Source organism: Lithobates pipiens, unplaced genomic scaffold (genome assembly GCF_037356315.1).
Source record: "Lithobates pipiens isolate NorthernLeopardFrog02 unplaced genomic scaffold, aLitPip1_a1.2 Scaffold_25, whole genome shotgun sequence".
NCBI lineage: Eukaryota > Metazoa > Chordata > Amphibia > Anura > Ranidae > Lithobates > Lithobates pipiens.
In genome coordinates, this window is record NW_027507787.1 from 93,477,318 (window position 1) to 93,549,406 (window position 72,089).

General features: G+C 43.1%; 1 protein-coding gene across 2 annotated transcripts; it reads right to left on the reverse strand.

Moving 5' to 3' along the window:
* Positions 1 to 12,610: 12,610 nt before the first annotated feature.
* Positions 12,611 to 48,128, reverse strand: LOC143930406 (membrane-spanning 4-domains subfamily A member 4A-like). 2 transcript variants are annotated; one of them, XM_077454706.1, is made up of 7 exons: positions 48,016 to 48,128; positions 38,735 to 38,895; positions 32,031 to 32,150; positions 21,680 to 21,736; positions 18,389 to 18,535; positions 17,932 to 18,051; positions 12,611 to 12,952 (listed from the first exon to the last, which is right to left on the reverse strand). In XM_077454706.1, the coding sequence occupies exons 2-7, from the start codon at positions 38,885 to 38,887 to the stop codon at positions 12,746 to 12,748; spliced, it is 804 nt and encodes a 267-aa protein (XP_077310832.1). In that variant the 5' UTR covers positions 38,888 to 38,895; positions 48,016 to 48,128; the 3' UTR covers positions 12,611 to 12,745. The 2 variants fall into 2 exon arrangements, with proteins under 2 accessions (XP_077310832.1, XP_077310833.1); XM_077454707.1 differs by having other exon boundaries at positions 48,020 to 48,118.
* Between the last annotated feature and the right edge of the window lie 23,961 nt (positions 48,129 to 72,089).

Sequence of the window (72,089 nt, forward strand, 5' to 3'; positions counted from 1 at the left end):
AAGTCGCATCAGTGACCTTATCATCATCATCATCTCCATCTTCATCATTACCACTGGAGACAACTTAGCAATATGCTGCGGTTTGGGGAACATGAATGCCAATTTGTCTACCTGAACTTTTGCTCGGGCCGAACCGTTCACCCATCCCTACTGCCCACAAATGGTCATAATAGGAACAAGAAAAGACAACAATAAAATCATGGTCTGATGCTATATCTAGCCCTTCCTTGTGTAAGAACCCTTTCACACTAGGGCGGTGGGGGCGACTGTTATACCGCTGTTATTCGGGTGGGAGTGGGGTGCTTTTAACCCCCTAGAAGGGGTTAGAAGCACCCATGTAGCGCCGCTGCTGAAGCGCTTTGGCAGCGCTGTCCATGCATTCCAATGGGCAGGGGCGGTGGAGGAGCGATGTATTTACCGCTCGCAAACCGCCACAAAGATGCTGCTTGCAGGACTTTTTCTAACATCCTGCATCCTGCAAAAGCACACAGGCTTTCACACTGGGACTGCAGATTAGGCATTTTTCATGCACTATTTTTAGTGCTAAAGCACCTGAAAAACGCCTGTGAAAGGGGTCTAACTCATTATGTTTTTGTCAGTGCCCCCTGTTTGGGGAGATTTCCCATCATTTCCTGCCTTACAATAAGCAAGGGGAAATATCACCAATAGGGACACTGACATCCGTAAAAATTTAGAGGCTCTCATACTTTTCTGCTCAATCCAGAAACCAAATGAAAAGTTTTGGTTGGAGCTTACCATATTACTACCTTACAATTGACTGTACAATCTTCTTGAGACTCAAATTGATTGAAAAAATTAGGTAAGTGTTTATATTGCATAGTTTAGGCAAATCTAAAGTTGATTTTACATTCAGATTCTAATGTGTATGATGACCCTTCTGAGCACCCCAGGACTCTTAAACCTAGAGCGCCATAGGATTCTCAAACCAAGAGTACCCCTAGATCCCTGTAACCCGGAGCACTCCAAGATCCCTGAACACAGCACTAGAAAATTCCTAATCTCTGGGTTCCCTAGGATCCCCAAACTCAGAGCACCTCAATATTCCTGAACCTAGGAATCTGTACATGTGATGCCCAGACAGCTTGCACACTGAGAACATCGTGTGACAGTTTATTTATGGTTAAGATCCTTGAACTGAGGAATCTTGGGGTGCTCTGCGCTTAGGGATCAAAGTGTTCTTCTGTGTTTCAGTGGGTTGGAAGGCCCATAGTCAAGTCAATGACAACCCATAAAAGCGCATGTAACATGTTTTGATAAATTAGCAACAGGTATTAACAAAGCTTGCTCAATGGCAGTCAACTCTATTCACTCTAAAACCTAAAGTTTGACAAGCAAGACAAAACACCTGCTTAACACTGTCAAAAAAAAAATGTACCTGTACAAACATGCATAGCTCTAAATGGACCCTAAAACTTAAAGGGGTTGTAAATCCTTGTTTTAAAAAAAAAAAAAATAACAAACATGTCATACCTCCACTGTGCAGTTCAGTGGCACAGTTCCACCTCTTCTGGGGTCCCCCAGCAGGGCTATCAGCTTCTCCCCACATCGGGAAACCACCTAGGAAAAGCGTTGTTCTTGGCGGTCCCCATGCGGGCGCGCTCCCGAGTCCGGCTTTTGCATCCATAGCCACAGAATGCCAGACTCGGCTCTGCTCCCGGCAATGGCTGCGCTGCTATCAATCTATCCAATCAAGAGTTGAGACAACGGGCAGAGAGGTAGAGCACGTCTAGTTAAACGGGGGGGGGGGGGGGGGGGGCTGGGGGGCTGGTCAGTGTCAGAAGTTTTTTCACCTTAATGCGTAGAATGCATTAAGGTGAAAAAACACAAGGGTTTCATGTGGTGTCATGTGACTCGTTAGTGTTACAAGGTCTCAAGTGTGAATGGGAAGCAGGTATGTTAAATTTGGTGGCATCTCTCTCATTCTTTTATACTGGTCACTGGGAGTTCAACATGGCACTGCATGGCAAAGAACTCTCTGAGGATCTGAAAAAAAAGAATTGTTGCTCTACATAAAGATGGCTTAGGCTATAAAGAAGATTGGCAAGACCCTGAAACTGAGCTGCAGCAGAGTGGTCAAGACCATACAGCGGTTTAACAGGACAGGTTCCACTCAGAACAGGCCTTGCCATGGTTGACCAAAGAAGTTGGGTGCACATGCTCAACATCATATCCAGAGGTTGTCTTGAAATAGATGCATGAGTGCTGCCAGCATTTCTGCAGAAGTTGAAGGTTGGTGGGTCAGCCTGTCAGTGCTCAGACCATACGCCACACACTGCATCAAATTGGCCTGCATGGCTGTTGTCCCAGAAGGAAGCATCTTCTAAAGATGATGCACAAGAAAGCCCACAAACAGTTTGCTAAAGACAAGCAGACTAAGGACATGGATTACTGGAACCATGTCCCGTGGTCTGGTGGGACCAAGATAAACGTATTTGTTTCAGATGGTGTCAAGCGTGTGTGGCGACAAACAGGTGAGGAGTACAAAGACAAGTGTGTCTTGCCTACAGTCAAGCATGGTGGTGGTAGCTATGAGTAAGTGCTAATTTCAGCGTGAAATGCGTCAGAATTCCCTATTCTATATTCCCTTTGCTGTTGTGACTCGTATGATGTGAAGGTTTTTTAGTGGAAATAATTAAGGCACAACCTATTTTACCTGATCCGGAGTGCGGCTATCCAGAGTTTTTTCGGTTCTTTCATTTGGCTAGTGCAATCGGCCTGGACCTGGGACCCCTATCTGTTCGGAGTGGCCAGTTTCTTGGTGGATCAGCCTGGAGCAGTGGATCTTTCCTTTTATGGTGGTGGGAGTGTCATGGTCCGGGGCTGTATGAGTGCTGCCGGCATTGGGGAGCTACCATTCAATGAGAGAACTATGAATGCCAACTTGTACTTTGACATACTGAAGCAGAGCATGGTCCCCTCTCTTCAGAGACTGGGCTGCAGGGCAGTATTCCAACATGATAACGATCCCAAACACAGTGTCAAGACGACCACTGCTTACCTAAAGAAGCTGAGGGTAAAGGTGATGGACTGGCCAAGCATGTCTCCAGACCTAAACAGTATTGAGCATCTGTGAGCATCCTCAAATGGAAGGTGGAGGAGCACAAGCTCTCTAACAACCACCAGTTCTGTGATGTCATCATAGAGGAGTGGAAGAGGACTCCAGTGGCAACCTGTGAAGCTCTGGTGAACTCCGTGCCCAAGAGGGTTAAGGCAGTGCTGGAAAATAATGGCCACACAAAATATTGACACTTTGGGCCCAATTTAGACATTTTCACTTAGGGATGTACTCACTTTTGTTGCCAGCAGTTTAGACATTAATGGCTGTGTATGGAGTTTAATTTTAGGGGACAGCAAACTTACACTGTTATATAAGCTGTACACTCACTACTTTACATTGTAGCAAAGTGTCATTTCTATAGTGTTGTCACATGAAAAGATATAATAAATTATTTACAAAAATGTGAGGGGGGGTACTTACTTTTATGAGCTAATGTAAGTACCTGTAATAAAATAAACCAATGTCTGCATTTATTTTATAAAGAGCTATGCAAACAGTATAATAAATAATAACCCCAAAGTGTGGCAGTCTATCCACGGTAAAAGTATGACAGAGACTTTACAAAAACTAGTCGGCCAGTCCCACCTAGTGTTTAAAATAGAGTATTACATGTATCAGGATTTACAAGAACCTTTTATCATTCAAAGGGGGGATTTTTATCCCAATATAAAGAATTCTTTTACCTTACAATTTTTTAATTGGAGTTAATTCTTCTTTAAACCTGAATGAGTCATTTAAGAGGATATTACCTTGAAAGTATAGCTAAAGGCAAAACTTGAAAGAATGCAGAGGGATTAGAACAGTCAGTTTTTATTGCTGTCTGTGTCCCTGTTAAGGAGATTCACCCTATTTGCCATGTTTACCATTATAAGTGAACGTAAAAGAAAATCCCCAATTCTGGATTGTCCCCAGAAAAGTAATAGAGGGGATATCTTTCAATGGGGACAGTAATTCTGGTGACCTGGGGGGCCCCAAGAAATTTCCGTTAATTTGCAGGGATTTCCTCTCACTTCTTGTTTGGCTATGGGACAGAAAGTGAAGGGAAATCTCCACAATGAGACACAGATGGCAAAAAAAAAATCTGACAGAGGTTATAAGGGTTATAACCTCTGTCAGATTTTTTTTTTCATTTTGGATAGAGCAAGGGAGGGTCCCTTGCTCTATCCAAAATGAAAAAAAAAAAGTTTTTCCTATAGTTTTACTTGAAGAAACATCTTTGTTTAGTAGTTACATACATAGTTACATAGTAGTAGTGCCTAATGCTCATACATTACACCAATCAGCTGTAACTTTATGACCACTGACAGGTTACGTGGATAACATTGATTACTATGGCATCTGAAAGTGGGTGGGATATATTAGGCAGCAAGTAAACATGTCCTTGAAGTTCATGTGTTCAAAGCAGAAAAAATGACATCACCATTTGCTATGTATGGAGCCGCGTAGCAGCAGACTTGTCAGGGTTCCCATGCTGACCCGTGTGCACAGCTAAAATGCCTACAACGGGCACCTGAGCATCAGAACTGGACCATGGAGCAAGGTGACCTGGTCTGATAAATCATGTTTCCTTTTACATCCTGTGGATGGCTGGGTGTGTGTGCATCACTTACCTAGTGAAGAGATGGCACCAGAATACAGTATGGGAAGAAGGCAAACCGGAAGAGGCAGTGTGAAGCTTTGGGAAATGTTCTGCAGGGAAACCTTGTATCCTGCCATTCATGTGGATGTTACTGTAATGCCTCGTACACACGATCAAACAATCTGGTGGAAAAGTCCGGCGGACTCAAGTCCGCTGGACAATCCCCACATGTGTGGGCTACGCCGGACTCGCATTTCGGCGGACAATCCGGCCGTGTGTGTGCCAGTCCACCGTACTTTTGAAATGAACTGACTTTTCCCGCCCGGAGAAAAGTCCGCTCATTTTGAGCGCGTCTCCAGGTAGGGGGGGCCAGCGAAGGAGGTGTCGCTGTCCCCGTCACCTGATATGGAGTTAAAGGGGAATCCCTACACTGAAAAATCAGTGTGGGGGTCCCCCCCTAGGTCCACATCAGACCCTTATCCGAGCACGCTACCCGGCCGGCCAGGAAGGGGGGTGGGGACGAGCGAGCGCCCCCCCTCCCGAGCCGTACCAGGCGGCGTGCCCTCAACATGGGGGGTGCCTTGGGGAAGGGGGGCTGCACGGTCCCCCCACCCCAAAGCACCTTGTCCCCATGTTGATGAGGACAAGGGCCTCTTCCCGACAACCCTGGCTGTTGGTTGTCGGGGTCTGCGGGCGGGGGGCTTATCGGAATCCGGGAGCCCCCCCGGATACCGGCCCCCCACCTTATGTGAATGAGTATGGGGTACAATGTACCCCTACCCATTCACCTGTGAAAAAAGTAAAAATAAAACACAACACACAAGGGTTAAAAAAGTTTATTGCACAGCTCCGGGGGTCTTCTGCCCGTCTTCGGGGGTCTTCTCGCCGGACTCCTCCGCTATCTTCTGCTAGCTCTTTTACTAACGGAGGAGCCCAGCTTTCTTCTTCGCCGCCGCCCTCTTCTTCCGACTTCAGGGGTCTTGTCCCCCTCTTCGGGGGGTCTTTTCCCCCTCTTCGGTTCTTCATGCCCTTCTGTCGCCGTCTTCTGTTCTCCTCTTCTTCTCTTCAGATGTTGCCTCGTCGCTGTCTCTGCTCACAATGATGGGGAAGCGGGCACGCGGCGACTTATATAGGGACATCGCCAGATGATGTCCCCGCCCATTATGATGTCACAGTCCCAGAAGACGGCTACAGCGGCGACAGAAGACTGCCCGGCAAGAAGAACCGAAGAGGGGGACAAGACCCCCGAAGTCGGAAGAAGAGGGCGGCGGCAAGGAAGAAAGCCAGGCTCCTCCGCTAGTAAAAGAGCTAGCAGAAGATAGCGGAGGAGTCCAGCAAGAAGACCCCCGAAGACGGACAGAAGACCCCCGGAGCTGTGCAATAAACTATTTTAACCCTTGTGTGTTGTGGGCCAGTATCTGGGGGGGCCCTTATTAAAGGGGGCTCTCGGATTCCGATAAGCCTCCCGCCCGCAGACCCTGACAACCAACGGCCAGGGTTGTCGGGAAGAGGCCCTTGTCCTCATCAACATTGCTTCCCCAAGGCACCCCCCATGTTGAGGGCACGCCACCTGGTACGGCTCAGGAGGGGGAGGGGCACTCGCTCGTCCCCACCCCCTTTCCTGGCCGGCCGGGTAGCGTGCTCGGATAAAGGTCTGATGTGGACCTAGGGGGGACCCCCACTCCGATTTTTCGGCATAGGGGTTCCCCTTTAAGTCCATACCAGGTGACGGGGCCAGCGACGCCTCCTTCGCTGGCCCCGGCTACCTGGAGACGCGCTCAAAATGAGCGGACTTTCCTCCGCGTGTGTGGGCGAGTCCATTCATTTCAAAAGTACGGCGGATAGTCCGGCGGACTTAGTACGCCGTATTAGTCTGCTGAAAAAGTGCTGTGTGGGCAAGTAGCTCGTTCGGAAAGTCCGGCAGGAAGTCCGCCAGACTATGTCCGCCAGATAGTCGGCTACGTGTGTACGCGGCATAACCTGTACCGACTACCTAAACATTGTTGGTGTCCAAATACACCCCATTCGTAGAAACTGTGTTCCCTGATGGTAGTGGCCTCTTTCAGCAGAATGATGCACACTGCCACACTGCAAAAATGGTTCAAGAATGGTTTGAGAATATGAAAACACATATACTCCTCTAGGGAGAGGACTTTAACATGGGCAGGTGGCCATACAAAGTATACAAAATTATATCGAAGTAACAATGCGTAATTTATTAATAATAATAATTAAAATGAACAATATAAGATACCATACAAATTACATGTGTTTACAAACATGAAATAACAATTATACAAAATACATATCCTGTTGCATTGTATATTTCCTCAATCCAACTGTGTGGCAACACCTTACAGTGGAAAAAGGGCAACGAACCCAATGCGTTTCGAGATCATAAATAAACTCTCTTCATCAGGGGTGTGAGTAAATTGCATTAAACAGAAAACAGGAAATCTATAAACAAAATAACACAAAATTAGGTATCTAGGTCAATAAAAAAAATATATACACAAATACATAATAATAAATAAGAAGTAAAGAATTACCAAAGAAAGAGGGGGAAAAAAAAGGGGTAGGAAAGAGGGGAGCATAACTCACCACTATAATGACCCGAGTTGGTGCAACTGGGTGATATAGGTGATATAAGGTAGTAAGCACAGACGCCCTCTATCCAAATACTGGGGAGTGGATAATGCACCAATAGGATCGGCAACCATCACTCAAGTGACCTGTGAGACAGCATACTCACAAAGGACATCAATTAGTATAACCCTATAGGATAAGTAGAACACTTTAATGAGAAGTAATGTATTTAGTACATTGCAAATAAATATTGCAATGTACTGGTTATGTATGACAGTATATATATCTAGCACATCTCCAGTAAGAAGAAGAACAAGATCATACATATATAAAAAAAAAATAACAACTCATCCAGGGAAAGATTAGCAAATGCTAAATCCACCCAAAAGAGGTAACATATATATGTCAGACTCATAGATAGAAAAAACAGATATATATGAAATACATAGGTTGACCCAGACAAAACAGCGGAGTACATCCAACAGATAACAGAATATATATGACAAATATATAGAAGTAAAAGATATAGATATGAATATTGACCAAATAGGTGAGGGGAGCCCGAATTCTATTCCTCTACATCAAACAATCCACCGCCCAGAGTAGACACAAGTCACAAACCGGCAGATTTAATATATATTGCAAGCAAACCCTGAATAACAAGAAGCATGTATGAGTGCTCACATCTAAAACAGTATATACTGGTCCAGAAAGTACATATATAGATTAATAGCCTCGATAGCTATGCATAGACTGCTATATGGGTAATTCATACAAGATCCAAATACAACTTACAGCAAATGTAGCATGTAAATACGCCGGGCTCACGTCCTGAAGCTTCAAGGACTGGGCACCGACTAAATACAGCCAGTAATTGAGAAGCGGGCGGGTCTAAGGGATGGTCCCATGTCACAGGGACAGCCAATAAGATGAACAGAGGGGCGGTTACAGGCATGCTGGCGCGAAAAAATAAGAGCCAAGCCCACCGTCGTTAGGGCAACGTATATAGCATCTGTGGATCCAATACATGACCAGATCTAGTACGCTTATCGATCCACAATGAAAGGTGGTCAGTGGAGTTGGACTTCACGGTCCCACTCCCTCTTTGGATGACATCTCGGATCTCAATGTGGTCAATCTTTCCTCTTATATTCCTGACCCCACTGAAATTCAGGTTTTAGCCCGAGGTCTCAGTTTCTGTCCAAATCAAAACTTGGACAGATTTGAAGCCCTCAAAGACGTGCAACTTTTTGAAATTAATATTGAAACAACTTTATTCGAAAGACGCTCCTCCTAAATCCGACTTGGAGATCCAGGAACTCAAAGCCCTTGATAACCTTGTCGAATTACTCGAGGAAAACGAATCTACCGATCTCATTGATCGTATCGACCTAGGATACCTCCTGGGCCGCTTCGATCAGTCCGATCTACCATCAGAGCCCCAACTAACTTTGAAAAAGAAATCAGATTACTTCCCGCCTCTTGCTACAAATGCCAATGTATTGGCATTTGTCAAATTAGCCTGTCAGGAGATTTGTCAGATCAACATCACAAATGTGGATGATGATAATCTGACTGTAGTAGAAAGACAAGCTCTAAAATCTCTGGCCAATAATTTGTCCATTACTATCAAACCATCGGATATAGGTGGTAATATAGAAATTATGGACAATATCTTCTATGTAGAAATGTGCAATAAAATTTTATACAAATATATAACAAAGATTGGTATAAGAAAATTTCAGGCGAACTTGTCACTAAATTTTATCAAGAGTTCTATAATCTTGTGGATGGTACACGGTCTCTAAATGTGATTACTAAGAACGAATGAGAATTTATACGGACAAAAAATCCCCGTATCCCAACCTTTTATTGTTTACCTAAATTACATAAGAGTTTATGTCATCCTTCAGGTCATCCTATAATCTCGGGAAATGGCTCTATCACGGCCAAATTAAGTGAATGGATCATCTTCACCGGTATGTAGCCAAACTGCCTAGCTACATCCAAGACACTCTTCAATTGTTACAAAGTAGTGATGGGATCTCTATTCCACCTACCGCCACGTTGGTGGCGGTGGATGTGGAAGCTCTTTACAGTTCCATTCCCCATGATAAAGGCATGTCCTGTATCAGAAATGTGCTATCTAGAGATCCGGACTTGGATTCATCGATCAGGAACTTTGCCTTGGATGCTCTCGATTTCATCCTCCACCATAATCATTTTGTCTTTAATGGTTCCCACTTCCTCCAGGTACAGGGCGTCGCTATGGGGACTTCCTGTGCCCCTTCGTACGCCAATCTGTACCTGGGGGAGTGGGAACAGGCCATTAATAGTGATATGGATCTCAGCCCACTTATGATGAATGTGTCCATGTGGGCACGTTATATCGATGACATTTTATTGGTGTGGAACGGCCCGACTGAATTACTAGGGTAATTTCTCACGAAACTGAATCAGAATCAGTTTAACCTTAATTTCACCATGACCTTTGATCAACATAGTATCACATTCCTAGACGTGACCATCCACAAAGATGAAAAGGGACTCCTTAGCAGTAGTCTTTATAGAAAGCCTACGGCAGGCAATTCTATTCTGCATGCATCTAGCTTCCACCCACCTACACTCATTAATTCCATTCCGTATGGCCAATACCTCAGGATTAGGAGAAATTGTTCAGACGATCATGTTTTCAAGAAGGAGGCAGACTCTCTGAAAGCTCGTCTTCTTGAACCGGGTTACTCTAATACCTGTTACCCCAATTAATTTATTTTCATTTTATCAGTTTTATTTTCACATTCATTCCCGCATTTACTTTTTATTCCCATTCATTATTTTTATCTTTCTTTATATATTCTTTACTCCCATTTCGCCCCTGGGTTGCTGATGGTGCCTAATGGATCTGCTTCGCTGTCGTGACCTTTGACACTGTCCTCACTCGGCGCATATGAGGCGGCCTCTCCTTTTGGTGCGGTTGCCTCCTATTATCATTCGGCCATGCGATTTCGTTGCTCTGGACCGCATGCCCGGATATATCTGCGCCACGGGACGGTGATTGCCCAACACATGTTTCTGGTGCCCGTCCATCGCCGAACTTGGCGTTGTTTGGGCTTCGGGAGACGCCCACCTATCTTTGTCTTAGTGGGCGTGTCGTTGGACACCACCGCCCGAATCCACAATCCACCCAGTGATGCGTCAAATGGATCTACGACGCACATGTATCCATGGTGACGGCGGGCTTGCATGCCACGCCGTGCGCACTACGATGGTAACGTCAGACTCCTGTATTGGATCCACAGATGCTATATACTTTGCCCTAACGACGGTGGGCTTGGCTCTTACTTTTTCGCGCCAGCATGCCTGGAACCGCCCCTCTGTTCATCTTATTGGCTGTCCCTGTGACATGGGACCATCCCTTAGACCCGCCCGCTTCTCAATTACTGGCTGTATTTAGTCGGTGCCCAGTCCTTGAAGCTTCAGGACGTGAGCCCGGCGTATTTACATGCTACATTTGCTGTAAGTTGTATTTGGATCTTGTATGAATTACCCATATAGCAGTCTATGCATAGCTATCGAGGCTATTAATCTATATATGTACTTTCTGGACCAGTATATACTGTTTTAGATGTGAGCACTCATACATGCTTCTTGTTATTCAGGGTTTGCTTGCAATATATATTAAATCTGCCGGTTTGTGACTTGTGTCCACTCTGGGCGGTGGATTGTTTGATGTAGAGGAATAGAATTCGGGCTCCCCTCACCTATTTGGTCAATATTCAAGACCAGGTATATATTCATATCTATATCTTTTACTTCTATATATTTGTCATATATATTCTGTTATCTGTTGGAGGTACTCCGCTGTTTTGTCTGGGTCAACCTATGTATTTCATATATATCTGTTTTTTCAATCTATGAGTCTGACATATATATGTTACCTCTTTTGGGTGAATTTAGCATTTGCTAATCTTTCCCTGGATGAGTTATTATTATTTTTTTTTTCTATATGTATGATCTTGTTCTTCTTCTTACTGGAGATGTGCTAGATATATACACTGTCATACATAACCAGTATATTGCAATATTTATTTGCAATGTACTAAATACATTACTTCTCATTAAAGTGTTCTACTTATCCTATAGGGTTATACTAATTGATGTCCTTTGTGAGTATGCTGTCTCACAGGTCACTTGAGTGATGGTTGCCGATCCTATTGGTGCATTATCCACTCCCCAGTATTTGGATAGAGGGTGTCTGTGCTTACTACCTTATATCCCCTATATCCCCCAGTTGCACCAACTCGGGTTATTATAGTGGTGAGTTATGCTCCCCTCTTTCCTACCCCCTTTTTTTTTTCCCCCTCTTTCTTTGGTAATTCTTTACTTCTTATTTATTATTATGTATTTGTGTATATATTTTTTTTATTGACCTAGATACCTAATTTTGTGTTATTTTGTTTATAGATTTTCTGTTTAATGCAATTTATTCACACCCCTGATGAAGAGAGTTTATTTATGATCTCGAAACGCGTTGTGTTCGTTGCCCTTTTTCCACTGTAAGGTGTTGCCACACAGTTGGATTGAGGAAATATACAATGCAACAGGATATGTATTTTGTATAATTGTTATTTCATGTTTGTAAACACATGTAATTTGTATGGTATCTTATATTGTTCATTTTAATTATTATTATTAAATTACGCATTGTTACTTCGATATAATTTTGTATACTTTGTACGGCCACCTGCCCATGTTAAAGTCCTCTCCCTAGAGGAGTATATGTTTTTTCATATTGTTTTTCCCATTAGGATTGGGTTTTGGTAGGCCTTTCTAGACTCGTGATTTACAGCACCTTGTTCAATTTGTTTCAAGAATGGTTTGAGGAACACAACAACAAAGTCAAAGTGTTGACTTGACCTTCAAACCCTCCAGCTTACAATCTGTGGCAAATGCTGGAAAAAAAGTCAGATCCGTGGAGGCCCCACCTCACAACTTACAAGACTTAAAGGATCTGCTACTGACAGCTTGGTGCCAGATATCACAGCATACCTTCAGAGGTCTAGTGGCTTCCATGCCTCAACTGGTCAGAGCTGTTTTGGTGGCAAAGAGGGAGCTTCTCAATATAAGGTGGATGGTTCTAAAGTTATGGCTGATGGGTGTAGGTTTAACTAGATGGACCTGTGTCTTTTTTCAGATTTATCAACTGTGCATCTATGTAAAAGCAGTTAGGGATAGCCTGGTAAACATTTGAAAATTGGCATAAAATTAGTATGTAATATATGATAATTAGTTGACTAAAAATTTACAACAATTTTGGTCTTGAGCATAATAAATACATATATATACATAAAAAAATATATTATACATTTTCTTCAAATGTGGCATTTATTTATACACAGCCATAAATCAGACCTGAAAGGGTAATGGTGTAGCGTACAAAGAGATTTGGGTGGGAAGGAGACACAAAACCTTAAAAAAAGGCCCTTTTGAGAGTGCTGTTTTTACGGCTGACCCGATATGGCAGGGTACACAGGATTTGTATTGCGATTGCTGGTGATATGGTCAGGTTGTGGAGAAGCTGCATTCATTCCTGAATAAGCCAAAGACCCAACTGGCATTGTGTACTCTCCTTTTCCTGGTTGATTTTGGATTAAATTTCCAACCGAGTTTTCTGCTGTGTTCTGGTAATCATTTGATATTACAATTACCTAAAAAAAAAAAAAAAAAGCCAGCATGAAAAGAAACATTATAATGGCTTTTTGGTCTTTTTTTTAACTTAATTTTTATCTTCTGATAGATGTAATATAGAAAACAAATGTAGCCTTTATCAAGCTTGTGTAATAGATAAAATATATATATATATATATATATATATATATATATATATATATATATATATATATATATATATATATATATAGAGAGAGAGAGAGTATAGAGGAATTGCATACACACGATCAGAATTACTGATAGAAAGTTTTTCCGTCGGGAAAATTGAGAACATGCTATCAATTTTTGGCTGGCGGAAATTCAGACGGCTAAATTCCAGTGGAGCATACACACGGTTGCATTTTCCGATGTAAAGTTCTCATCGGTCTTTTTCTGGCCGGAATTTCGATCGTGTGTACGTGGCATAAGGGGGTTTAGTACACGCCCCACACTATATAAGGCCGCCTGTGCGGCGGCCTTGCGTAGTGTGTTGTGTCAGCCAAGAGAGAGATAGATGGAGAGACAGTGTCTTTGAATTTCATTTGAAGCTGTTGCGATTACAGTCGGTGTATTGTGCCACCTGCACAGTGTACACCTAATATTACAATTACCTAAAAAAAAAAAAAAAGCCAGCATGAAAAGAACAATTATAATGTCTCTTTGGTTTTTTTTTTAACTTAATTTTTATCTTCTGATAGATGTAATATAGAAAACAAATGTAGCCTTTATCAAGCTTGTGTAATAGATAAAATATATATATATATAGAGAGAGAGAGAGAGGAGTCTCTGCTTTGCATGTTTACACTTCACCTGCAGCTTGAGCTATTTAGCTCTCTAAATACACAATTTGTAAAGGTGAACTCCAGGAAAGAATACAGAAATTAAATGCATATATGGAATGCATATACAGTGTGTAGGTATTACTCATCCACCAGAAATTAGATACATATATGTTTGTATTTCTTTTATTTTCCTGAAACTTGCACATCTCTGCCACACCTGATCTGCTTCTTGAATTGCAACACACCTGATTGGCTCTTTATGCTTCTCCCTTCCCCTCGCTAAGCACTGCTGTACAGGGACTTCAAGAGGCTGAAGCCACCAGTTTTAGACAGGTACCCTTCCCCACTTCTGGGAGGTGGCGCTGTATCTCGGAATTTCGGCCCCCCTCCTCCTTCCTCCGCCGCCGGGCCAGTTAGAAAGCACAGCGGCTTCGTGCATGCACCGTAGGGAACCGGCTGTGAAACCGAAAGGCTTCACTACTGGTTTCCCTTAGTGGAGATGGTGGCGGCAGCACCCGACAACCAATCCGAAAATCAGCTGGGATGCCGACATCGTTGAACAGGAGTCCATATATTAATAGTCACCAGCTACAGTATTTATAAAACGAAAGAGGGCGCACTGGCCTAGTGCATTATCCAACAAATGTATTAAAAATATCTGATGAAACCAAAAAGATGTCTACTCACAAAAATAGACTTGTAAACCTGCTCATAGAGCCATATGAGTGGCCAGTCTCTCTCAAATCGCTTGGACTACCAGACCAAGGTAGGGGGTCCTAGATGGGACTCCGCTGGCTGAAGTGTTTTGAAGGATCCACCTTCTTCCGACGCTCTGAGGAAGAAGGTTGATCCTTCGAAATCACTTGCAGTCATCTAATAAGCAAAGATGTAGCGTCTGCATCCCTTTAGATGTAATTAACCCTTAGGAAGTATCATGCCAAAAATATAATTCCTATTGCGGAGGATGCCTAAAATTTTACTTGGATCTTAGTGCAGACTTCTGGGAAAATCAGTGAGCCAATCAAACAAGCAAGAAATGTGACTCATTAGAGAGATACACGCTATCTGTTCTGGTGACCATCATCCCTAGGACTGAAAATGGAGGCAGAACCAAAATTTGTGAGTTGTCACCAAAACAGGAACAGTGGTGAAGTCTTTCAATGTGAACTCCTTTTCCGATGACAACTGTCTGAGGGGATTTCCCTCACATTGTAGAGATTTCTTGTCACTTTCTATACCAGTGTCCTGTGACACTTGTTCCTCACATTGGAAATTCCGAAATATGTTGCTAGGCGAGAATTGCAAAAGTGGTAGCAGATACCAGTCAGAAAAAGGTACCGACTTCCAGGGAAAAAAACATGCCAGTAATTGAATTGTAATTGTTAAGTGAAATTCCAATTTAAGTAGAGGATGTGTATGAGAATAAGGATATTGACTTTAAATCAATATTTACTGTACTTGTAAAAGATAAACTTATATATTTCTGTAGAATGATTCCCCTTGTTTTGCAAGTACAGAGCAAATCTATATTGCTGGGAATTTGATATCCTAATCCAGGTAGGTCATGAAGCAGCATAGTTGGGAAATCAGGCTTCCCTTAACACTCAAGCGCCTAGGTTCTCCCTAACGAGGAGTCTATCTTTTATGTAAAGTCTCACAGAACAGCTATCAACTAATGTGTCAGCATAGAGTGAAGCTTAGGTTATCTTCTAATATAAAATGGCAGAATCACATAGACCATAGCTATGTAGGCTATTCCAGAATGGAACATAAATCATACATATGTATGTAATTGTCAGGAAACGAATACTGCAGGTAATGTTCATGCAAATGTAACAGCACTAGGGATGAGCTTCGTGTTCGAGTCAAACCCATGTTCGACTCGAACATCGGCTGTTCGCACATTCAGCGAATTCCGAACATTATGGGCCATTCGTGGCAAATTTGAGTGCCGTGTTACGGCCCATGATTCACTGCGGCATCACAGTGCATTGCTGGCTGATGATTGGCCAAACATGCACTATGACTCACATGCTTGCCCAATCACAGCGCGGTCTGTACAGCGAGCTGTAATTGGCCAAAGGCAGGATAGGCACAATAGGAATTCTCGTCGGAAAAAGCTCTGATGGTTTTCCAGACGGAATTCCGACGGAATTCGGCTCAAGCTGTCTTGCCTACACACGGTCACATCAAATTCTGATCGTTTATAACACGTACGACGTGACTAGAAAAAGGAAGTTGAATAGCCAGTAGCCAATAGCTTCTGTCTCGTAGTTGAGGGTAGCTTTAGTTTGCGTGATTTTTGGCGTGTCGGAATTGCATACACACGATCAGAATTACTGATAGAAAGTTTTTCCGTCGGGAAAATTGAGAACATGCTATCAATTTTTGGCTGGCGGAAATTCGGACAGCTAAACCACAGGCAGCTGTAGCAATTACAGTCGGTGTATTGTGCCACCTGCACAGTGTACACCTAAAGCTACCCCAATTGCTGGTGTTCTGCTAGTCCTATACCTCAGGCAGCTGTAGCAATTACAGTCGGTGTATTGTGCCCCCTGCACAGTGTACAGCTAAAGCTACCCCAATTGCTGGTGTTCTGCTGGTCCTATACCTTAGGCAGATGTAGCAATTACAGTCAGCGTATTGTGCCACCTGCACAGTGTACACCTAAAGCTACCCCAATTGCCGGTGTTCTTCTGATCCTACACCTCAGGCAGCTGCTGCAGCAATTACAGTCGGTATATTGTGCCACCTGCACAGTGTACACCTAAAGCTACCCCAATTACTGGTGTTCTGCTGATCCTATACCGAAGACAGCTGCAGTAATTACAGTCGGTGTACTGTGTCATCTGCACAGTGTGCACTTAAAGCTACCCCAATTGCTGGTGTTCTGCAGATCCTATACCTCAGGCAGGCAGCTGCAGTAATTACAGTCAGTGTATTGTGTCATCTGCACAGTGTGTACCTAAATCTACCCCAATTGCTGGTGTTCTTCAGATCCTATACCACAGGCAGGCAGCTGCAGTAATTACAGTCAGTGTATTGTGTAATCTGCACAGTGTGCACCTAAATCTACCCCAATTGCTGGTGTTCCTCAGATCCTATACCACAGGCAGGCAGCTGCAGTATTTACAGTCAGTGTATTGTGTCATCTGCACAATGTATGCCTAAAGCTGTCCAAACTGCTGGTGTTCTTCTGATACTATACCACAGGCAGCTGCTGCAGCAATTACAGTTAGTGTATTGTGCCACCTGCACAGTGTACGCCTAAAGCTACCCCAATTGCTGATGTTCTGCTGATCCTATCTGCAGGCAGCTGTAGCAATTACAGTCGGTGTACTGTGTCATCTGTACAGTTTGCACCTAAAGCCACCCCAATTGCTGGTGTTCTTCGGATCCTATACCACAGGCAGGCAGCTGCAGTAATTACAGTCGGTGTATTGTGTCATCTGCACAGTGTACGCCTAAAGCTACCTCAGTTGCTGGTGTTCTGCTGATCCTATCCGCAGGCAGCTGTAGCAATTACAGTCGGTGTACTGTGTCGTCTGCACAGTGAGCACCTAAAGCTACCCCAATTGCTGATGTTCTGCTGATCCTATACCACAGACAGGCACCTGCAGTAATTATAGTTGGTGTATTGTGTCATCTGCACAGTGTGCACCTAAAGCTACCCCAATTGCTGGTGTTCTTCAGATCCTATACCACAGGCAGGCAGCTGTAGTAATTACAGTCGGTGTATTGTGTCATCTGCACAGTGTGCACTTAAAGCTACCCCAATTGCTGGTGTTCTACTGATCCTATACCGCAGGCAGCTGCAGTAATTACAGTCGGTGTACTGTGTCATCTGCACAGTGTGCACTTATATCTACCCCTATTGGCTTGTCTCCGATTATGCTCTGCTGTTTCCAGTGCTGACCTTGACCCCATTGACTTGTGTATGTAAATGTCAGCTTGCACTATTGAGCTTCATTAACAGCCATTTTATAACAGGTAGCAAGATACAAAACATGAAGTCAAGATCTCCACTCTGTTGGCTGCCTTTGAAAAAAAAAAATATTAATCCTACACAATAATTTACTATTCAGTTCTGATCAGAATAAATAAAAAAATTATCTGCAAAACCACTATACATTCCCTTTAATGTTGTTTAGATACTGGGTATGATTGTGATTTGATGGGATCAGACCATTGTTCACCTGAGGAAGAGTGGAGTGATTTTGAAGAGAGCGCCCTCCGAAGACACTGAGTGATACAGATACGCAAAACTCCAAAAGGCTGCAAAGGACCAAAAAACCAAGGGCCAACTCCCTGAGAATCTGCAAGATGAAGATTCAAAATAATGAACTGATTTACCGCAATGCATAAAGAGCGACATAAAGCAATATAGTGCACAGCAACAATCTGAATCTGGTCTAATGATTTCCCCCCCATCCTCTCTGTGTAAGCTACATACTGTACCTTAATCTTCAGCTTGCTTGGGGCCTTTGCAACAAGAAAAAAAAAGGTTGTGCAAAAGGTTGTACAGTGCCCTACCCCCTCCATGTGGGTTACATGGAGAAGGTGGGGGGGGGGGAGATATAAAGAGAAACTTCACCAAAAGTTTGCTATTTAACAACTTATTAAACAAATATTAAAACGCAATGTAATACTCACAAAAACTTCATCATGATAGATACCACAGAGATCGTAACATGGGGGATTGTAATTATGTATGTGATGCGCAATATCGGCACAGTATAGACCAATGGCTGCCAAGGACACCAGTGAACTAATAATATTCATGGCCAAAGCTCCTTGCACCTTAAAAAATAAGCAGACATTTGGGTTATGTTCATTTCTATCAGTAAAGAGACAATAGATTGTTATATGTATAATCAAACTACCATTTTAAGCAGGGCCATCTTAATAGCATCATGGGCCCCTAGGCAGTAATGCAGACAAGTGGAGCTTCCCCTTTTGGGTGGAGCTCCGCATTAACTACATGAACAATCATTCTGTACAGCAAAGAAACTGTGGGAAAATACTACATACATAAAGTAACAAAGCTGTCCTGTGCATATAATATATCCGCTAGATTGATGCCTCCCCAGCACTCTGACCCCTCTACACCACAGATATCCCCCCAGCACTCTGACCCTTCTACACCCCAGATATCCCCCCAGCACTCTGATCCCTCTACATCCCAGATATTCCCCCAGCACTCTGATCCCTGTACACCCCAGATTTCTCCCAGCACTCTGATCCCTCTACATCCCAGATATCCCCCCAGCACTCTGACCCCTCTACATCCCAGATATCCCCCCAGCACTCTGACCCCTCTACATCGCAGATATCCCCCCAGCACTCTGACCCCTCTACACCCCAGATAACCCCCCATCACTCTGACCCTTATACACCCCAGATATCCCCCCAGCACTCTGATCCCTCTACATCCCAGATTTCCCCCAGCACTCTGACCCCTCTATATCCCAGATATTCCCCCAACACTCTGACCCCTCTACATCCCAGATATTCCCTAAGCACTCTGACCCCTGTACACCCCAGATTTCCCCCAGCACTCTGACCCCTCTACACCCTAGATATCCCCCAGCACTCTGACCCCTCTGCATCCTAGATATTCCCCACAGCACTGCTACCATATACCATAAGATACTCCTTGTATTGTGACCCCACTACATCCCTGATACCCCCTGCACTGTGGCCTCTCTACATCCCTGATACCTCTAGCACTATAGCCACCCAAGTAACCCAAGCATTGCTACCCCCTAAACTCCATCTCTATAGATCCCCCCCTCAGTATTGTTTTCTCCCGAAAACAACCTTGAGCACCATTATTCCATTATTCCATTCATGTAGTACCCCCTTTTCCAGTGGAGATACAGTGCATATAAACGTTTGGCTATGTGCCCACCTCCAGCACTGGACTCACCTATATCAATCAAACAGGCAGAAGGAGGGGCGGAGGAGGGAGCATTCCAAGCCCTTCAGTGCAAACAGTGCTCAATAGCTGGGCTCACCATGACACCATCCACAATGCTACTTCTGCAGGTGAGCTCTCAGTCCCGAGCATTCAAGCTGCATGGGGCGGGCTCAGAGCATCACTGGCGCTCCGGCCCTGTCCCTCCCTGCTGGCTGTGAAATAATAGGTATCGTTCTGTAGAGTGCGACGCACCGCTGCCAGCCTGCCTCCCCTGTGTATCCATCACTCTCAGTGCCATCATAGGGCCTCCAATTTTGGGGCAGCATGGTCTCAAGAACCAGCTGCTTTGGGGAAAGTGCAGGAGCCCCCCATGTAGCAGGGGCCCCTGAGCAGTGCCCAGGTGTGCCCACTCATTAAGCCCTGATTCCAAGCTGTACAAAAAGCAACAATAGTCTGAAAAATCCTAATAATAAATTTAGCTTATTTGCTCGATTTAGGTTTAGATATGTAGCGACTTGTTATATATGTTTGAGAAGGGCAACAAAAACTGTTGATCCTATCAAAAATTCAAAGCTGCCCTATGTCCTCTACACACTTCGGTGGGTCTATGTATAAAAAAAAAAAAATGCTGTGCTAATATCTTAGGCATTCATACAAGCACAATGCATGATCACTGTATTGTCTGTAATACGATTATTACCTATGATTGTCAGCTCAATCTACTGGCCATAAAGCAGTATTTTTTTTAGACAAAAATACTGCATTATAGCCACTAGATGGAGCTGATGGTAATTGGAAATAATCATAATCATAATACAAACAATAAAAGTGATCATTTGTAAAGGCCTGTGGATACTCATGGGATGTAAAGGAATTTTTCCTTGTTATTGTTTCACTTAAAATGAAACACATTTAAATTGACTCGCAGTTGAAATTGGCTATTTAAACAAAAATAAAGAAAAAAAAACGACATGGGGTACTCCCCCAGTCCATACCAGGCCCTTCGGGTCTGGTGTGGATTTTAAGGGGAACACTACGCCAATTTTTTTTTAAACTGCCAGAATCCATACCAGACCCTTAGGTCTGTCACCCAGTGGAGCAGGCAATCGGTGGTCAGCCTTCGTGGCAATTTTTTTTTCAGGTCCAGCGGTGTGGATCTACATTGGGGGACATTGTTTTTTAATAAATTTTTTTAAATTTTAATAAAAGATTTGTCAAAAACTTGTCTAGTGTTTTATTTATTTTTTACATCTTTTTTGGTGAAAGAGTAGGGGTACAATGTACCCCATACTCAATCACATAGGAGGGAGGGCAGGATCTGGGGGACCCCTTGTTAAAGGTGGCTTCCAGATTCTGACAAGCCCCCTGCCCGCAGACCCTCACAACCATCATCCAGGGTTGTCGGGAAGAGGCCCTTATTTCCATCAACATGGGGACAAGGTGCTTTGGGGTGGGGGGGCTCGCTCATCCCCCCTTTCCTGGCCTGCCAGGCTGCATGCTCGGATAAGCGTCTGGTATGGATTGGGGGGGGGCCCTTTTTTCTTTATTTTATTTTTTTTTCAATAGTAGGGTTCCAGCAATTGCAACCACGAGTCAATTTAAATGTGATTTAACTCTTATGTCCTTTCTGCATTAAAGTTGCTTACCTGCGTGCGCAGTTCAGTGCACAATTTCACAATGCCAAGATGACAGCAGCCGGGGGGACAGCTCAGCACTGGATAGAAGGTGATTATAATTCCGCTTTAAGAACTACCTGAGACTAATTCAGGTGAGCGTTCAAGAAACTAATTCCCTATCATGTCCCCTTTACTTTTGATTTGCAGGAGAAGGCAGCGGACAGATTCGAAAGCCACTTTTGCACTGAATAGCTTCTAATGCTCCGCCCACTACGTTCACTGTCAATCATAAGTAATCTTTCAGTTTCCCATAAGTCTCAGCCCGTCCCTAGTATAAAACTCATTATCCACACACTGGTCAGTGAGACAGGCGCAGTAAGTATGGGCCTTGATGAATACCTGACTTACCTCACAAGAAGACCGCTTGTGCCCAGCCGCTATCGACAAGGATCCTGAAATGATATACTGCAAACAACACAAATGTTATTATACATGTCCATAATATACAAGTACAGCCTATAAACAGATATTTATACCGATCATTCATACCTTTATGACGACTGACGGGTTAAGTGAATACCATTGATTATCTCATTACAATGGCAACAAGTGAACATGTTAACCCTGAAGCTGATGTGTGGAAAGCAGAAAAACTGACATTTGTTGTGAAGGGGGTTGCATAGCCGCAGACCAGTCAGGGTACCCATGCTGACCCGTGTCCACAGCCACATGCCTACAATGGGCATGTGAGCATCAGAACTGGACCGGGGGCAATGGAAAAAGGTGGCCTGGTCTGATGAATCACATTTTATTTTACATCATATGGATGGCTGGGTGTGTGTGTGTCACTGGAAGGAGGAAGGGTTCTGTTAATGCTGGACGGCGTTATTCGTTTTTAAATGTCGATTTTTTACGAAATATTGTGAGTATAACCTTTAACTTTAATAAATCCAAACAATTTATACAGTATCACACTATGGTCCTCTTTCTAATTTGCATGGTCCATGCCGTTATTCCGTTTGTGCTGTGGCGTGTGTCTATTATCCATGTGCAAGGATCGTGGCTGGGTGCATTTAATTGCTTCTGATATCCCAGTATCTGGTAAGCGGCTCATATATCGGTGGTGGCACTTATGATAGATGTGGAGCACAGCGGTGGTTTATGAAGATTTACAGATCAAGAGACTGTTTTGTTACCATCTGTATATTCATGGACTGAAAATAATGCATTCTAGCTGGTGTTCTTTATTAGCGAATGTAATACATTGTGATCTTCACAAGATTGCTTAAGGTTTTTCTGTCCATTTCATGCTGGTCACTGTTTATGAATAATTTTTTATCATTTAGAATTTATTCATTTTTATTCTGATTTTTACTTAATTTTTGGCGCAGTTTTTTTCGTTATTATTTGTATTGTGTTTATCCCACATTACTGCAGCCTTTTCTTTAGCCATTTTTTTAATTTGTTTGGGTGAATGCGGTTTTTCTTTGTACCATAACACACAGCCACCAAAGTCAGAATCATTGATCTACAGTGCCTTGAAAAAGTATTCATACCCCTTGAAATTTTCCACATTTTGTCATGTTACAACCAAAAACGTTAATGTATTTTAATGGGATTTTATGTGATAGACCAACACAAAGTGGCACATAATTGTGAAGTGGAAGAAAAATGATAAATGGTTTTTACATTTTTTTACAAATAAAAATGTGAAAAATGTGGCGTGCATTTGTATTCAGCCCCCTTTACTCTGATACCTCCAACTAAAATCTAGCGGAACCAATTGCCTTCAGAAGTCACCTAATTAATAAATAGAGTCCCCCTGTGTGTAATTTGATCTCAGTTTAAATACAGCTGTTTTGTGAATACTTTGTATAACCAACTTTCACAACAATTTGTTAAGTCTTTTTGGGGATGTCTCTCTCAGCTTCTCGAGAGTGAAATTTTTGCTCATTCTTCTTTGCAAAATAGCTCAAGCTCTGTCTGATTGGATGGCGAGCACCTGTGAACAGCAATTTTCCAGTCTTGCCACAGATTCTCAATTGGATTTAGGTCTGGACTTTGACTAGGCTATTCTCATTCTAGCACATAAATATGCTTTGATCTAAACCAGGGGTAGGCAACCAGCCCTCCAGCTGTTGTGGAACTACATTTCCCATGAGGCATTGCAAGGCTGGCAGTTACAATTACTCCCAGAGGCATGATGGGACTTCTGCAACAGCTGGAGGGCCAAGTTTGCCTACCCCTGATCTAAACCATTCCATTGTAGCGCTGGCTGTATGTTTAGGGTCATTGTCCTGCCGGAAGGTGAACCTCCGCCCCAGTCTCAAGTCTTTTGCAGACTCTAACAGGTTTTCTTCTAAGATTGCTCTATTTTTGGCTCCATCCAACTTCCCATCAATTCTGACCAGCTTCCCTGTCCCTGCTGAAGAAAAGCATCCTCACAACAACATGCTGCCACCATCATGTTTCACTGTGGGGATGGAGTGTTCAGGGTGATGTGCAGTGTTAGTTTTCCCGCCACACATAGCTTTTAAGCCAAAAAGTTACATTTTGGTCTCATCTGACCATAGCACCTTGCTCCACATGTTTGCTGTGTCCCCCACATGGCTTCTCGCAAACTTCAAACAGGACTTCTTATGGCTTTCTTTCAACAATGGATTTCTTTTTGACACTCTTCAATAAAGGCCAGATTTGTAGAGTGCACAACTAATAGTTGTCCTGTGGACAGGTTCTCCCACCTGAGCTGTGGCTCTCTGCAGCTCCTCCAGAGTTACCATGGTCCGCTTGGCTGCTTCTCTGATTAATGCTCTCCTTGCCCGGCCTGTCAGTTTAGGTGGACCGCCATGTCAAAACCTGCCTGGTGTGTTCCTTGGCCTTTGTGATGTGGTGGTTTGTTCACTAAGGTTCTCTAATGTGATCAAAAAAATCGGGTGGAAAAGTCCGGCAAACTCAAGTCCGCCGGACAATCCCCCCTGTGTAGCCTCCGGCATACTTTTTTGACCCGAAAGTACAGCGGACTTAGAAAGTAGTGTTGCACTCTAATCCTCCCGCCGGACTCGCATTTTGGCGGACAATCCGGCCGTGGGTATGCCAGTCCGCCGTACTTTTAAAATGAACTGACTTTTCCCGCCCGGAGAAAAGTCCGGTCATTTCGAGCGGGTCTCCAGGTAGGCGGGGCCCGCGAAGGAGACATCGCTGGCCCCGCCACCTGGTATGGACTTAAAGGGGAACCCCAACGCCGAAAAAAATCGGTCCACATCAGACCCTTGTCCGAGCACGCTACCCGGCCGGCCAGGAAAGGGGGGGATGAGCGAGCGCCCCCCCTCCTGAGCCATACCAGGCCGCGTGCCCTCAACATGGGGGGTGCCTTGGGGAAGGGGGGCCACGCGGCCCCCCCACCCTAAAGCACCTTGTCCCCATGTTGATGAGGACAAGGGCCTCTTCCCGACAACCCTGGCCGTTGGTTGTCGGGGTCTGCGGGCGGGGGGCTTACCGGAATCCGGGGGCCCCCTTATTAAATACCGGCCCCCCACCCTATGATACCGGCCCCCCACCCTATGTGAATGAGTATGGGGTACAATGTACCCCTACCCATTCACCTGTGAGAAAAAGTACAAAAAAAACACAACACAGGGTAAAAATAGTTTATTGCACAGCTCCGGGGGTCTTCTCGCCGGACTCCTCCGCTATCTTCTGCTAGCTCTTTTGCTAGCGGAGGTGCCCGGCTTTCTTCCTCGCCGCCGCCCTTCTTCCGACTTCGGGGGTCTTGTCCCCCTCTTCTGGGGTCTTGTCCCCCTCTTCGGTTCTTCTGCCGGGTCCCCGCGCCTTCTTATAGCTCTTTTACAGGCAGTGGCCCTGTCGCCGCTGTTGTCGCCGCCGCCCTCTGGCCTTCTGTTCTCGTCCCTTTCCTGGCCGGCCGGGTAGCGTGCACGGACAAGGGTTTGATGTGGACCCGGGGGCAACCCCCACGCCGATTTTTTTCGCCGTTGGGGTTCCCCTTTAAGTCCATACCAGGTGTCCTTCGCGGGCCCCGCCTACCTGGAGACCCGCTCGAAATGAGTGGACTTTCCTCCGCGTGTGTGGGCGAGTCCGTTCATTTCAAAAGTAGGCCGGATAGTACGGCGGACTTAGTACGCCGTATTAGTCCGCTGAAAAAGTGCTGTGTGTGGGCAAGTAGCTCGTTCGGAAAGTCGGACGGACAGTCTGGCGGGAAGTCCGCCAGACTAAGTCCGTCGGATAGTCCGCTACGTGTGTACGCGGCATAACAAACCTCTGAGCAGGGTTGCCAACTAAATTTACTGACAGTTTGTAAAAATCTGTGATTTTTTTTACAACTGCCAGTAAATATCAGGGGCTGATAATTTCATGAAGTGTTGACTTACTAAGTGTAAATCAAGCAAATTACTTTGTTATAGGTATTGTCAGTGTTTCCATATCATGTTTATACTGTTAAAATATTCACTGTGTTAGTTTTCAATAGAAGTTCTGTAATTTCTCAGGTTGCCAGTAAAAAATGTAATGCGCCAGTAAATTTTGCATATTTTGTCAGTAAAAAATGCTGTGGGAGGATGGAAACCCTGCCTCTGAGGGCTTCACAGAACAGCTGTATTTATGCTGGGATTAGATTACACACAGGTGGACTCTAGTTACTAATTAGGTGACTTCTGAAGGCAATTGGTTCCACTAGAATTTAGTTAGGGGTATCAGAGTAAAGGGGCTGAATACAAATGCACGTCACACTTTTCACAAATGTTTTTGTAAAAATGTTTGAAAATCAGTTATTATTTTCCTTCCATTTCACAATTATGTGTCACTTTGTGATGGTCTATCACATAAAATCCCAATAAAATCCATTTATGTTTTTGGTTGTAACATGACAAAATGTGGAAAATGTCAAGGGGTATGAATAATTTTTCAAGGCACTGTACATACCTGTCCTACGTCAGAGATAAAGTTGAAGCTGATGGACCAGAATGACAGCCAGGCAACTAGCATTTTAGTTTAGCAATAGAAACCTACATATTTCACAGATCACAGGATCATAGCATTCAGTGATGCTGACAGTAAGCAAAATCTGATGGGGAAGCTCAGGAAATATTTCACCATCAGGTTTGCTCCCCTTGTGATTGACAGCAGGCAGCGCGGGTATTATAAAATAAAATAAAACATTTCTTGACAATTTAACAAATGCTGAAAGAAATGCTTTCAAATCATTGTCAACAGATAAAAACATAGTTATCAAGAATGCGGATAAGGGAGGCAGTGTGGTGGTCCTGAATTCATGTGACTATAAAGCAGAAGCACTGCGTCAACTTTCAGATACCAACACTTATCAATTACTGCGATCTAACCCCGCTGCCTCCTTTAAACTTGAACTTTCTAATTTGTTGAATAGAGCTGTCAGGGCTGGTCTTCTGTCTGAAAATGACAAAATCTCTTTTATTCCTGAGAATCCAGTCATGCCTATTTTTCACTATCTTCCTAAGGTCCACAAGGGGTTAAATTCCCTTGTGGGTCGACCGATAGTGGCAGGAATAGGCTCTCTCAACGAACGATTAGGAGAGTGGGTGGATAATTTACTCCAACCTTTAGTCCTAAGTTTACCTGGATATCTCAGAGATACTGGTGATTTGCTGAGTAAATTACAGAATCTAAAGTGGCACTCTACATACAGATGGATCAGCTGTGATGTTACCAGTCTGTATTCCAGCATTCCACACCGACTGGGTTTAAGAGCAGTAGCTTACTTTTTACAAACATCTGGGAGGTTTTCTCTAGCACTTCAAGAATTTATATTGTCATCTTTAGAATATTTACTTACACATAATTTCTTTATGTTTGACGGGGCCTATTACCTCCAGAGATGCGGGGCCTCCATGGGAGCGAAATTTTCGCCCTCATTAGCCAACCTGTACATGGGTTGGTGGGAGAGGTCCTGCATCTTTGGACATGATAGCCCCCGCCGCAAAGATACCATATTTTTTGGGCGCTTCATAGACGATCTGTTATTCATTTCATCTGATGAGTGTGCCAGTTTGGAAAATTGGCTTACTTATTTCAATGACAACAATTTAAATTTACAATTTACTGGAGTCATGAAAATAAGCACCATAGAATTTTTAGATGTCAATCTGACTGGTTCAGAAGAAAACATAGTCTCTGGTCTACATAGAAAATCAATCGCAGGTAACACACTTTTAAGAGCAGACTCAGCCCATCCTGGTCATACCATCAGAGGGATACCATATGGACAATTTTTGAGGTCGAGGCGCTTATGCAGCACCCCAGAAATTTTTCAGCTGGAAGCTAATGAGATGGCCAATAGATTCAAGGAAAGAGGATACACACCCGCCAATGTACAAAAAGCCCTGGTTTCAGCTAGTACCATCCCAAGAGATACTTTGTTACAAAATAAACGTTCCTCCAGTAGAAATAGCAATACAAGTAAATTTTCTTCTTTAGAGACAAACATCCCTGCGTTCTCCACATCTTATAGTTCAGAATTTAATGACGTGAGGAAAATAGTGACTAAATATCTCCCTATTTTATTTAGTGATTTTGCATACAATCAAATCCTTTCCAGAGGTATAAAAACGGTTTCTCGTAGAGCACCTACTTTAGGACATACCTTATCCCCTAGTTTATTCACAAGTAGTAAATCCAACCAACATTGGTTAAGATTTACAGGCAACTTCAAATGTGGTGGAACAGGTTGTGCTTACTGTTGCCATATCATGAGAGGTACACAGATTACTTCTTGTGTTAATAATAAAATTGCTGACATTAAATCTTTCATAAATTGCAACACTAAGTATTTAATTTGTGTCATCACATGCAATCTTTGCCATATACAATATGTAGGACGCACTACACGCAGACTTAAAGATCGCTTATATGATCATTTATATGACATTGAAAAGAACAAATCCACTAATGTGGCTAGACACTGGAACACTGTACATCAGAAGGATGTTTCAAATCTATTTATACAGGGGATTGAGAAGGTGGTGACCCCCAAGCGAGGAGGTGACAGATTTCTCATACTTTGTAAACGTGAGGTTTTCTGGATATTCTTTTTAGAAACCAGAATTCCGACAGGGTTAAATTTTGATTGGGATGTTTCATATTATTATGATTGAGAAATCTTTTGAAACACTGTAATTCCCCTTCAGGATTAAGATTACCCCAATTTAATGTTACCTTTTATGATGTACTAGTGTTCCAGTTCTGTTTCTTATTTTCCATCAGCTTTTTCATCCATCCCAAAATTTAACGTTATAATAGTCATAGGTTCATTCACAATAACACCCTCTACAAGCTTGTCACATGGGATCAAAATGATAACATCCATGTGAATGTCTAAAATTATACATGTGTGCGCTAGTCAGACACACCAAGTGGGTGGTAATTGATATTTCTTCCCCATATTTACTAAGACGATAGAGGGGGGTTTTTGTCTAGTTTTTGTCTAGTTTGTGAATGTTACCCATATATAGATATTTTCAGATACAGTATATATTATATGGGTATAGTCTCATAGATATGGGACACACTCACTATTTTACATGTATGTGGTTTACTGATATAACCCAGATATTGGGGAGTTTGTATGTACCGCATTACACACTTTGCGGTTTATGCAATTTATTGATGCGGTTTATACACAGCACATTTCACATTTAACCATTGTACAGATCTGGAAATATTCTTTTTCCGTGACTATAGTCTTTTAACAAGTAAACCTTTATATATTTTTTCACTTTACATAATCTAGAGAGGTGTCATTTACATTAGGTTAATAAATAAATAATAATAAAAATAAGAAATAGAAATTAAGAGATCTCACAGCATTGTAGCGTGATCCCTTCTGCATATATATAGTCCACAAACTGTGTTCACATGAGTTTATATATATTGTGGTTTTATTTATCACCATTTTATCTTATGCGGAATTGATCATGTTCAATCACCCGTTATAGCCATTGCATCCTTGCTTCTATTCCATCATAGACTCTCTCATACTATTCACTCAGGTCATTGGTCTTCAAAGAAAAGGAGATGTTTCACAGTATTATAGTGAGATATTTCCTTTTCATACTACACAACCTATAAAAAATGTCTAAGTGACTTTATATACACTGCGATCACACACTATATATCACTATTCTATGTAGAACAGTTGGTGTCTGTACACTAGTTGCATTTATTGTATTACAGACATTTCTGCACGTCGCTGTATTGTTTTTTTTATATGGGCGACCCGTGTGAACAACATGAGTTAATTATAGTTTAGGAGGGAAGGGGTTAAAATGTTTGTTCCTTTTCTCGCCCATTAATCGTAATATTTATGGAATATTCAAGTAGATGGTTGATTGCCTAAAGCATACGCCTCATTTGGGTGCATTTACTGTTTTAGGCACTGGATTGAGGCGTCTAGGCTTATTCTAGTGTCCGTGAGGGTTCTAAAAGGTTTTTTGTTTTTCTTTTTTTGTTTCTGTTTTTATTTAACAATTTTACATGTTATATTTGTATATTTGTGTGTTTTTATAGTGGTAGTTGCAGGTACATACTTTATTTTATGCATTGATTGGTGTATTTACATTCATTTACACATCGATAAAAACACGAGATTGGTTGGTGTATGTACAACTTTAGAAATATTTGGCAATTGTGATCTGTTTCTGAATCTTGGATTTTCCATGCATGCATACTACTTGTCATCGAAATAAGTCCATCAATTGTATGGTTTCATATTGGTTCTTTCATTATTATTCTTTTCTTTTTTCACCGACAGTTCACATAAATATGGCCATCGATCTGATGTGATTTTGTTTAGTGCATGTTCATCCCTGTCACTTTTATATCACAGTTCATTCTCTAAATATTTGAGTTTATTTACATACATATAAACATTCAATACTGTTTTACTTTGAATCTTATGACATTTATTCATATTCTTTATCTATGCATTAAAAGGTTATTCTGTACTAGTGCACAATTACAAGTATTATTATCACCTTTACACCAATATATTTATATACACACATTTATACACGCCTATATACATATATACATTTTTATTTTTATTTTCACACTTTGTTATTTTCACCTCTATATGTATATATATATATATATTTTTTACATATTTATACTTTTCATCAAATCACGTTTCAACACACAGACATGTTCACCCTTTTCCCTTTTTTTTCCCTTTCCCAGTTATTTTCACCAACCAACAACTGGGTGTGGAATGCATGTGTGGAGAATCTATGATGATAGCTTTATCAGCTGTCATGGTTTTACCTTTGATTTCACTGTGGTGTGCTTATACATGAACAGTATATATTTGTTTGTTATTCATAACATAAGCTAGCTATGAGTAAGCGCTGTTTGTAGCGTGAAACGCGTTAGCTATTTTATTCAAAAATCCTTTTTTGTTCCCTTTTTGCTGTGACGTTTTGTTCAATGAAGTTTTGCACTTGCATTTTGAAGAAATAAAGGCATCTAATTTTTACACAATCCGGAGTGCGGCTATCCAGAGTTTCGTTCTGTTTCTACACATTCAGCGCGGGTATTACTTAGCTAAAGACAGCCTGTTATTGGCTATAAAATACACCCACTGCCTGCTGTCAATCTTAAGGCGTGAGCAGACCTAATGGTAAAATAGTCCTTCAGCTTCCCCATCAGACTTAGCTTAGTGTCAGCATCACTGAATGCTAGGAGCCTATCAGTTGTGAAGCCAACCCTATCTTTCACAACCAGTGACATGTGGGGTGGGATAGGAGCAGCAAACTTGCCACCTGCTATACAGCGTACAGAGATGGGCAGTCTGCCTGTCTCTCTGCCCCAACATAGTTTTGATCTTAATCAGGGCTTTTTTTCTCAGAGAATAGGTGCAGGAACTCCTCCCGTTTGAGTCACCCCTTGTCTCTACCCTCTACCCACCTCTGACCACCGTCCCTTGATTCCACCCCCTACCCACCTACCAGTACTGCCCCTTTTAGAGAATACAGAACCAAAATCCCCACACAACAATAGACTCCCCCAGCAACAATGGACGCCACCCCAACAACAATAGATTTCCTGCAGCAACAGTGAACCACCCACAACAAAATATGACACCCAGTAACAAAATATCCACCCAAGAAAAATGATACCACCCCCCAGCAGCAACAACAGATCTCCCAGCAGCCAGCATCAATAAATCCTCCAGCAGCCAGTAAAAATAGACCTCTCCCTCAACAGAAGATCTCTTCCAGCAATATAAGACCCCCCGCAGCAACAATAGATACCCCAATCTGCAACAATAGACCCTCACACAAAATCAGATCCCCACCAGTGAAAATAGATCCCCCAGCAGCCAACATCAATAGACCCTCCAGCATACCCCACACCCCATGCTATTACATACATTCAGTACTGAAGTTGCCTGGAACTGCGTTTCTCCGTGTTCCCGGTGAAAAAAAGCCCTGGTCTTAATTACCTCCAGTTTGGTTATCTATCAAGAGGTGGTCATTCTTTCTGAATTTAGCAAAATCACTTTGTAAAAGGGCATTAAGAACTACTGGAATCTGCTGCACATGTCGGTAAAGCCAAAGTGCATTAAAGTTGGTTTTCAACGTAAAGTAGTGTTACAGGCAAATGTACATAGCGGTGTCACAACTAGTCAGCCTGACATGTGGTGGTGTTTAGACAATATTGAGGAAATAGGACTCTAGTCCTAAACATTCTAGTCGGATGTGGAAGGTATACTCACAAATGCTGCACCCCAGTAGCTGATCCCGCTGTATGTACCGAAAGACACATAGCTGTCTAAGGTGAATAGCAGTACCGTACCCAGAGAGACGTACAGAAGGGCCACCATGATCTGCATAGTCTGTGTACAGAAAACAGAAGTAAGAAAAAATTACTTTACATGGTGCCAAGATAAGTGCCATCAGCCCAAGAGGAGTAGAGTGGAGGTCTGCCACAGGCAAGCAGCTAAATACACAGATGAAAGATATATATAAATATATAATGTATTGGGACACTGCCTTTATATGCAAATGAATCTGATGACATCCCAGTCTTTAGTCCGTAGGGTTCAATATTGAGTTGGCCCAACCTTTGCAGCTAGAACATCTTCAACTCTTTTGGGATGGCTGCCTACAAGGTTTAGGAATATGTCCAGTGGAGGCCGGTCCACAAGGGGCATCGCCCCCCCAGCTAGCACAATCCACTCCCCTAGCCTGCGCAATCAAACATGGGTGTGCACTGTGTGGGGTGCCGGACCAACAGGTTGGTTTCCACCAGGTCCATCACAACTTCACAAGCAGGGGACCAGAGCCTGGGGACCCAATTGGCCTGTTTAATGTTGTCCTCCGGGCGCACCCTGTGATACCAGCTAATCAACATTTACCATTGGCTTCCTGCTCCAGCCAATCAGGACAAGAGGGCAAAGAAACCAGAAACTCGAAAGAAGACTGGGTCAACTCAGAAGCCGTGGCAATGGGCACCAGGGGAGTCGTGACCGCTGGAGGGCTCTGCCTGTAGGGTGAGTGCGGAGTTAGGACACAGACCATCAAACCCCTTCCTTTTGTACTGTATGCTTACAGGAATATTGCAGAGAGCATGATCTGTATAGGAGCTGAGCTGGGAGAAAAGTGTCAGAAAACAATGCACTGACTTCAGTTATAGGAACTTGTGACAGGTAAGCATGTTTGCTTCAATCACAGGCATCGGTTGGTGCCGATCTACAGGGGAAAGCATTCTTAGCTTGAGGGGCCCAACCACGCCCCCCAAAATCCTCTAGCACAAGCCACCGCTGAATGTGTCTATTGGAATATTTGACCATTATTCCAGAAGTGTATTTGTGAGGTCAGGCACTGATGTTTGACTAGAAGGCCTGGCTCGCAGTCTCCGCTCTAACTCATCCCAAAGGTGTTCTATCGGGTTGAGGTCAAGACTTTGTGCAGGTTAATCAAGTTCCTCTATTCCAAACTCGCTCATCTATGTCTTTATGGACCTTGGTTTGTGCACTGGCCAAAATCATTTGGTGAAGGGGGGATTATGGTGTCGGGTTGTTTTTTAGGGGTCTGGCTTGACCCCTTAGTTCCAATGAAGGGGCCTCTTAATGCGTCAGCATACCGAGGCATTTTGGACAATTTCATGCTCTCAGCTTTGTGGGAAGAGTTTGGGTCCTATTCTAACATGACTGGGCCCCTGACCTCAACCCAACAGAACACCTTTGGGGTGAATTAGAGCGGGGACTGCAAGCCAGCCCTTCTTGTACACATCAGTGCCTGACCTCACAAATGCGCTTCTGGAAGAATTGTCAAACATTTCCATAGACACACTCCTAAACCTTGTGGACAACCTTCCCAGAAGAGTTGAAGCTGTTATAGCTGCAAAGGGTGGGCCAACTCAATATTGAACCCTACGGACGAAGACTAGGATGCCATTAAAGTTAATGTGCATGTAAAGGCCGGTGTCCCAATACTTTTGACAATATAAGTGTATGTGAACTACAAATGCCAAACGATTTGTATTTCTGCCTATCCAGTCCTGAGACTTATACAGCTGCACCTTACAGCACAAGGAAAGGGACATGATCTTTCTCTGCTGCAGTTTTACTTTCAATTACAGGTCCCCTCTTGACCTTCACCCTGTGACTGAACAGTGAAAGGGGAAGCAGCTTGATAATAGATTAATCTCTCAGTCACTCTGCTCTATCCTCTGATCAGCATGCATCTTTGTACTACAGCACATCTGAGTGCCTCATTGTGCTGCTTCTCCCTTTCCCATTCTGAGCTCTGCTGTACATGGGACTGAAAAATTCAAATATCAAATTAAATTCAGGTACTTACACTGCTTGCATTTAAAATGTATATAATGTGATAATGAATAATTTGTATTTTCTATACTTTCCTGGAATTCAGCTATACCTTTTTGGATGCAGTGGAAAAGAGGTACATCCTCCTTTATGGTTTTACTGCTGTCTAAGGCCCCACTGGGGAGATTCTCCCTCACTTCCTGTTCTGGTAATGCCTGTCCAGTCACCTGAGAAAGTGTATTGTTTCCAGCTATGTTTTATTGATAGAGCCTCACCTCTGTCTACTTTTTAGTTTATGGGCTGATTTACCTTTGTGTTTGGGGGGCAGTAAAAAACAAAATCAAAGACATATGGCTAAGCAACGTTTTTACCCCCCTTTTTCTGAACTGCTCCCCCTATTGTTGCAAAGGTAGCAGGAGGGAAGTACATATCCACTTGCCGACCGCCGCACGCCGATGTACGTCATCAGAATGGCACGGGCAGGCATAAGCACATACATGTACGTCCTTTGCCTCCCGCGGGTCGGGGGCCCGATCGGGCCCCCGCCCGGTGCCTGCGGCGGTCGGTTTTCGTTCGGGAGCGATCCCGGACGAGGGGACGGCCATTCATTCATGGCCACCCCCTCGCGATCGCTCCCGACGAATGGAAATCCCCGGTGACATCACTTCCTCTCCTGTAATGTAAACACAGGAGAGGAAGTGATGTATTCTCTCCTCCGTGTCGGTATTTTTCGTTCCGACACGGAGGAGAGCGGATCAGTGAGTTGCACCAACACATCCCACACACAGTAGAACATGCCAGGCACACTCACACCCCCCCTTTACCCCCCGATCACCCCCCCAATTACCCCTGCCCCCCAGTCACAGTGACACCAATGTCATTTTTTTTTTTTTTTTTTTGCATTGGTGTCATTTGTGACTGTAATAACTGTTAGGGCAGTTAGGGTTAGCCCCCTTTAGTTCTAATGTACCCCCCTAACCCCCCCAATAAAGGTTTAACCCCGTGATCACCCCCCGTCGCCAGTGTCACTAAGGCTGGGTTCACATTGCAGCGGTTTATGAGAACGAATGTGATTCGCACCGCACTGCAGTGCAAATCACATCCGATCTCTGTGCGATTCGAGTTCAGCCATTCGCCGCACCCGCCGCACCCGCCACACCCGCCGCACCCGCCGCAAATTCGCACGGGACCCTTTTTTTGGCCCGCAGCAGAATCGGATCGCATGGGTGTTCACACCATGCGATCCGAGTTTGCAGATCGCACTGCGATATGCGAACTGATCTGGGGGTGTCAGTAACATTTCACTGACACTCCCAGCAGTTCGCATAGGGCAGTGTGAACTGCCGCCGGGAGGCATGCGATGCGGGAACCCGCCGCGCATTCGTGGCGTTCCCGCATCGCTCCAGTGTGAACCCAGCCTAATAAGCGATCGTTTTTCTGATCGCTGTATTAGTGTCACAGGTGACGCTAGTTAGGCAGGTAGGTATTTAGGTTCGCCGCAGCTTTTTATAGCGCCAGGGACCCCCATATACTACCGCATAAAGCCCCCTGATTGCCCCCTAGTTAACCCTTTCACCAGTGATCACCATATAACTGTTACAGGTGACGCTGGTTGGTTAGTTATTTTTTTATAGTTTCAGGGCACCCGCCATTTATTACCTAGTCTCACTAGTGTACCCCTAAATTTAGGGGTGTCTACTTTCTAAAATGGGGTCATTTGGGGGGGGGGGGTTTGTGCCATCTTGGCATTTTATGGCCTTCAAAACTGTAACGCCCTTAGAAAGCCTGAAGGCGGTGCTTGGTTTTTGGGGCCCCGTACGCGGCTAGGCTCCCAAAAAGTCCCACATATGTGGTATCCCCGTACTCAGGAGAAGCAGCAGAATTTATTTTGGGGTGTCATTTCACATATGCCCATGGCATGCGTGAGCAATATATCATTTAGTGACAACTTTGTGAAAAAAAAAAAAAGTTTGTAATTTTCCCGCAACTTGTGGCAAAATATAAAATATTCCATGGACTCAACATGCCTCTCAGCAAATAGCTTGGGGTGTCTACTTTCTAAAATGGGGTCATTTGTGGGGGTTTTGTGCCATCTTGGCATTTTATGGCCTTCAAAACTGTAATAGGTAGTGAGAAGTGAACTCAAAAAATTACGCCCTTAGAAAGCCTGAAGGCGGTGCTTGGTTTTCGGGGCCCCGTACGCGGCTAGGCTCCCAAAAAGTCCCACATATGTGGTATCCCCGTACTCAGGAGAAGCAGCAGAATTTATTTTGGGGTGTCATTTCACATATGCCCATGGCATGCATGAGCAATATATCATTTAGTGACAACTTTGTGAAAAAAAAAAAAAAAAAAAAAAAGTTTGTAATTTTCCCGCAACTTGTGGCAAAATATAAAATATTCCATGGACTCAACATGCCTCTCAGCAAATAGCTTGGGGTGTCTACTTTCTAAAATGGGGTCATTTGTGGGGGTTTTGTGCCATCTTGGCATTTTATGGCCTTCAAAACTGTAATAGGTAGTGAGGCGTGAAATCAAAAATTGACGCCCTTAGAAAGCCTGAAGGCGGTGCTTGGTTTTCGGGGCCCTGTACGCGGCTAGGCTCCCAAAAAGTCCCACATATGTGGTATCCCCGTACTCAGGAGAAGCAGCAGAATTTATTTTGGGGTGTCATTTCACATACGCCCATAGCATGTGTGAGCAATATATCATTTAGTGACAACTTTGTGTAAAAAAAAAAAAAAAATTTTTTTTTTGTCATTATTCAATCGCTTGAGGCAAAAAAATAAAATATTCAATGGGCTCAACATGCCTCTTATCAATTTCCTTAGGGGGTCTACTTTCCAAAATGGGGTCATTTGGGGGGGTTTTGTACTGCCCTGTCATTTTAGCACCTCAAGAAATGAGATAGGCAGTCGTAAACTAAAAGCTGCGTAAATTCCAGAAAACGTACCTTAGTTTGTAGATGTGACAACTTTTGCGCAAACCAATAAATATACAATTATTGACTTTTTTTTTACCAAAGACATGTGGCTGAATACATTTTGGCCTAAATGTATGACTAAAATTGAGTTTATTGGATTTTTCTAATAACAAAAAGTAGAAAATATCATTTTTTTTCAAAATTTGCGGTCTTTTTACGTTTATATCGCAAAAAATAAAAATCGCAGAGGCAATCAAATACCATCAAAAGAAAGCTCTATTTGTGGGAAGAAAAGGACGCAAATTTTGTTTGGGTACAACATTGCATGACCGCGCAATTACCAGTTAAAGCAGCGCAGTGCCAAAGTGTAAAAAGACCTCTGGTCATTTACCAGCAAAATGGTCCGGTCTGAAAGTGGTTAAACATACCTCCCAACATTTTGAGATGGGAATGAGGGACACCTACTAGCAAATGTATGTATAGCATAGGACACACCCCCTGCCACACCCCTTTAAAGGAGAATTAACCCCCAAAAAAGGTTGATGAAACCCACAAGTGCCTTTTTTTACCACTACTATTCCTTTATATTGGCTTTTACAATTTACAAATGCAGCAATTTAGAATTTGGGTGAAATGTTTAGCACTGGGAATCACAACTATATAGATCAGACCAAAATGAAGGGACAAATGTGGAGGAAAGAGAGACAGAGGGACATTGCTCCAAATCAGGGACAGTCCCTTGAAATCAGGGACACTTGGGAGCTATGCAGTGGTTGTGATGGTTTGCATGTGCTTTTCATGTGATCACCTTGACCAATCGGAATCTCCCTGTCCCGGTTCCAGCCTGGGAAAGGACCAAGCTTGCTGGGAGGAGCAAGGACTTCTGGGAGATGTAGTCTCCAGAGACACTATAGCTGGTGCTACAGAGTGTTTTGGAACTACAGATCCCCGGATTACCAAATCTCTACAGAAGACGAAAAGGAAGGAGTGTTTGTGGGCATCAGGCAGTCATTGGGAGGACATTGTAGAGAGCACACCATGTAGCAGACTGCTGATGAGACAATTTGCTGCAGTGCCAGGGACGCAGAGAGGCAGAGTCATTAACATCTTCTGGTCTATGGAAACGCCACTGTCAGGTCTGGTGTTGCCTCCTGAGAACGTCACAGCAGCTTGCATCACTGATCCTTGGACAGAAAGCAGGAGGAGACAAGTCATTATTCTTTGTGTCAGGAGAGGCCGCTGGCCATATCCTTTGCACAGTAATTAAAGAAACTGTATAGTCTCTTGGTACACCATTTAGAAACTTATATACATCCAAGTTTTAGTGCTCCAATGCCATATTTGGGCCCCAACACATTGGCCAGTAGGAGTTCCCCACTGACCAGTCTGCATTGCCCTTTAGTCAGGACCCCTTAGTGTCAGGATTAGGGGTAAAGTCATTGTTTGACTTGGCATTTAGTGAGTCACACTTTATATTGTAACTGTTTTTGTGTACTTGTCAATTACTGCTTTTCCATCCTTTGATTGTTTTATTGTGTGCTGCACAAATATTTATTTTCCCTTTAGCTTTGGTGTGTCAGAGGGTGTGGCATTGCCAGGAAGGTTATTGACATCCATAGTCAGGGGCCCAAACATCAGAGGCTTCTTTGGGGTAAGCACTACAAATACATACCCACTATTTAATTCTGAAAACACACCCAGACGGACAAACAAAAAGAGCACTTACCCCCAAAGCTTTAGGATGGCCTTTTAAAAACTCTTGATATGATCTAGGTTTCTGTCCCTGCGCAGTTTGCACTGCTGCTGGAAATACAGTGGGCAGGGTGTTCTGAGGTATGACAATATAAGGTCCATTGGCTAGATTCATGTTGGCTGCCATGGCTCACGCTGGAAGAGAAAAACATAACAAATTGTACTTACTTCATTTTAGGGGTGTTTTTCTTTTTGAATTTTAAAGTAGTTGTAAAGTCAGAAGGTTTTGTATCTTAATGCATTCTATGCATTGGGATAAAAAAAACTTCTGTGTGCATCAGCCGCCCTAGCAACCCCTAATACTTACCTGAGCTCCATCTGTGTCCAGAATGTCTTGGTCGTCCGAGACTTTACCTCCTGATTGGCTGAGACACAGCAGCAGCGCCATCGGCTCCCGCTGCTGTCAAAGTCACTCAACCAATCAGGAGAATGGACAAAGGGAGCTGTGACTAGGCTCGGGTACCCCCATAGCAAGCTGATTGCTGTGGGGGCACTCTACAGGAAGAAGGGGCCAGGAGCACAGAAGAGGGACCGGAAAAGAGGAGGATCCAGGCTGCCCTGTGCAAATTCACTGCACAGAGGAGGTAAGTATAACATGTTTGTTATTTATAGATAGGAGATATGATGATATGCCCATCCCATAACAAATAAGAAGCCAGATTCAGACTTAGCCCACCAGGCTTCGCTTAACCGCTTGCTTACTGGGCACTTATATCCCCTTCCTGCCCAGGCCAATTTTCAGCTTTCAGCTCTCTCACACCTTGAATGACAATTGCGCAGTCATGCAACACTGTACCCAAGTTACATTTTTATATATTTTTTCACACAAATAGAGCTTTGTTTTGGTGCTATTTAATCACTGCTGAGTTTTTTATTTTTTGCTAAAAAAAATGACAGACATTTTAAAAAAAGAAACAAAACAGTTTCATAGTTTGTTATAAAATTTTGCAAACAGGTAATTTTTCTCCTTCATTGATTTGCGCTGATGGGCACTGATAGGTGGCACTGATGAGGCAGCACTGGTGGGCACTGATGGACACTGAGAGGTGTCATTGATGGGTGGCACTGATGGGTGCCACTGATGGGAGGCACTGATGGGCAGCACTGATAGGTGGCACTGATGATGAGGCATTAATGTGCACTGACTGGCAGTACAGATGGGCACTGATAGGTGGCACTGGTGGGCATTGAGAGGTGGCACTGGTGGGCAATGATATGCACTGGTATTTGGCACTGGTGGGAACTGGCAGATGCCACTGGTGGGCACTGCTTAGCAGCAGTGGGTGTCCGTGCGCGGGACCGATTTCCAGAAGCCGGTAATTGGCTTTTTTTTTCTCCTCACACTGGGAGGGATGGGGGAGCTTTTCATTTTTAAATTTTTTTCTCCTATTTATTTTGTTTAATTTTTTTATTGTAAAAGTAACCTCCTTATCTGGTATGGTTGATTGAGCTGTAAGTTAGTAAGCTCACCCATACCGAGGATCCAACGCCGTCCATTTGTGATCCACTGAAAGCCACTGCACTTGGGGTCACGCGCTGCCATCTTCCTTGTGACATCATCAGGAGGCTGGCTGTCTCTTTTGGGTCCAACACATCTTGATGATGTTCACTGGGTTCTATATAGACCAGAAGCCTCCTGCGATCCGTGACATGAGTATCCCAGGAGGCTTCAGGCAGGGGGATGCCATTCAGGCCTAGGCCACAAATGTGGAACTGTAGGCTCTGTTCTGCAAAAAAATAAAAAATCTGTTGGGAATTACAGAAAGGGGGAGGAGAAATGCATTTAACTAACGTTTAAAAAAATAAGTTAAGTTCCACTATGAGTTATTAAAGACGCAAGCTTTCAGAATGTTATAGATCCCTAGGTTTTATACAATTATGAAAATGGTTCTGAAACACGCGTATTTATACACGGTGTTACGAATCCTTTTGAAATGTCTATACACAAGAGAAGCAACGACATACAACAGTTGATGAAATAAAACTATTTTCCGTGACATAGTAATGGTTATTGTAAATACTTAGGCTATATCTTTAGTTATCAGAGCTTATTGGGCTAAATGACAAAGAGATAAGTCAATTAGCGTAATAGGCTCTGATAACTGTAGTAACCCTGTCACGTTTTTATTGCCATCTGTGTCCTTACTGGGGAGAACTTTAGCCTTTTCCATTCTATCCAAAGTCTGTATCTAAAGTCAAACCTTTTTTGCTAATATTGAATAAGGTGTCCTCTCTGGAGAGATTCTCTCTCTCTCTCTCTCTCTCTCTCTCTCTAATTATCCAGGTGACCACTACCACTGGGATTTAAATTGAATGAGAATGCAAAATTTTGAGTAGTCACCAGAGCAGGAAAAGAGAGGACACTTCTTGTGGTGGTTAAAAATAGGGTTTTTATAACAGCTTGCCTGGTAAAAATCCTTTTCTTGGAAGTACATCACGGGACAAAGAGCACCATATTAATTACTGAATGGGTCATGGGCCACCTTCAGAGAATGGACACATTCATAATGGCATACACATGGCATAATTAAAGACGGGAAGTGCCACTCTCTATATAACCCCTCCCATCCTGGGAGTACCTCAGTTTTTGTAGAAAAGCAATATACATATATCCCAAAAAAGAGGGGAGGGACCTCTGTGTCCCGTGATGTACTTCCAAGAAAAGGATTTTATAGGTAAGCTGTTATAAAAATCCTATTTTCTTTTTCATACATCACAGGACACAGAGCACAATATTAATTACTGAATGGGATGTCACAAAGCAATGCAATCTGAGGGGAGGGGGACACAAAAAACAAATGCAGACCACCATCAGACGTGGGGACCTATACTGCTGCCTGCAGAACACTGCGCACAAAGGCGGCATCCTCGTGCTGACCTACATCCACTTGATAGAATTTTGTGAATGTATGTACTGATGACTATGTTTCGGCCTTGCAATTCTGAGCCATGAAGGCTTGATGATGCATGGCCCAAGAAGCACTAACTGCCCTGGTAGAGTGCGGTCTAGGACGAAAAGGCAGAACTTTCCCTTTTAAATCATAGGCCTGAATGATGACCTGACAAATCCACCTAGAATTGGTTGATTTTGAGCGGTCTGTCCATTTCTGGGGCCTTCTGGCAATACAAAGTGTCAGTTTTCCATATCTGAGCAGTTGCTTCCAGATAGAAATTAACTGATCTTACTACATCAAGGGAGTGTAGTAAATTTTATTCTGCAGAACATGGTTCTGGAAAAAGTGAAGGTAAAGAAATATACTGATTCAAATGAAAACTGGATATTACCTTAGGTAGAAAGCATGGACGAGAACGTAAGACCACTTTATCCTTAACGATCAAGTATGGCTCTTTACAAGAAAAAGCAGCCAACTCTGAAACTCTTCTTGTGGAGGTTACCCCAACCAAAAATATTAACTTCTTCATCACGAGGACCAATGGAGCATCACATATTGGCTCTAATGGAGTCTCCTGAAGGACCGACAAAACCAGATTCAAACCCCACTGGCACAGAGATTTAATCGGTGGATTTTTCCGTGATGCTCCCTGTATAAAGGCTCTAACTAAGGGATGTGAAGCTAGAGGTTTTTGGAAAACACTGACAAGGCCGAGACTTGACCTTTGATAGTACTCAAGGCTAGTTGCATCTCTTTCCTGATTGTAGGAAGTTGAGAATTCTATTTATGACATACTTCTGAGGATGCCAACCCCCATTCTCGCACCAAGAGACATAGGCCTTCCAGACCCTATAATAGATGGCTCTAGAGGCCGGTTTCTTTGCATTAATCAGGGTGGTTACTACTGGGCCTGAAAGCCTCTGATGCCCCAATACGAGGGCTTCAACAACCAAACCGCCAAATTTAGTGTTTGTGAGGCAGGATGGAATATTGGCCCTTGCAAAAGCAAATCTGGGTGGGACGGAAGAGTCCAAGGATCCCCTACTGCCATTCTCATGATTTCCGCATACCAGGATCTCCTGGGCCAAACTGGAGCGACTAGGATTACTAGCTTCCTTCACCCTTTAGTCTGCATAGAAGACACGGAAGCAAGTGGACTGGAGGAAGCGCATAGATCACGCATAGATCAGGGAAAATTGATCCCAAGGAGTTACTAAGGCATCTCTTCTGCAAGTGAGTGGATCCCTTGTTCTTGACAAAAAATTTTACAACTTTTTGTTGAACCCAATAGGTCCACGTCCGGGATAGCCCACCTTTGACATAAAGATGTCAGGATGCAGAGACCATTCTCCTGGGAGCATTTGCTGGCGACTCAAGAAGCCTGCCTGCCAATTTTCCACACCTGGGATAAATACTGCAGGTAGGCAGGGCACATGCTGTTCTGCCCAAGCTAGAATATGGTTTACCTCTACCTGGACGGCACGACTTTTGGTGCCCCCTTGATGGTTGATATAGGCTACCGCCGTAGCATTGTTGAACTTAATCCGGACAGGATAGTTCCTTAACCTGCCTGTCCAGCCTAAAAAAATGTAATGAACACTGCTTTTAGATATCTTCTTACTTGCTTAGTATTGTAATCCTTTTTGTTCTTGAGAATGATATCACTGAGCATGCCCAGATCTCCCTGATTTACGGCACACTCTCTATGTGCTTGTCTATCTGTTATCAGGACTTCCTATGGCACACCACTGATATCCCAGGAGACTTCATAATTATTCAAAGCTTCCTCCTACATACCATGTGACATCACATGCAGTGTAAACCTAGCCATTACTGCAGTCTTATCAGCTGAAGCTGATAAGAGTGACAAAGGCAAACATTAGACAATAGTCAAAAGCAAATAATATGAAATAAAACAAGCCAGCTATGAACAGGGAAGCAGGGTTGCCATAGAAACATTGGCTCGAGAAGGAGACTTCGTTAACAGTACAGGAAGTGCTCAATGTAAGGGCAGAAATACACCCTACTGTGGACTCAGAAAACAATACTTAAGATGGCGCTGCCTAACCCCTGGAAACTATTTTTTTAAAGTTTCTTTAAACAGTAAGTAATATGCGATTTGGGCTGGATTACAATGGCTATAGTTTGATAATTATTTATTATAATGGACTAAATGAAAAGAAGCAGCAGAGTGGGAAAGTTTACTTTCTCTTAAAGGCCAGACGTTCCGCCCAAATTTCTAGAATATTGATGTGAAAGGACCTTTCGGATTCCGACCACTTCCCCTGGACAGTGTTCCCTTCCAAGACTGCTCCCCAGCCCAAGAGGCTGGCATCGGACGTCACAATATCTTCCAAGTAACGGGTAAGAAGGTTTTACCTTTCTGCAAATTTTTGGCTAACAATCACAAATTGTTACTCTGGCGAACACTTGGAGCCAGGTGCATTGGACAATCCAAATCCTGATTTTTTTCTGCTCCAAACCGCTAGGATACTGTTTTGCAGAAGCCTTGAATGGAACTGGGCATAGGGAACCGCCTCAAATGAGGCTACCATTTTCCCTAACAACCTCATGCAAAGGTGGACAGAAGGACTCTCTTTTGTTCTTACCTTGATCACTAGTTCTCTTATAGTGCAAACCTTTGCCAGGGGTAAAAACACTCTCTTGTGGGCTGTGTCTATGACTAAACCCAAGTACTCCAGTCTTTTTACTGGATGTAAGGATGACTTTTCTAGGTTGATAATCCAACCTAACTGCTTCAGTTATTTGAACGTGCTTGACACACTCAGATCTAGCCCTTCTACAAACTGATCTATCAGCAGCAGGTCGTCTAGGTATGCCACTACCGTTATACCCTGAGCTCTTTGTTTCGTCAAAGGCGGAGCAAGGACCTTTGTAAGGCCACAAACTGAAAATGTTGCTGTTCTACTGCAAATCGCAGGAATCTTTGATGAGCGGGGAATATTGGAACATGGAGATATGCATCCTTGATGTCTATAGATGCCAGGAGTCCTCCTCCCCGAAGAGTGGATACCACTGAGCCAATTGTTTCCATTGCGAAACAAGCAAATATTTAGAAATTGGTTCAGGCCCTTGAGGTCTAAAACGGGTCTGACATCCCCATTTGGTTTTGGCACCGTGAAGAGGTTTGAATAAAACCCCAACCCCTGTTCTCTTAAGGGAGTCTCTATGATCAGCCCCTGAGACAGTAAGTGAGCCTGAAATAAAGACCTTCTTTTTATTTGTCCTTGGGAACGCTTCATCTTAGGAAGCGGGACAGTGGAAATTCCTGAAACTCTAGTTTGTATCCTAGAGATGCTGTTGTCCCTGGAGACAAGGAAACAGAATGTTTGAAAGAGAGACGTCTACTCTTTCTCTTAACAGGAAGGGGAGTACTTTTTCCACCCGAGATTTTCTGGATGTATTTATCCAAGTCATCCCCCAACAAACGTTCCCCATGAAAGGGCAAACCAGTCAACAGTTTTTTACAAGGTAGCTCTGCTGACCGATGCTTTGCATGTGTACCAACAGAAGGGCAAGGCGGGCGACTGATGAATAGATACTTTAATAGAGTCAACCGCAAAACAAAGGGCCCTGGGTAGTTCTGCTTGGTCCGGGACTTCTTCCCCTTTGACAACTTGATTCAGTTTGTCCTTAGGGGACTGACAAATGCCAATTGCAGCAACCACAGGCTATGCAACTGCAACAGCCATGGAAAAAGAGGTTTTAAGCAATGACTCCAGTCTCTTATCTGCTGGGTCCTTAAACAATTGAACATTGTCTACTTGGCAAGTAAGACTCTAATTCAGAGAAGAAACAGCAGCATCTACTGCTAGTACACTCCACTTCTTAGAGAACTTCTCCTACATAGGATAGATTTGAGAGAATCTTTTAGGAGGCATAAAATGTCTATCTGGGTAATCCCAGTCAGAATACATAAACTGTTCCAGCATTGGGTGCATAGGAAAAGCGTGTGTACTCTGAGGAGATTTCAGTGAACACAAAGAGGAGAAGGGAGCATCAGTCGTTTCTGATAAGGGTAGCTTATAACCAAAACGCACTGCACCTCCACCTCTAGTGGATTTCCCAGAGTCACATCTGAATCCTCTACCCACTCCTGATCCCCGGATGACGGATCCAGGACAGGGGAAGGGGACCTTTTCGCGCTTTCTCCCTGGGAATAAACTAGCTATCTTCCCCTCCAAACCAGCCAGGGCTGTGATCAAATCGTCTTTAATTGACTTATGCAGAGGCTGGAGTGTTGGAGGTAGCTACAATGCCTGATGGATTCAATGGCTCAGGTTGGTTAGCCATTTCAGGACTTTCAAGGGGGGAAGAAACTGTGGAGGCAAGACTAGGATACACAGAACCTGACCGCTGCGCTTTTGCGCTCCTCCTTCATGTTTTTGTCCCTTTCCTTTGGGAATACATAGTCCTAAGCACAAAGCAGAGGTACTGTAAACATGCATCAATTGCTGAAACTAGTCTTAGCAATGGTTAATATACCGCTATCAAATACTACAGCAAGATGCTGAGTAGATGGGTCTGAATATGCCTGTATCCAACACCCTCTTACATGCCCATGGAAAAAGTGTCTGTGTCTCTCCGTCAGCCACCACTCTATTCACACAGCTTAAGCTTATGAAGGAGTCGCTGGTCCGCGCCTGTGCCGTGAGAAAATGTGAATGCCGATCGGGAGGGAGGGGGATGAGCCTCTGGAAACCTGACCCCTGTTCTCTCTCAAGGTGGCTGACAACAGGAGACAAAAGCAGCCCTAAGTACTGCATGACACAACTATCCAAGGGGCAGCATGGAATTTTACAACACTAGGTATGTTATTTACACCCTCTAGTTTTTGACAAATCTCAAACAGGCAGACAAATAGGCAAACAACAGCTACTCAATAAAAGAAGTCCATAGGAATTAATCCCAGGATCTTCTTTAACTTACCATTCCTGCCGCAGGGTACATGCTGGAATATCACAGAGACCCAATCTTCACCCATCATGGTGAGTTTGAGTCATGCCAGACCTTCAAGGATGGGGTCCCCTTTGAATGTAGGGTCAACTGCCTTGGACCTGTATAGCACTCTCCCAGGAAACCTGTGGTATAGGAATGTGACCAAAGTGCTGGATCCCAGAGCTCAGCTCTCCTTAAGAGAAACGTTATAGGAAAAAACTTGTTCTTCCGTATCGAGGCTCGGGTACCAGCCACTTTAGCCCTTTATTATTGGCTTTTTTGAATGGATCCAATTGCACAGCTCCTTTGACCCAGACCCCCCACAATGATAGGCCCCTCAGTTTAAAAGGGTCAAAGATTTACACATTTGTATGCCTGAGTTTGATGTCCACCTGTATAGAAGGGCCGGATTACCCATAAGGCACTATAGGCCTTCCCTTCCTAGAGGGTCACCCATTAGTATGAGGTTTTTTTCAGTTTTTTTTTTTTAACCCTTTTGCTGTCCGATCCATACGGACCTGATAGCGGGTGGTTTCACACACAATTCAGTAGCTGCAGCCACCAAAATTGTGTGTAAAACTGACAGGCAGGAGTCTGATTGCTTCCACACACCCCCGGTACTGGCGCCCTGTGCATTTTAATACATTCAGTGGAATCCAGAGGAGATATGCAGAGTCTTTTAGACCGTGCATGTCTCATTAAAGAGAACCGGTCACCTAAAAATCATCACATGGGGACTTTTTTGTCTCCTATGTGATGAAAAAAAAGTAAAGCCAAAAAAAAAGTTTATTTTGCAAAAGAATAAAGTTACACCCAAGCACATAAAATCCCCCCCCCAAAATATTATTTTGAGGGCCTCCCCCATATACGCACATCCAAATGTAAACGTATGCTTTGGGGGTGCCTACACATGAAATTGTTGACTGTGATACACATGTTAAATATCGCCATGTATGCTAGAGTGAGAGCAATAATTCTAGCCCCAGACCACCTCTATAATGCTAAACTGATGACCTTTAGGGAGCTTCTGAAGCATCGCCTATAACAAATAAAGGGTACTGAAGTACTGTATGTTGACATTTCATGGGTGCCCAAAGATTAAAGGTTTAACATGTTGTTTATCTGGTGGAACCTGACAGATGCTTCTACAGAAGAAGATCCTACTAGCAATGTTTCAACATCCAGTGGAAATACTTTTCAGAAGACCAGAAGCTGTTATGGCACCTTAACGGAGCACCAACTATAGTAAAACACACTGGACACCCAGGAGCCCAGTTGGCCATATAGTAGGGGTTTGAAGTATGGTGAAACAAAACTATTTTCCTAAACTTTGGATCATATAGAGAGAGTAGAGCCCAGCTTTAAACAGTGCAACAACAAAGGTACAATCTTATAGACTTACGTACGTCTTGCTTGGTCTCTTCGCTGTCAATGTAGAAAGATGTCTTACTAAGTTCAGTGTTTTATTGGAGTTACTGTACTCAGGCCTTATCAGCAGCAGCGTAATTTTATGGCCATATGTTCCTACTAATGCATAAACATTAACCCTGTATAAACGGATCACCTCTGATGAGTCTTGTTATTGTAGTGGCCATAACCCTTTGTAGGGCGGCCTTGACTTATTGGGCTTACCAGTTACCTCCGCTTGGCTTGTTCTTCCACGTCTAGGGGTTCCCAGGGCTGATACCCAACAACTTGGACGCTGACACCAATAAAGTCCTTTTGAAAGGGGTAACATTAAACAACACAGTCTCATAAAGGAACAGAGGGCAAGGACGAAGAATTCAGGCACCTTGAACTGCAGACATAACAAAGTCTCTAATTCCACCCAGAGAGTAGCCGCTCGCAACTGGGCACTTCAAGGCTGAACAGATCTCTAGCCAGAGATCATGGCAATCAGCATGTTGATTCAGAACTTGTCAAATCCTCTGAACGTGTACAAGTTACAACTGGTGGTGAACAGGAACCTTTTTCCTCAGTACCTGGAATGTTCTCTATCTCCTTGATAGTACTGGAAAAAAACATGGATTTGTCAATGTCCTTTCCAACTCATTAACCAGGTACTTCTCAGGATTCTACTTGTCGGCCCTCCTCCGAAGAGTCCTCCCCCGGTCACTTTCACAAGCTGTGGTGCCCCTCCAAGCCGAGAGCACACCTGGACACCTTGAATCCTCCCTCAGTTACTGTGCCTCGGACCAGCCGGTTCCGAGACTCAGGAACGGACAGATCCCTACCCCAGGCGGGTCTATTGGGGGTAACCGACAGGAGCATGTTGCAGGATGTCAAACACCCCCGTGACCGGCACCCCTCGCGGGGCTACCCCGGTCATGGAAACAAGAACAGACCGCTCAGACCTCACCAACTCCTCTCTTGGACATGTGACCTCAACATTTTAAGTGCCCCTTCCCAGACTCCCCAGCAGGGCCCGGCACACCCACTGATCGGTTCCGAGAAGGCTGATACCCAACACGTCCAACCAGGACTGGTTCTGGCTTGTCATGTGCACCTCACTGTACACATGACCAAGCAGAACTTCTAACACAGCCCAGCCAAACTGATGTCAAAGTTAACTTACATAATTAACCCTCAGAACCCCTTTACTGTTCTGAGGCAAAAACTAAATTTACACATGAATGACACTTTGTCCAAAATGTCATCCGCTACATTATGTTACCAGAAATATGTATAATTAACAAATTTTTACAGAAATATAATAATCAACACAACCATGCATTATATTGATTTCAGTCCTCTTTTAGATTAAACAAAATAGTAATTCAATAAAACAGTACAATATATGATCCTTCATCAAGGGATTAGCCAAGACTAGAATATGAAATGTGGGATTGCAGGGCCTAAACAATGCCATTTCTCTGAGATCTTAACTACATTGTCACTTTGTATGCTAAGTTTACTGTACTAAACATGTAGATTGTTGTTGTGGAGGTGTTTATGTCATCTATACAAATCCACCAAACATTATTACCATTTATTTATTTATATGTGCACTATATATTCATTATAATAATGTACTATACTGTTTATGCATAATGACTGTTTTAATAAAAGTTGACTAAAGCTAATATAATGTTATGTGATAATTATTATTGTTATATAAATGCATTTATATGAGCCCTTAGGAGAAGCTGACTATAACTGCCTAGATTTACGTCCAGATATTCCTTTCCAAATTCTATCTTCCAATAGATTTTTTTCGTTTAAATTAGATAAATATTTTACATGTGCATGAAAACAAAGTGTGCAAAATCTTACATTTTGTTTTATATAGAAAGCAGCCAGTCTGAGTAGAAAAGTCTCCTGTTAGCGTACTGTAATCAACTATTTGCAGGCAGCGTGGGCTTAAGGGGCAGCTGCTTTGGGCCCCACAATAATGACCGGGCCTGGGGAAGCTAGCTATCTATGGAGGGAGACCTCTATTTCTACACAGAGAGAGGGTCATTCTCTAAAGCATGCTGGCAGGAGACACATTTCTCACTCAAGCCATGGTTGCTTTCTAAAGAAAAAAAATCTATATAAGATTTTGCATACCCTTTCCTTTGATGCTCCTGGAACTTATTTAGTTAAATAAATTGACATGCTGAGTTGCAATTCACTGCAGGAGCATGGGAAGCACTGTTTGCTGGTGGAGTAAAGTATCAGGGATTTAAAAGCACTTCTGTTCTTCCCTAGACAAAATTAAGCAGTTAACCCTTGCAGCCCCACTGCAAGGATATTTTTTAGGTTTCTGAGAATTGGGCTTTAATTAGTTCAGCTCTACTGCAGCCAACGGCTTGTGCAGGTTTTCTTCAGTCAACTCCCAGCTTGAAAGCGATTTCACAGTGCATTGTTTTATTTTTTTCCCCATAACCCCCGTTTTCCCACACACATACGCAAATGCATGCATAGGGTGCACATGCAAATTTAAACTGCTGGGATCTTCAGAATGAGAGCAAAAATTCTAGCACAAGAGCTCCCAGTAAACTCTAAACTGATAAGCTGTAACGGCTTTTAGGCTGGGTTTACACTGGTGCGACACGACACTCGTCCTACTTTGGATCCGACTTTTCCCTGCGACTTGAAGTCAGAGACGTGTCTGACCTCAGTGAAAGGAGATCCGACTTGGATCCCCGCTAATATCAGGCATTGTGTTTGGTATGAATCTTGGGGTGGAAATTTTAAATAAAAAACCAGCATGGGTTCCCCCTCCAAGAGCATACTGGGTCCTTTGGTCTGATATGGATTTTAAAGGGAACCCCCTATGCCGAAAAAGGGTATGGGGTTCCCTCCAAAATCCATACCAGACCCTTATCCAAGCACGCAGCCCTGCCGGTCAGGAAGGGGGGTGGGGACGAGCGAACACTTCCCCTCCTGAACTGTACCAGGTCGCATGCCCTCAAAATGGGGGGTTAGCGCTGTGGCCCCCCACCCCAAAGCACTTTGTCCCCATGTTGATGAGGACAGGGGCCTCTTCCCGACAACCCTGGCCGTTGGTTGTCAGGGTCTGTGGGCAGGAGGCTTATCAGAATCCGGGAGCCCCCTTTAATAAGGGGGCCCCAGATCCTGGCCCCCCGTCCTATGTTAATGAGTATGGGGTACAACGTACCCCTACCCATTCACCTGGGGGGAAAAAAGTGTCAATAAAAAAAGCACACTAGACTGTTTTTTAAAGTAATTTATTAGACAGCTCCGGGGGCTCTTCCGACTTGGGGGGTATCTTCTGACTTGGGGGTCTCTTCTGACTTCTCCGCTCTCTCCAGCCTCTTCTCCTGCTCTCTGGCCTCTTCTCCCAGTCCCCGGTTCTTCTCCCACTCTCTGGTGTCTTCTGCCGGGCTCCTCCGCTATCTTCTGCTCTTTTGCCCGCTCCTTTGCTAGGGTTGGCCCGGTCTTCTTCATCGCCTTCTTCCCTCCGGTCTTCTTCTGATGTTGACACGACACTCTCTCCTGCTATAATGGCGTGTGTGCAGTGCGCAACGACTTATATAGGCATGGGGCGTGGTCACTGGGTGATGTCATCCTGGGACCCCGCCCCTTATGATGTCACCGCCCCATGCTGTGCTGTGTCAACATCGGAAGAAGAGAAGAGGGAAGAAGACGACGGAGGAGATCAGTGCCTGGTATTGGCAGGGATCCAAGTCGGATCCCCGTTCATTGAAGTTGGATGCGTCTCTGACTTCAAGTTGCAGGGCAAAGTCGGAAACCAAAGTAGGACGAGTGTCGCATTGCAGCAGTGTAAACCCAGCCTACAAGTGTCACCTATGGAGATTTTTGGGTACCGTCGTTTTTTGTGATATGGGTGCACACAATTTCAGGACTTGGCATGTTTGTTATCTATTTAACCTCATCTTTTATATTTGACCAAAAATTGTTATTACAGTATATTTTGTGTGTTTGCACTAGAATTTATTTTATTATATTTTTTCCTGCATTCAATTTTGCATTTAATAAACAGTTGCACAAATATCATGTGATATAAAAATGTGCAACTACCATCCTTTTATTCTACAGGGCCTTTGCTTTCAGAAAATATATAATTCTCTGGGGGGATTAAAGTGGAGTTCCAGCCTCTAAACAAAAGATGTAAAAGTCAGCACCAGGGATCCTACATGTCAGTCCCTGGAAGCCGATTTTGTCCATCGGCTTGGGTGCAGGCGCCGGCATTGCAACTAAGGGAAACAGGCAGTAAAGTCTTCAGGCTTCACAGCCGGTTTCATATTGCGCATGCATGAGTGAAATGCCCCGTCATTTTCTGGGACACAGGTCCCAGAAGGCAGTGGGGGGGGGGGAGGAGGAGGGGCCGATACAAATCCAGAGATGATGTACCTCGCCACATTAGGTAGGACAGAAGTCAAGATGGAGAAATACAAGAAAAAGTACAAAACAGCAAAAAAAATAAAAATATCAAAAAAGGAAGGGGGGTTGGAGGAGTCTGCTCGCTCGATTGTTCTAGAGCAGTGATGGCGAACCCGTGGCACGCGTGCCACTGCCGGCACGCCGAGCCCTCTCTGTGGGCACGCCATGAAAGGAGAGCCATTAAATGAGAAAAGCACACAGTGACATAATCGTCCGCACCGCGAACGACATCTCCCACAGTTCTGTAGGCGAGTTGGCGTGACAAAGAATAAGCGTCCGGGGTAACGTGCGCACGCTAATCCAATCATAGAGGCTGTCTCATCCACACCGCACCCACCAGCAAACAAATCAGCGGTGATGTGCTGGGCATGACTGGGAGAACATCTGGGATCAGAGAAGACTTGCAGGCAGGAATGAGCTGCCGGAGAGACTGGAGACATTATTTCCCTGCATCTAAACATCTCTAAAGTAAGCCTTTCACTGTTAAAGTTTATTGCTTGTTTAACCACTTGACCACTGAGCACATAAACACCCTTAAAGAGGAAGTAAACCCCTTCAAACCACTTTGACCTACAGGTAAGCCTAGATTAAGGCTTACCTGTAGGTCCAAGCAATATCTCCTAAACCTATATGGTTTAGGAGATATTTGCCCGAAAATGGGCACCGCTGTCTACGGCGCATGCGCCGTAGACAGCGGCGCGCAGGCGCACTAAATGCGGCAAATCCAAGAATGGATTTGCCTAATTTGTTGACTCCCGTGCGCATGCGCGGGAGTGACGTCATCGCGGCTTCGCCGAATGGCAGAGGCGGAGCTGCGAGACGCGACTCCCGTGCGCATGCGCGGGAGTGACGTCATCGCGGCTTCGCTGCTGTCATTGGTCGGAGCTGCGAGACGCCACCAGCAAGATGGATGCAGCGGACTACAGGGATCAGCGGCGACTTCGCTGGCTCCTGTGTCAGGTAAGTGACACATAATGAGCTACTATGCGATGCATAGTACTCCATTATGCTTTACCTTTGCAGGGAAAAAAAGAGGAAGTAAACCCATCAGGGTTTACTTCCTCTTTAACCACTTCCCACCCGGCCAATGCATATATACGGCCGGGTGGGAGCCGTCTAATCCTGATAGGACGTTCAGGAACGTCCTTCAGGAGTAGCGGGATCGTGCGCGTGCGCGCCCGCGCAGCGGCGCGATCCCGATGTGCTCGTGTCACCCGGACACGGCACATTTCAGATCGGCAGGAGGGCTCTGTGATTGGCCCTCCTGATCACATGACGGCCGTGTCCAATCACGGCCGTCATGTGATGTAAACAAACAGCCGGTTGCTAGGCAATCGGCTCTCCTCTCCTCACACGGAAGTCACCGCTGAGGAGAGGAGAGCAGAACGCTGTAGCCGGCTGATGATCAGTGAGTATGAGCTGCTTTTTACAGCTTTTTACTCACTGATCATCAGTGTAGTGTAAACACACAACACACCACACAGTACAAACACAGTCCCCACATATGTCCCCAAAACACACATGTCCCCAAAACATACATGTCCCCAAATAATAAAAACACATGTCCCTAATAATAAAAACATGTCCCCCACATATGTCCCACTAAAATCACATGTCCCAATGATTATCTGCACACATATGTACGTGATCACCTGCACACATATGTACATGATCATTTGCGTACATATGTCCGTGATCACACAAACCAATTATTATACACTTAACGGAATTTTTTTTACCAAAAACATGTAGCAGAATACATTTTGGCTAAAATTTATGACAAAATTTGATTTTATTGGATTTCTTTTCAAATAGAAAAAAGAAAATATAGTTTTTTTCCCAAATTTCCGCTTTTTTTGCGCTTATATCGCAAAAAAAAAAAAACGGAGTCGTGAATAAATACCACCAAAATAAAGCTCTATTTGTGCGAACAAAATGATAACAATTTCATTTGGGTACAGTGTAGCATGACCGCGCAATTGTCACTGAAAGCGCTAGAGCGCTGAAAGCTGAAAATTGGGCTGGGAAGGAAGGGGGTGAAAGTGCCCTGTATTGAAGTGGTTAATAACCAGACCAATTTTCAGCTTTCGGTGCTCTCACATTTTAAATGACAATTACTCAGTCATGCAACACTGGACCTATATGAAATTTTTGTCCTTTTTTTTACACAAATAGAGCTTTCTTTTGGTGGTATTTAATCACCGCACTGTTTTTTATTTTTTGTGCTATAAAAGAAAAAATACCGAAAATTCTGTAAAAAAATGAATTGTTCTTTGTTTCTGTTATAAAATTTAACAGATTACTAATTTTTTCTTCATAAATTTTGGCCAAAATTTATACTACTACATATCTTTGGTAAAAATAAGTACAAATTGGTGTATATTATTTGGTCTTTGTCAAAGTTATAGAGTCCACAAGCTATGGTGCCAATATCTGAAAATTGATCACACCTGTACTGACGGCCTATTTCAATTCTTGAGACCCTAACATGCCAGAAAAGTACAAATACCCCCCAAATGACCCCTTTTTGGAAAGAAGACATTCCAATGTATATAGAAAGAGGCATGATGAGTTTTTTGAAGTTGTCATTTTTTCCCACAATTCTTTGCAAAATCAAGATTTTTTCAACTTTTTATTTTTTCACAAAATTGTCATATTATCAGTTTATTTCTCACACACAGCATATGCATACCACAAATTACACCCCAAAAAACATTCTGCTATTACTCCCGAGTACGGCAATACCACATGTGTGAGACTTTTACACAGTGTGGCCACATACAGAGGCCCAACATGCAGGGAGCGCCATCAGACGTTCTGGAGCACCCAGGCCAATTCTGACATTTCTCTCCTACATGTAAAAATCATTTATTTGCTAGAAAATTACATAGAATCCCAAAACATTATATATGTTTTTTTAGAAAACACCCTGGAGAATACAATGGTGGTCGTTGCAAGTTTTTATCTCACACGGTATTTGCGCAGCAATTTTTCGAATGCTTTTTTTTTTTTTTTTTAAACAGTTTTGTGCTTAAAAAAAAAAACCCACTAAAGTTAGCCCAATTTTTGCATAATGTGAAAGATGAAGTTACGCTGAGTAAATAGATACCTAACATGTCACTCTTCAAAATTGCACACGCTCGTGGAATGGCGCCAAACGTTGCTACTTAAAAATCCCCTTAGACGACGCTTTAATTTTTTTTTACTGGTTATATGTTTTGAGTTACAGAGGAGGTCTAGGGCTAGAATTATTGCTCTCGCTCTAATGTTCGCAGCAATACCTCACATGTGTGGTTTCAACACCGTTTTCATATGTGGGCGGGACTTACGTATGCGTTCGCTTCTGCATGCGAGCACATGGGGACAGGGGCGCTTTAAAAAAAAAAAATGTTATTGTTCATTTTACTTTATTTTAGTTTGACATTTTTTTCTCCCCAAAAAATGTTTTGATCACTTTTATTCCTATTACAAGGAATGTAAACATTCCTTGTAATAGGAATATGGCATGACAGATCCTCTTTACAGTGAGATGTGGGGTCAGTAAGACCCCACATCTCACCTTTAGGCTGGAAAGCCTGAAATAAAAAAATAAAAAAAGATTCTGGCTTTGATCGTATTGGCGAGTCGGTAGGAGCACCGGAGGGCGGCGGGAGGGAGGGTGTCTATGGCTGGGTATTGCAGGGTATCTCTGAGTATGGCTGGGTATCTCCAAGTATGGCAATTTATGGCATGGTATTGTAGAGTATTGGCTGGAATTTTACTGCAGAGTATTGGAGGGTAGTGCAGAGTATTAGCTGGTATTGCAGAGTATTGGCGGGTGTTGCAGTGTATTGGCGGGTGTTGCAAAGTATTAGCTAGTGTTGCAGAGTATTTGCGGGTGTTGCAGAGTATTTGCCGGTATTGCAGAGTATTTGCGGGTATTGCAGAGTATTGCAGAGTATTTGTGGGTATTGCAGAGTATTTGCGGGTATTGCAGAGTATTTGCTGGTACTGCAGAGTATTTCAGGGTATTGCAGAGTAATGGCAGGGAATTGAGGGGTTAAATTTCGGTGAGCAGCGATGTGGGCACTGCAGATGCAGCCCACAGCGCTGCTGACACCGATCTCTTCCCCCTCCGCTGTACCGATCGGTACAGAGAGGGGGAGGGAGGAACCGGCATCATAACATGACGCCGGTTTGTTTACAAGTGATCGCTCCTTCATTTGACGGAGCGATGACGTGGTAAACGGCCGCGATGAGCGGCCGTTTACCGTGATCCGTGATGCTCTCGTGGGCACGGATGCCCTCGAGTGCGCGCCCTTTGGAGCGGAATTCTGGGAGGACGTCATATGACGGCCTCCCAGAGTTAAACAACTGCCCTGTAGCCGTCATTCGGCTATGGGCCGGTTGTTAAGTGGTTAACGGATGTAACAATCTACAAAAAACAAATACAAACCAACTCACGGCAATGCTGACATTGTGCTCTGTACAGTTACAGATTTTACTCAATTTTGCAAAATAAAGGTGTTAATTCGGTGAGTGCATGTGTCAGGTAGGTGAGTGCATGTGTCAGGTAGGTGGGTGCATGTGTAAGGTAGGTGAGTGAGTGTAATGGTCAGGTAGGTGAGTGCAATGGTCAGGTAGGTCAGTGCATTCTGAGCAAATCTGCTAGAATCGTAGCTTTTTGTTCCCTTAGGATTCATTCAGAGGGATGATCAGTCCCATCCTCTGTACAGAGATGCTGGCAGGTTTAATTCTGTGTTGGCACTTTGAAAGAAATTAGTTGGTTTTGCGCTGCTGTTTGGGCACTCAGGCTCAAAAAGGTTTGCCATCACTGTTCTAGAGCAACTTATATCTTAGCCTGGAACTTAGCTTTAAGTCATGTTATTTCCAAATTTTTTGCATATGAATAGTCTTTGAATGAGCCATTATTCTTGATCCTTCAGTGTTGGGAGCATACTTGTAACGTCTAGCTAAATCGCAGCACCGGGTGAAGGGGGGTTGCCTACATTATGCTGCAAATGGCACACTTGAAATGTTGGCACCTGTTTGAAATCCAGTAACTTTACACTTTTTGAGTGATAAATTAGCTTTGATGTATACAGTCACCTCTGAAGGTGGGTTCATTGAGCAATTCATTCATTGAGCAATTACCATGTGGATGTAGTTTTTCCCAATAGCATGAGAAAGTCATATGACCCATTGAGTAGATTACACTTGCTCATACTCAGCAGAATATTTTCAACGGTCAAAGTGCTTCTGAGATAAGCTGACAGTTTTAACGCCCCATGGAATACATTACAATTTAACAATTTTACATTTGTAACTGTCCCTACCTCTGGTAGCTTACATTACAAAGTTCTTCAAGGAAATCTGTCCTGATGCAGGACTAGGTTAAGTGTTAAAGGATAAGTTCACATTTTTAGAAAAAAAAATAATAAAAGCCCATATTTTTGCAGGAAAAAAAAAATATGTGCATTTATTATTTTTTCCTGCAGGAGCCTGGAAAGCATTGCATCCCTAATTAGGGGTGCAATGTCAGGTTTCTGCAGACTTCAATAAGAAAATTGTTGCAATTACAAATGTTTAGGCATTCTTTATTTCTTTTGTTTGTATTGGTATGACCCAAAAAGTGGAGAAACGAAAAGCCAAATCTAACACATTCCACACAAAACCACCAAACATGGACTGCACAAAATTATTGGCACCCTCAATTTAATATTTGGTAGCACTCCCCTTGAAAAAAAATTATTGAAATCAATTGGTTCCTGTAACCATCAGTTTCCTACACCTCTCCACTGGAATTTTGGACCACTCTTCTTTCGCCAACTGCTCCAGGTCTCTCAGATTGGAAGGGTTCCTTTTCCCAACTGCTGTTTTGAGATCTCTCCATAGGTGCTCTATGGGATTTAGATCTGAACTCATTGCTGGCCAGTTCAGTGCTCTCACACGCTTTGTCTTAAACCATTTCTGGGCGCTTTTTGACATGTGCTTTGGGTCATTGTCCTGCTGTATAACCCTTGACCTCTGATGGAGACCCAACTTTCTGACACTGGGCCCTTAAGTGCACCCAGAATTCTTTGGTAGTCTTCAAATTTTATAATTCCATGCACACAGTCAAGACATCCAGTTCCTGACTGTAGGGATTGTATTCTTTTCTTTAAAAGCCTATTTTTTTTTATCTGAAAACTGTCAAATGATGGGCTTTACCAAAAAGCTGTAATTTTGTTTCTTCTGTCCACAGCGCATTCTCCCAAAAGGATTTTGGCTTCCTCGGTTAAGTTATGGCATACTCTTTGATCAATTTCTCTTTTTTGTTGACGTCCAGCGAGATTAGCCACAGTGCCATGGGCTGTAAACATCTTGACAAGGTTGCGGACAGTGAACACAGTAACATTAAGATCTCTGGAGATGGACTTGTAACCTTGAGATTGTCCATGGTTTTGCACAATTTTTGTTCTCAAATCCTCAGACCATTCTTTGCTGCTCTTCCAAAGTTTGAGTCAATTTATCACCATTTTAACTGGTTGGTGTGATTTTTCTATTGTCAGTGCCTGTTCATTTATACGGGTGAGTTTAATTACACATTACAGGAACATCACAAACTTGGAATGCAATTATTCCTTACAATTTAGAGAAGGTGCCAATAATTTTGTCCAGTCTAATTCTGGAGTTTTGCGTGGCATGTGTCAGATTTGGGTTTTTGTTTCTCCACTTTTTTTGTGTCATACCAATACAAACAAAATAAATAAACACGAGAGTGCCTAAATATTTGTAATTGCAACAATTTTCTGGGTGAAGTTGCGCATTATCTGACAAAAATGCAGGGGTGACAATATTTTTGACCATGGCTGTATATGATTAGAGTGTACTCAGCACCCTTGCTAGCGGCCATGTGACGCTACTCGATCTAATAACTGGCAGCTCAGAAAATCAGTACTGTATAATGGGATGGAGGGGAGACAGTAAAATACTACCCAACATGCACAAATACCATATACTGTATATAAAAGGGCTCCAGCGGGTAGGTAATATGGAACAATATATATTAGCAATGGAGGGGCACAATCAAGCAGTTCTATTACTTTGCTCAGACTGGGAAAAATAAAGGTCCACGCGGAAGACCAATTCCGTCCAAACCCAGTATTTCGAACAGGGCCATCTTTAATATCGATTGTACCATGGGCAAAACTTTTCTTCCCCCCCCCCCATGCAGTTTCGCTCTCCACCTGCTCTGAGACATACAATAAATAGCAGCTATTGTGATTGGTTGCCAGAGGTTACAGTGTATCATTACCGCTCACTGACTGGTTGCTAGAAGTTACAGCACACATTACGGATCACTGATTAGTTGGTAGAGGTTACAGCACATGATTTCTTCTTGTTGATTGGTTGCTAGAGATTACTGTGGATATGACCTCAGGGGAGCATTATATACATATCAATGCCGCTGGCCGCTTCTATTTACATATGAATGCCGGTAATTTACATGTAAACACAGGGTCTTCAGGTGAGTCATCTGTACATAGGGCAGAGCTAGGCAGCATTAGTAGTAGCACTTCACACTGAGATATTAGGACAGAGCGCAGGACTAAAACCTCAAGGGACAAGGGAATTTAAATCAGGATAGTTGGCGAATATGAGGTAGCTGCTTTGGGGCCCTCAACAATGACAGGGCCCAGGGCAGCTGCCCCTTTTGCCCTGCCTTAAAAATGGCCCTGATTTCGGATGAGCATTGGTGGATTCAATGGCTGGCAGTGGCTAGCCTCTAATGTTGGCCATACACATAGCAATATTATGCAATTTTGGCCAGATTTGGAATGCAAAAAGCAATCAGAGCTTTTAGGAAGTGTTGGATTTTACAGATGAGATTGCACAGAGTTCATGGCTCGGTGCAGAACAGAACATAATCCCTGGAATTCATAAAGCCTGACGCAGACAGTTTTAGTAAAAGTGTCTCTCATGTGTTCTAAAAGTGGTGCAGTGTGCGCCAGGTTAATATACTGTCTAGAACTTGAATTTGATGCATGCGAGACACTTTTGCAAAATCTGGCTGTGCCAGTTTCTCTTTGCAAGGGAGTTGGTCTTACTTAGCTTCACTTTCATGAGATACAAACACTCAGTATTTTATTTTCAATTTGGTGCATACATTGTGGTGCATTTTAGAACTACCTGAATTTGGCACACAATTCGCTGTCAAAAAACAAAAATGTGTTGCAGATGCTTCATCAATTTGGTGCAATACATTAACAAGAGTGGTTGATGCCAGAAAAAAAAAATGCAAGAGGAACTAACCCCTCCTATCCTTTACAGCCAAGGAAACTGTCATCTTGGCCTCTATTTGCAATCCATTTATGACATAATTTACTACTGTGTGTGTTCTGTGATTGGTCACCAGTGATCACTTTGTACCTGGGCCAATCACAGGACCCTGTACTATTCACAGCATCACAATAGTAAACAATGAGTCATGATTGAAAGCCATTTATGACAGCTCAAAAGATTGCAGATACAGTGATCATCACTGTAACAAACAATCACAGGGTAAAAAAATAAAATAAAATCTGTACATATGGTCATCAGTCAGTATCCCTGATCACCGATATACCAGCCATATGATGGCACTGTACTGCATTGGTGACAGTATGTAAAAATTGTGAAAAAAAACAATATTATTTAATTTTTACATTTTTCAAAAAATTGTGACAAAAAAATTACAACTTCAAAAAACTTACCATGCCTCTTACTAAATACCTTGGACTGTCTACTTTCCAAAAAGGGGTCATTTTGGGGAGTATTTGTAGTGTCCTGGCATTTTAGGGCCTCAAAAAATAAGACAGGCTGTCAGTACATCAGGATTGAAAGATTTTCATATATACAGTGCCTTGAAAAAGTATTCATACCCCTTCACATTTTAAACATTTTGTCATGTTACAACCAAAAACATTAACGTATTTTATTGGGATTTTATGTGATAGACCAACACAAGGTGGCAAATAATTGTGAAGTGGAAGGAAAATTATAAATGGTTTGTAAAATGTATTTACAAATACAGTGGTGTGAAAAAGTGTTTGCCCCCTTCCTCATTTCCTGTTCCTTTGCATGTTTGTCACACTTAAGTGTTTCGGAACATCAAACCAATTTAAACAATAGTCAAGGACAACACAAGTAAACACAAAATGCAATTTGTAAATTAAGGTGTTTATTATTAAAGGTGAAAAAAAATCCAAACCATCATGGCCCTGTGTGAAAAAGCCATTTCCAAAGCTTTGGGAATCCAGCGAACCACAGTGAGAGCCATTATCCACAAATGGTGAAGACATGGAACAGTGGTGAACCTTCCCAGGAGTGGCCGGCCGCCCAAAATTACCCCAAGAGCGCAGCGACGACTCATCCAAGAGGTCACAAAAGACCCCACAACAACGTCCAAGGAACTGCAGGCCTCACTTGCCTCAGTTAAGGTCAGCGTTCATGCCTCCACCATCAGGAAAAGACTGGGCAAAAATGGCCTGCATGGCAGAGTTCCAAGGAGAAAACCACTGCTGAGCAAAAAGAACATCAAAGCTCGTCTCAATTTCTCCACAACACATCTTGATGATCCCCAAGACTTTTGGGACAACATTCTGTGGACCGATGAGACAAAAGTGGAACTCTTTGGAAGGTGTGTGTCCAAGTATATCTGGCGTAGAAGGAACACTGCATTTCATAAAAAGAACATTATACCAACCGTAAAATATGGTGGTGGTAGTGTGATGGTCTGGGGCTGTTTTGCTGCTTCAGGACCTGGAAGACTTGCCGTGATAAAAGGAACTATGAATTCTGCTGTCTACCAAGAGATCCTGAAGGAGAATGTCCGACCATCTGTTCGTGTACTCAAGCTGAAACGAACTTGGGTTCTGCAGCAGGACAATGATCCTAAACACACCAGCAAGTCCACCACCGAATGGCTGAAGAAAAACAAAATGAAGACTTTGGAGTGGCCTAGCCAAAGTCCTGACCTGAATCCTATTGAGATGTTGTGGTATGACCTTAAAAAGGCCGTTCATGCTCGAAAACCCTCTAATGTAACTGAATTAGGACAATTCTGCGAAGATGAGTGGGCCAAAATTCCTCCAGGACGCTGTAAAAGCCTCATTGCACGTTATCGCAAACGCTTGGTTGCAGTTGTTGCTGCTAAGGGTGGCAAGGTTTAGGGGGCAATCACTTTTTCACACAGGGCCATGATGGTTTGGATTTTTTTTCACCTTTAATAATAAACACCTTCATTTACAAATTGCATTTTGTGTTTACTTGTGTTGTCCTTGACTATTGTTTAAATTGGTTTGATGTTCCGAAACACTTAAGTGTGACAAACATGCAAAGGAACAGGAAATGAGGAAGGGGGCAAACACTTTTTCACACCACTGTAAATATCTGAAAAGTGTTGCATGCATATGTATTCAGCCTTCTTTACTGACACCCCTAACTAAAATCTAGTGGAACCAATTGCCTTCAGACATCATCTAATTAGTAAATAGTGTTCACCTGTGTGTAATTAAATCTCAATATAAATACAGCTGTTCTGTGAAGCTCTCAGAGTTTGTTAGAGAACCTTAGTGTACAAACAGCATCATGAAAAAGCATTCCCCTCTGGGTGATCTTTGTACGGTGCAAGGATTATAACAACCTTTGTTTCAGAGTCCTACCTTTTGTTATTAGTTACAATGAGTGGCCATGTGTCTTGTTAAACTCCCTTCCGCAAAAAAGTTTTATCCCTATTGTGGGATCACCAGTATGGTATTTGTAAACTGAAATCATATCCCCTCTCAAGCATCTCTTCTCCAGAGAGAATAAGTTCAGTGCTCACAACCTTTCTTAACCACCTCGCGCCCGCCCTATGGCCGAATGACGGCCGTAGAGCAGGCGAGTTCGTCCGGGTGGTCGTCCCTGGACGTCCTGATGTTTACTTCCGCAATGCGCGCCGCCGCGGGCACGCATCGCGGAAGTTCTGTGTTCGCCGTGTCCCCCGGGGACAGGCAAACACAGGCAAACACAGATAAACGGCCAATCACAGCGGACGTTTACAGCGTGTCCAATGGGAGATGATCTCATATGTAAACATATGAGATCATCTCTCAGCGCCGCTCTCCCTCTTCGCACAGACAGTGTGAGAGGGGAGAGATGAACGGCTGCAGCGGCAGCCGTTCTGCCTGTAGTAAAAAAAAAAAAAAAAAAAAAAGTGCCATCCTCCCCCAGCAGTGCCATCCGCCCCAGTGCCATCCACCCCAGTGCTACCTGCCCCCAGTGCCATCCACCCCAGTGCTACCTGCCCCCAGTGCCACCTGTCGTCAGTGCCATCTGTCATCAGTGCCATCTGTCATCAGTGCCACGTGTCATCAGTGCCACATAGTGCCATCTGTCATCAGTGCCACGTATCAGTGCCATTTGTCATCAGTGCCACCTGTCAGTGTCACGTGCCAGCTGTTGTCAGTGTCACGTGTCATCAATGCCACTTATCAGTGCCATCTGTCATCAGTGTCACGCGTCATCGGTGGCACGTATTAGTGCCATGTATTAGTACCATCTGTCATCAGTGCCACGTATTAGTGCCATGTGTCTTCAGTGCCACGTATTAGTGCCACGTGTCATCAGTGCCACGTATAAGTGCCACGTGTCATCAGTGCCACATATTAGTGCCATCTGTCATCAGTGCCACATATTAGTGCCATCTGTCATCAGTGCCACCTGTCATCAGTGCCACGTATAAGTGTCATCATTGCCACGTATCAGTGCCATCTGTCATCAGTGTCACGTGTCATTGTCTTTTTGCGATTCGGCACTGCGTCGCTTTAACTGACAATTGCACGGTCGTGCGACGTGGCTCCCAAATTGACGTCCTTTTTTTCCCACAAATAGAGCTTTCTTTTGGTGGTATTTGATCACCCCTGCGGTTTTTATTTTTTGCGCTATAAACAAAAAAAGAGCGACAATTTGGAAAAAAACTCATTATTTTTTACTTTTTGTTATAATAAATATCCCCCAAAAATTTATAAAAAAACATTTTTTTCCCTCAGTTTAGGCTGATACGTATTCTTCTACATATTTTTGGTAAAAAAAATCGCAATAAGCGATTATTGATTGGTTTGCGCAAAAGTTATAGCGTTTACAAAATAGGGATAGTTTTATAGCATTTTTATTAATAATTTTTTATTATTTTTTTTTTACTAGTAATGGCGGCGATCAGCGATTTTTATTGTGACTGCGACATTGTGGGGGACCCATCGGACATTTTTGAGACCATTGTCATTTTTTACAGTAATCACTGCTATATAAATGCAGTGATTCCTGTGTAAATGACACTGGCAGTGAAAGGGTTAACCAGTGGGTGGCAGTGTAGGGGTTAAGTGTTCCTAGGGGTGTGTTACTAACTGTGGGGGGGTTGGGCTTTCATTTAGTGAACACTGATCTCTGCTCCAATCACATGGAGCAGAGATCAGCGTCACTAGTTGCTAGGCAGAATGGAGAAATGTTGTTTACACAGCATTTCCTCCATTCGGCCGCTCCGTGAGACGATCGCGGGGATGCCCGCGGCGATCGAGTCCGCGGGTCCCGCGACCGGACTCACGGGGGTCCCGACCAGCGCGGGAGCGCGCCGCCGGCGGCGCGCTCCCGATGGCAGGGCGGCATTGAATATTGGACGTACCTGTACGCCAATATGCCTGCCCGTGCCATTCTGTCGACGTACATCGTCGTGTGCTGGTCGGGAAGTGGTTAATAACTAATATCCTCTAGAATATCCTCGTTTATTAGCTTTGTTGCCCTTCTTTGTACTCACTCCATTTCCAGCACATCCTTCCTGAGGACCGATGCCCTGAACTGGACAGCATACTCTAGGTGCGGCCAGACCAGAGTCTGAGTTATTCTGAGTGTTTCTCTGTGCCTCTTTACTGAGTGGGTCTAATGGGAGTGGTTTCATAATTAACTGAAAGGTGTGCAACTGCAGGGCACTAATGAGGAAATCTGCTGGGCCTACATCCCTTTAGACATGCTCCTATTGAAAGTATCTCTCCAAAAATGACATTTTTGTTGCAGGGGATGCCTGAAATTGGACTTGTATCTTAGACCCAATACACAATATCCAACTTTTGTTCTCAGATTTTCTTTCAGCTTTACCAAAACCATGTAGTGCAAGGGCCTGCCTGATTGCAAAGAAATTGAAACTCCTAAGGTTTGATCTCATATTAGTTTTGGTAAATCTATATCTTGTATAGTGTGTATCCAAATTTAGGCAGACTAATGGGAAAATTGGTGAGACAATCACACAAGCAGGAAATTACATTTCTGGGGAGTGGTCAGTACACACTCTGTGTACAGAATAATGCCACGTAGCCATATTGCAATGCATTCTCAGAAAATTACCTTGGCTGCAGATTGAAAAGGAACGGTAATTTTTAATAGCATTCAATTACAATATGATTAGTGTCACAATTATATGTGATATATTATTTTTTCTTTATTTTCTATTTTTTCCCCCACGAAAGGACCCCAAACACCCCTCCAAAACAACTGCTGCCTCGCTAAAGAAACTGAGGGTAAAGTTGATGGACTGGCTAAGCATATCTCCAGTAGGGATGAGCTTCGGGTTCGAGTCAAACTCATGTTCGACTCGAACATTGCCTGTTCGCCTGTTCAGCGAACAGTGAACAATTTGGGCTGTTCGCTGCAAATTCGAAAAGCCGGAACATCCTATACAAGTCTATGGGAGAAATCTAAAGTGCTAATTTTAAAGGCTAATATGCAAGTTACTGTCCTAAAAAGTGTTTGGGGACCTGGGTCCTGCCCCAGGGGACATGGATCAATGCAAAAAAATGTTTTAAAAACAGCAGTTTTTTCAGGAGCAGTGATTTTAATAATGATTAAAGTGAAACAATAAAAGTGTAATATTCCTTTAACCAGTTCCCGACCAGCGCACGCTGATGTATGACAGCAGAATGGCACGGGCAGGCATATTGGCGTACAGGTACGTCCAATCTTCAATGCCGCCACTTAGTTTATGAGCTGTCATTCATCCTTAGTACTGGGGCACAGTGCGTCTTATGTGAGTGTACACTTTTACTTTTAAATAAATACTTTTTTAGCAATCAGAGAGCACTAGGTTTTGTTGCTTTCCTTATATGTATCATATCTGGAAGAGAACGATGTTTATATGCCTGAGACATAGCAAGCTCCACATCCGATACCAGTATTTGGGTCTGCGGATTTATTCCCTGAAAGGGACCACTGTATCGGACCTGACTGATTTACTCAGGAGTCCATCTCCCGAGGTGAGCGGCCATTACTATCAGTGGTAGAGGGTGTCACTCAAGTCACCATACCTGATGTTTAGAACACCTATCTCACTGGATAGCTCTGGGCTTCTCTGCTGAATTCATTGTTTTCTCGCTTTCAGTTTAAAGAGAATGGACTGTTCTTTTTGCTTTATTTTAGTTTAAATTTTAGTTTAAATATCTGCCCTGTACTGCTTTTTTATATTGAACTATTTTAGGATTTGTTAATTTGACCCTCAGTATCTCAGCTGCAGTTTGTTTTAGGGCTTGTTATTTAGTGCTGGTTGATTTCATTCTTAGATATTGAGTAAAAAGTCTTACTTTTCAAAAGGAGCGTACTCATTTGAGCACTGTAAATACCATAGTTTGTAGACTAGAACTTTCACACAAAACTATACATTGATTTGGGTTATTTTTTTACCAAAGAAACGTAGCAGACTACATGTTGGTCTAAAGAAAGAAAGATTATCCCCTGATGAAGTCACGAGGTGTGACGTCACGCGTAGGGACAGGAAAGGACGCTCTATGCTGATTTTCATTACACAAGTTCGCTGCTCGTTGGATATATGCTGTTTTAAAGACACCGCTTTTGTGAGTACCTTAAACTTACTGTTAATAAAATTGGATACATTTTAAAAACCTACTACACTATGGTTTGCCTTCTCTGATTTAAATGGGCTCTATGGAGATAAATTAAAGGAGAGTGGAGCTGGAGAGAGGAGCCTTAAAGGGACCTGCGCCTGTGCTGTGACCATCTTCTTACCATATGTTTTTTTAAAGAAAGTGAAAGAGAAGCGTGGATCCAGAAAGAGGAGCCTTAAAGGGACCCTCACTTATACGCTCTTGTCCCCTTGCCTTGAGGTAAGGGGCCATTACTTACTTAAGTGTGCGGACACAGTGAAGAGAACACTGGGAAGTGGTTACTGGATTCGCATGCACATTGGTTATCACAGAAAAGCACGTGCACTTTAAGAGGCGCTCTTCTCCTTCCTTTTATTTGAACTTTGGTTTCTATTTTACAATTTTTTTTCTACACACCCTGTTTTTCACTAGCTCTGTAGTGTTTATTTATATTTTTTCATATCATTTACAACTGATGTTTTTTGGACTTTTAGAAATATTCTTAATATATTAGATGCTTTTCAGTTTATGATCAGTACATTGGACCATCTTATACTCACCATTGAAGTTTTCACATATACAATTTGTCTCTGGAGTGCATTCACTTTTGTTTCAATTTTCTTTTTTTAAATATTTGATATATATTTTTTACATATATCACTTTATGGGACTTCAATTTTGAGTTTGATACTCAATATTTCACATTGAATACTTTTGTGTGTTAACACCTCTGTAGGGTGTTTACAATCTGTCACTGTGCACTTTATATTCATTTTTGGCACTTTATTTAATTTTAATGCTGCTATATACCACTATTGTTTACATTATTAGCCAATACCAGGCAATATAGGATGCAAGCAGAAAGATTCTGGTTTTGTTTCGTTTATTGGAGTAGCTGCACTATGACACACACACACGCACACAGACACACACAAAAACACGCACACAGACACACACAGAGACACACACACACATATGAGCACTTGGTATTTTCTTTCACGGGATATTAATGCTATTGAAACACATACAGTCTAACACTTGTAGTGTTCTATGCATGCATAAGCTGCCTCTGTAGTGTGTTTACTTATTGTTTATTTTTTTACCTTTTTGTTTCCTTTGGATTTCAATGTGATAATATTTAATACGAATACACCCTTTGGGAATTCGTATACACCCAACAATGCTGGGGGTTAGCACCTCTTTAGGTGTGTTTACAGATTCTCATAGTGTATTTTATTATCCTTATTTCTTTGGCACCTTATTTTATGATATTTCCTTTATAAATATCCGCACTAGAATTAATTTTTAGTCACAAAGAATCCTCAAGAGTTTATTGCACGCTCAAATAACGTATTTGCCCTATATACTATTTGAGGGTTATTTTTATTAGATAGAGCAGGTGGTGTAATAGCCCCTCTCTTACAATATAGTAAGAATAGCGCGACACCAACTTTCCCCATAAATTCTTCCTATTGGACACGGTTTGGTCCATATCGGTGTATGCAGCTATTCAATTAAATAGTTTTCACTAGGAGGAGCGCAGGAATAACCATTTACCATTAAAGAAAGATCATTGTTTGCAAAATTTTATAATAGATACTAAGAAAACCTTTTTATTTTTCTGTTCATATAGCAAAAAATAAAAAACCTAGTGGGGATTAAATACAAACAAAAGAAAGTTCTATTCGTGTTTAAAACTTATATAAAATCTAATTTGCATATAGTGTTGCATGACTGCGCAATTTCTGGTTAATGTAGCACAGTACTTCTCATACATAGTAGCTAGTGCAGAGCTGATGTCTTTTTCTCGCTTACGGTCAAAATATAATGTTCCATCCCACTATTCAGATACCTGCAGCTTACTCACGACTTCAGCAGACAGTTATCTGGACTGGATGGATATTTGGTATGCTCCATTCAAACAATTGGTCTGACTCAGAGATTGGATAATACAACCCTTGGCAAAAAGTATGGACTCTTGGAAAATGTTCAATTTTTTTTTTTCTACAAAATTAAATAATTAATCACATACATGCCTCAAACCTAATTTAATTTAAAGCGCCAACCTTCTGGCTTTCAGAAACACTTAGATGTCACCCCCAAATCCATACCAGGCCCTTCAAGGTCTGGTATTGATATTAAGGGGAACCCCGCACCCAATTTTTTTTCAAAAATGGCATGGGGGTCCCCCAGGCACTAGATACTCTGAACAGCAATATATATATATATATATATATATATATATATACATACATACATACACACACACACACACACACACACACAAATACGGCTTGTTCTATATACTCTTCAGAAAATTGGGCCTTAGGTGTTGATGGTACCAGAACACTGTAAGCCCTCACCGTTGCTCTTGTTGGGCGCAGGAACAGGCCCTGCTGTAAAATATTATATCAAGGCTTGTAATTAAATGCCCCTGTTGAACAGGGGCAGAAAAATTGGGCCTTAGGTGGTGGTGCCCTAAACCAAAAATATTGTTGAAAGCTAGATTGAGGAGGAATAGGATAGTCAGCATAGGCAGTCTTCAAGGGATCCCACATCCATAGAAAGTTCTATCAGTATCAGGCGCTTGATAGCTGCTGATCCAGAACGGATTAATTTTCATGAATGTGAGCCTATCAACGGAGTCTGGACAGGCGCACTCTTTGATCCGTTACAAACCCTCCAGCAGCACTGAATAAGCGTTTAGAAAGCACGCTGGATGCAGGGCAGGCCAGTAGCTCAATTGCATATTGAGCAAGTTCTGGCCAGTGGTCCATCCTCAAGACCCAATAACCCAGTGGATTCTCTGTTGGAAAGGTCTCCAAGTGTGCCCTGGCCTTTAGATATTCCTGTAATGCAGATGCTGGTGATGGTTGCCTGAACCGATCAGACCTTGGCACTGACTACTTAAAAATTGTTTAAAAGGCATCAGTCAGCCAGCCACCTTCTCCACCGCTCTTCCTCTGACTGAACGAAGCCTCAGCAACACATTGTCCAGTACCAAGAAATTGTAACCTCCTTGGGTTTGTGGGGACTGAAAACAATACCGTGAAGACTGCAGCTTAGTATTATCCTCTACATCAATGCTGACACAATCCTCCCCATCCTGTGTGTATAGCAGGCCCGCAGGAATGCTATCTGCATAAAGGGGGCCTTGAGAGATAAGGAAGTCCTCCTCTTCCTCCCACTGTTCTGCCTCAAGTGCCCTGTCCATGATTCCACAAAGCGTGTGCTCCAACAGGAAGACTAGAGGGACCGTGTAACTGATGCATGCACTGTCACTGTTCGCCATTCTTGTTGCCTCTTCAAATGGTGACAGGACAGTGCATGCATCCTTGAGCAGTAGCCACTGGCTTAGCGAAAAGAAGCCAAGCTCCCTGTCCTGGTCCATACTCACACAGGTACTCATTGATGGTCCTCCACTGTATGCAGCCGCTGCAGCATTGCCAACATTGAGTTCCACATGGTGGGCATGTCACAAATGAGGCAGTTGGTGGGCAGGTTGCATTCCCTTTGAATGTTAGCCAGCCAAGCACTGGCATTGTAGGACCAATGGAAATGACCACAGACTGCCTCATGAGTTCCTGCAAGCCTGGTTACCTGGTCAAGAACCGCTGCACCACCAAATTCAGGACGCGTGTCAAATTTTCATTAACAATACACCAATTGCAGTGCACACAAATGCAATTTTTGGTAAAATATAGAAAAAAAAAAATAAAAAATAGGTGGCATTGTATAAATAGATAGCCAACATGTCATACCATAAAATTACATGCCCATAAAAACAAATAATGTACTTCCGTACCCAAAATTTTCCACACACCATGTCCTAACCACTTCCCGCCCGTAGGACATCATATGACATCCTTGTTTTTGAGAGGAGATATCTGAATAAGGCCCGCAGCTACAGATTATTTTTTTTTTTTTTTAAGCCAACAATTCCTTCATATGTAAAAGCAATCACAGTGGCTGTTTAGCCCAGGGCTTGACAAATTTGCTTGCAATCTAGGAGCCAGCTAAAAAAAAAAGTTAGGAGCCAGGTCCATAACGGCGATCCAGACCTGTCCCTGGCCTGACATGGAGACGAGTGAGAGGAAGATAGCCCAGACACCCCACCCCCCACCTGTCTCCAAGTCATTGCCCATAGCTCTTAGACATTTTATTTATTTTCAAATGACAATTTGTTTTTTAAATTGCATTTTAGTGTAAATATGAGATTGAGGTCTTCCTGACCCCAGATCTCATATTTAAGAGGACCTATCATGCTTTTTTTCTATTACAAGGGATTTTTACATTCCTTGTAATAGGAATAAAAAAGTGACTTTTTTTTTTAAAAGAACAGTGAAAAAAATAAAAGTTAATAAGATTTTTTTTTTTTAAACGCGCCCTGTCCTGCCAGCATATTAAAGCAGTGTTCAAACCACACGTGAGGTATCGCCGTAATCAGTAGAGCGAGAGCAATAATTCTAGCCCTAGACCTCCTCTGTAACTCACAACGTGCAACCTGTAGAATTTTAAAGGGTCTGTCGCAATTCCATGAGTGGGCGCAATTTTGAAGCATGGCATGTTGGGTATCAATTTACTCGGCGTAACATTATCTTTCACAATATAAAAAAAAAATTGGGCTAACTTTACTGTTGTCTTATTTTTTTATTAAATTATTACTGCGCAAATACTGTGACACAGACAGTATTGCAATGACCACCATTTTATACTCTAG

Coding starts and splice junctions, on each gene's coding strand:
- LOC143930406 (XM_077454706.1), bottom strand. CDS start 38,887: ATGGCAGCCAACATGAATCTAGCCAATGGACCTTATATTGTCATACCT. Junction 32,151..38,734: donor GCCATCCTAAAGCTTTGGGG/GTAAGTGCTCTT, acceptor TTCTGTACACAG/ACTATGCAGATCATGGTGGC. Junction 18,536..21,679: donor ACAAGCGGTCTTCTTGTGAG/GTAAGTCAGGTA, acceptor TTATTTTTTAAG/GTGCAAGGAGCTTTGGCCAT.